General features: G+C 39.9%; 1 long non-coding RNA gene across 1 annotated transcript; it reads right to left on the bottom strand.

The window, feature by feature from the left end:
• Window positions 1-41,715: 41,715 nt before the first annotated feature.
• LOC111270988 (uncharacterized) lies at window positions 41,716-70,608 on the bottom strand. Its single transcript, XR_002686584.2, has 4 exons — window positions 69,984-70,608; window positions 43,142-43,314; window positions 42,087-42,355; window positions 41,716-41,804 (listed from the first exon to the last, which is right to left on the bottom strand). It is a non-coding gene; the product is annotated as an uncharacterized LOC111270988 (long non-coding RNA).
• Window positions 70,609-72,089: the final 1,481 nt, after the last annotated feature.

Here is a 72,089-nt window from a genome sequence, read left to right as displayed (position 1 = left end):
GCCAAACACGTGTCCTGCTGTAAACTGGTCGTCCCAACGCCGCAGCGTTTACCTCTCGTCATTGCACAACGAAGCTAGAACCCTTCGCTCTTCTGTACTTTTAGATCGTCATTTATCTAAAACTAGTAGAATAAATTTTCTTAGCCATTTTTACGCGGTCTAAGAGATACTCTATAGATAAAGTTGAACACGCGAATACGTCACGCTCCACTCACGTGAAAAATAAATGTATGTGCACAAACATTTTTAGAAAGTCAGAGGATTACAATGGCCCATATTGGACTTTTAGTTGACGCATGTTTCATGCAGTGTCTGTGATGTTTCCTAAAATTCGATAGAAGTTATTCGATCTAACATGTAAACAATGATATGAACGGTAGAATCGCTACGCTCTAAAATCTTAAGTTACCAAAACGCTTGTCGCCAGTAGAATGAAACTATTTGCAATGACTGGAGGTAAGCTGCACTTGCACTAGGAAAAATGCCATTTTGCCAGGTGCGACCCTTCTACGACTAAACGTCTCAATAATGCATACTTGATATCATTCATACCTTGATACCGTTCATATCGTGTCCTTATTACAACGATGACTCGATAAAAAAAAGAAACAAATAAACAATGACTAATAACGGACATTCGAGACTGTGTGTGCTTCTAGTTAGACATTAGGTTGCGTATCGAAGAAAACACTCTATGAAAGGATAGGTTTCATCGACAAGTGGTGAGTCGCATGAGATACTAAGATTAGGCTATACGGCCTTTCAAGGCTCCATCATAATGGAAGATCGTGAGCATCGAGACAAAAAAGAAGGGTGGTCAGCTGAAGAGTTCTGGCACTCTACATACCATATCACAATTCGATACGATCATCACGGTTCAGCATTTTCGCTAATTTATTCATATTTCTATAAAATTTGGGCATGGGTAGATTGTCAAAACAGATTTTAATTACATTGTTCAAATCGTCATAAAATTTTTTGGACAGTGAAAACTGCAAAAAATTTTTCAATAAAAATGGTTCGTTCATAAAAGTGCGAACCGGATGAAGTTCAATCAAAGTTGTCTAAAGTTAACCAAGTAAATACGAGATGACATAGCGTTCCCATGGTGATAAGATGTGATTTATATAAAAAGACAGATAAAGAATGATCGTTTCGAGGACGTAGACGCAGACACATTGCTTGCATAGCGGAAGCAGGACCTTGTTGTTTTATAGATTTTTGGCATGGCAATTAGGAAATAGCGTATAATCTATTATCATTATTATATGGTGTGGTGACACCCGCTGTTCTCTTACCGCGTGTGGGAGTAGATTTAATGGCCAAACTGGCTTAGCTTAAGCTATTAAGGTACTTTTCAGATAGTCATGCATGGTAACGTATGACAATGTATGTAGTATTTTTGCATCGGCAAGCCGTTTCATTAATCTGAAATCCATCTTTCGAGGTAAATTTAGCCTTTTTCAAGGCCATAGAGGATAGATCTGATAAATAAACATTGTATACTTGCAAACAACGGTTGGATAGCGTTTACTACTGGCAATCTTCCTTAGCTGAACTATGGACACGTCGCGACAAATGTGCAGACCCATCCTGTGTCTGAACCTGTAATTGAAGCTGTCACCGGCCGGTAAATAGCGGGTGACGATAGTTGGCTTGGGATGATTGAATGCAGTCGGCAAACGTTAAGTTTATTTGCTTGACAAGGACATATGTATATATATTAGCTAATATCACTGTTGTAATAATTAGCTGTAAATTTTCAGAACCGTCCTATTCATGGTTCTCTATGTCCCAGTCAGTTAGTCCCAGAAAAAATGAGGTGTTCCTATACTTCGCGTTTTATGTCTGCTATCGTCGTTGAGCATTCTATCTGATGGCTGACGAAGGCCCTAAACCGGTGATAGCTTAGAAGGTAACACATTTGTATGCTAATCACAAACACGATACGTTGTGGTCTAGGTTCGAACCTAGGCATAAACGCCCTAAATTTTCTGCTAGGGACCAGCCGAGTGATCCAATGCTTAGTGGCTATACCGGACGTAAAATTCGAAACAAAAAGAGAGTAACACGATTTTATGTGATCACTGGACGAAGTAAAGTCATTGCCCGCGGAAACTCATGTCCGTTTGAAAAACATCAAAAAGTGGCCCATATTATACGCCACACATCCTTTAAAGAGTTGTGGTGTACAGCTTTCGCGGTGCAATATTATTCACTGCTCGACATTCTGGTGCAAAATAGAAAAGATCTACTTGATATTGCCATTTAATTACGACCGTAGTGGTTCTTGGCATCGAGTCCGGAGGCCGTCACGGAAAAGTGTTTTTTCATTGTGCCAGCCGTCTGATGCTCATAATGTGCATTGTGTATATTTTACCTCACAATAAATTGCTTCGATGAAGTCGATAATTGTTAGACCTGTGTAGTGAACTAGACCGGAGTACGCTCCGCAGCATGTTCGTCGGACATCGTATAAATGGCCGCCACAAACTCTCTGCCGTTCCATCTTAAGCTATCGCCTATGTGACTCAAACGCGTCTCACAAGTTTCTCTAAGAAAGCTTCGGTAACTTAATACTGAAAAGTGACTTTATGTACTTGATTTACCATAACTTCATTTCAAGCTATTACTTTTGCTAAATCGGTTCGCCCTTTACGATTCTTCACGTACTGCTGTAGTAGGACCATCTGTAGGCACTGCCTGCGCATTTTGTTACAACTTCTTCTCGATCTCGATGAATACATACGCTTTAGAGTGATTTGCTTGTTTTTGTCGTGATCATGGTAGCCTATACTATACCGCATCGTTGCCATCCGCTAACCTTGGGCCGTTCTGATTTACGCCTCCCCCGAGGGTTCTGTGTGCCGCAAAAGAGCGAACGGTGGTACCCAAAGCAGAGGTCATCACTCTGACAGAAACAGGTACAGAAGACACTGAAGTCTTTTTATCCCGCTCCGCTTGGTTGGTTGGCTGGCTCCACCGTTCCGAAAAAGTCATTTATATATATATATATATATATATATAATGTAGCACGAACAAAGAGGAAAAGAGAAGCTAGAAAGCGAGGAAGACACGGACCCCAAAAAAAATGTTAGTATTTTATGGTGCGGCGCGACACGACGGCGCTGGTTCGCTAACTGCTGTAACTAAATAATCGGATTTGACGAATTTAACTTTGTTTTATAAGGCGCTTTTTCGTTTTTACAACAATTATTTGCAGTCCAATTTAGGATTTGATCGGTACGTTGAGGATAGTGGCTTTTGGAAGCCACTGAATTGTCACCGTGAAACTGTGTACGCAGTTACTTTTGATTTGAGTGTAAATATTGTTAGAGCGCACCCGTGCACCAATGAGGATAGTTGATTTTTCCGTGGGGGGGCTTTCTGACTCAACCGTTTGCGATTTGGATATTGATTAAAAACAAATCTCTTCTTTATTTTGCATACAACAACTTTCCTAATTAACAGTTGCCTAGCCAAAATTTACTAACAGTTAATTTTCCCTTTGAAAATGTAGGCACTATGTGATAACAAATCGACACACGGTATAGTTGCGCACCGAGCAACGATGATTGTTATTAAAATGGATAAGTACTTTTTCATAGATGATAGCACAATTGAATACGTAGAACGTTTATGCTGTTCGTTCATAAGCTGCCAAGAATCGTTCGCATGTGCCGCCAGTCTTCCCGTACCTGCCATTTACTTCGGTCACAGCTTCGATTTGGACCCTGGAACTATTCTAAAAATCGCTCTTGGTCTTTTCTCAGAAGTTCCTAATAGTTGTTTACGCTAACCGTCAATGAAGCTTCACTAAAGCATTTTAATTATCGAATTATAGCGTCAACATCTAGAAAATCAGGTGTATGATAACTCGTAACGATCTACGCCATTAATTTATCGAAGATATATTTTTTCCGGTTCGAAGATTTTGTTGGCTCGAAATACAGGCTTTCTTCTGTTACCGAATATCGAAGTGGATGAACGTACGTCCGCTAAGGCAAATCGCCCGTTTTGCACTGCCGCCCTATAACCTGCAACAGTTATCGATATCTACTTACTTATTGTCCGATATACCACTTCGCTGTTGTCTCTGCCGTACATTTTTACCATATCATCAAATTCGGAAGAGGCCTAATAGACAATCGCTCAGGACATTCATAATCATTTCAATGCTCATCAGTTAGTCGTATCTAATAGGAAAAGGGGTAATTATATTATTGCAGGTCTATGCGGATTTGTCATAGACACATTTTGCTACTTCTCTATTAAGCTTCGGCAATGTCCTTCACTCAGAACAGTGCCTGACAAGGTGTCACTATACCAGCAATGCAAGAAACACAGAGACAATAAATAGTATACAGTCGCTAATGAAAGAAAAACGTAACGTGTCAACATCGACAAAATGGGCCAGCATCTATGCTGAACTCACAATGTATACGTTACATTAAGAATTCAATTGTGACCAACCTCAGTGTCCTCACAGTACTTTAGCCCATGCCTTCTTCACGACACTGTGATTAGTGCTTTTTTTTTAAACTTTTAAAACACTTTTAATAAAGGAAAGTTAACAGGAACTAGGCGCAGGTTTATGGTGCGAGTTTGCGTCCACTGAAACCGGCAAACCTAATAGCGTTGATACGTGTCCGATGCAGAAGTGATCTCCATAGATCCATCGATGTAAATTTCACTTTGCTCTGTAAGCAATACATAAACATGGAGCTTCAGTTTCTATCTGGCTTTGCATTACAGTTTGACGGTTAGGCGCATAGTCGGTATGTAGAAGTATTCTAAAGTATATAAAGTATAACTGTGCTTTATACCAATCTATGGATTACACTAGATAATAATAGACAAGTATATATTTGAAATAATAATATAGACAAGAAGGTACTACAGTTGTTTCGAACGTATTGGCGTCCCTTCATGATATTATCTCTTCGATTTACTATGCTTGCCCCTCTCTGTTGCGTTACGCGTAAATTTTCCGAACCATTCTAGACGCTTACCCGCTTTCTATCGCATATCGTAGTACAAAATAACCAAACTGTTTCTGTATAATGTCTTTAGCGCACTATACAACACTGTTTGCTTACTCTAGATTGTTCTAAAAACGCAGAAATTTTAGCCTATCTCAGTTGTTTAACCCAATTCGTACGCTAGCCATTCATGCAACTCGCCTTACAAATCTATTTTTGATTTTTTTTTCTACAAAGAAAAAAAAGAAACAGTTATCTACATATTCTTCTTGTTTTTTTTTCTTCGATATTTACTCATATTTTTTAGGTTCAACGGCGGCAATGAACTGGAGCAGCTGTGGCTTAATTTGCGCAGAGAGTGTAAAAATATATAACCTTGTTCGCAGAACAAATAAACCCACATATTTATAAGACTGGATTATTAGTGCCAGCTGGTAATACGACGTGTGTTGTTGCCACAGGTTACGACAAGTCGCCATCAAGTTAAAACTAGTTTTCAGCGCCAAATTCTGCAGCCCGACGAAGTAAAATTGTCAGGCATAAATATATAAACACACCTGTTTCTTCTTAGGCTAGTTTAGCTTTTCGTTTGACTGTGGAGGACAGTCAAATTAAGACAGTTAAAAAAATTAACAAAAAAAGCTTATTGATAAACAATTTTTACTGGACATTATGGTATTATTCAACATGGACCGTTAATATAATAATTACTGATATACCTATTGTTAAAAGCCCTTTTTTACAAAGAAAATCAAAGAAATTGGTATTTCTCAAGGCTCACATATAATCCTGTACCCATAGGCTTAGAACCACCCTCTGAGATAGGACATAGAACAAAAGCAAATCGGAAACAAAAGCCAAAAGAAAGTAGTGTACGACGGATAAGGCAACGAAACGCTCTGTGAGCAATCTTTATCGAGAAATCAGGGCAAACTTTCAACCTAGGAAGCTAATAAGGCAGAAACTAGCTAATTTCTTTGTAACTATCGCGTGACAGATGTTGTCTCTCTGGTGTATGCGACTATACTTTCCCAATGTTCAACGAGAAATTGCCTAGAGTCTATTAGGTATGTCTAATCCTAGGGTAACTCTATCTAAAAATAGAACCGTATAGCCTAATAAAGTTTTCACGTGTCATGCAAACAATCGATACGACTGCATAATCAAAAGGGGCTTCGCGTATTTAATTTACCAAATATCTCTCTCAGGTAGTAAAATGCATACTTTGAATTTGTTTATGCTAATTCTACTCGAGGAGTTGTTTTTTCAAAGTTAAGAAAAACAGGCTTCGACCGGAAACACATGTTTACCCCATCGACATTATGTTGCTTCCAAATACGACCGGCGCTTGATTTTGGCCTAAGGCTCCAACCGTCCTGATCCAGTTTCACGTTCCCCTCGAAATAGGTACTGCAAAAAAAGTTGAATACCCTCTACACCTAGCACAGTTTGGCCAATTTCTTGGGCTCAACGTTAGACAGTCGAAAAGACTAGCCGACAAAGAAGGTTTTTAGGGTCACAAGCTGCTATGGTGATAAGAAGGCTAGGACGGGGCTCTACTATCTGCGCTCTTTAACGTAAAATCTAAAGAAGAAGAACAGCTAAAGCATAAGAAAAGAGCAAAAGACTGGTGGTGATTGCTATTTCTGTTGGAGCTGCTCCGTCCTATTTACGTGACGTAGTCGCAATCAACCGCGACTCCTTTATATTACTACTTGTTCTGAGCCGGGTACGGGCCAACGAACAAGTATCCTCCGAGGAGTAGAGAGGACGACGCAGATCGTAGCGATGAAGTGAAATTGGGGATATGTTCACCCCATTTTGTATCATACAAGGGGACATATGCGAATAATTCGTGCATACGTGAACGACGTCGTGTACCTTTGTAAAACTCAGGCTATAGTCATTCCACTATAAAGAAAATAGAGATAAGGTGTCAATCGAACTTGTTACAGAAAATGAATGAAATATGCCTAAATCAGGCATGCTAGACACAAGTCAAAACGACGGAAGAATTGACAATCGGTACGTTTGCTGATCTCTTGAAAAACAGTAAGTATATTAAGCAGCGTGCCTCTATTTAGACATTTAATCTTAGATAAGTTAGATTTAATAATCACAAGGTGTTTAGCTATTGATGATTGGTTATTTACTATCGTTTAACCTGATTATCTAGCTGCGCCAAGTTGTTCAGTCGACTAGGGTAGATATGAAAGGGTTTTTTAATGTTTTTTTTTTCATATTGGTATTTTCCTCTATCAAAATACACGAAAGAGTTCATTAAATAACTGAATATATTTAACAATTAGAAGGCTGAACCATTCAAATATACTATGGTTACCTCTCGCGGGTCTTTCATGGCGAAACATCAAGTACTTCGATGTTTCGTATACACACTTTTCTGCCTAGTATAGATATTAAACTACAGTGTTTATTTTGTTACAGCTCAATAGTTCCACCGAAGTTACCAACGTATCGAATATTTTCCTTTTTCTATGCTATTTTTTACGTTGTTCATCTCCGTATCGTCTTCTCTAATTCGTGTCTCGTACCATAAGGTCACCGCAACTTCTCAGCAGCCCTCCTCCCCCCGGCGGCAACTTACGATCTTCCTTCTCTCAGTGACATTCCGTGTGGCCTCTGTGGCGTAGTAATCCGAGATAGTCCAGTGGGGAACAGATCGGCCCATTGTCCTTCTACTCCAATTTTATATCCTGCACAGCGAGAGGATCATCGCTGCCACCCAGCGGGCCAACTTAGGTTGCCCTTCATAGCTCGTGCGGCAGAGATTGGAGATTTCAGCGGGACGACACGATGTGGACGAGCGGGCCAGTTAGTCGTTTTTATCTCGGAACGTGGTTGCCTTTCTGACAGAAGAAAAGCCATTCGACGTTAATGTCCACACACGAATACTCCCTCCCCAACCTTTAACGTCCACTATAGACCCGCCAGAACCCTTAGGTCAATACGGAAGACGCAATGTTAAGACCGTGGAGACAATGCCCTGCCGGGGCATTCTCGCTCAGCCTTCAATAGTCTATAGTGGCGCGACGCTATGCCATCAGCAATATACCTTTTTCTTTCGAGTTTCAACAACAACAGCAGCAGCTGGATTCTCAGATGCCACAAAAGATGCGTTATCTTTTCCACAGGCCTTGATCGTTCTGGCCACTCTAACTTCTTTTGGCTGCGGCTGGCTATTTGCTGAAGGCGTGCTTGTCCGTGACGCGGACCAGTAGAATCGTGTACACCGGTCATGCAACGAACTAGTTCCCTGCACCAAAATCCGGTACAGATACGGTGCTCTAGTAACAGGGGGACGTTATGAGGGTGCCCGATATTTGAAGTATATACATATATACCTACAATATATTCGAATGTAAAGTGTAGAGTAAGGCACGATACGTGATGCCTATGGTATAGAAAGAAAATGAATGTCTCGAGTAACTAAAGTCATTCGCAGTCCAAAGCATGAACAATGAAGAAAGAAGAGTTCATGATAGAATTGTAGGGAAAAACAATGCTGGATACGACTGGGTACTGTCATAAGCCACTTAAAAACCATTAAAGACCAATGCCACTCCTCCAATGTTACCTTACTTCTGTTATTGTACAGATAGTTTTGTGTTCCTCTAAATATCAATCCTCATGCTATTAGATATTCTAGATTGGAGAGCAAACGAAAGCCTGGCTTTGGGACTGCGCAGATCAAGCTTTACGTTTATTAAAAGTACTCTCTGATATCAGATAGATATTTTTGCATAAACAATCTCATGTTTTTTATTAACTAATCATAGAAACGCTGCTTTTTATTGACGAATTACTTTATAACGATATTCCATATTTTGAAGAGATCCTTGCGGCGATGCGAAACGCGTTGAGACTGAATCGCAATATTTAAATTGTTTTCTGCTTTGAGATCACTAAATCACGTAATTAAATCAGTGATTGGCTAATTCTAATATCGATCATCTATCATTGTAGAGGGTTGCAATGTAACGGGCATCTTATTATCTCTACACAATCTATTCTACCGCAAACTATAGTAATTTCGATAAAATCAAGGCCAAGCTTGTGACTATATCTTCAGCGATGAATTAGCTCAAGGTCAACTTTGCACGTGAGAGCTAACTGTATACGGGCAATATGACTAACTTAAAATCCAGTAATTTAATACGCTTGTCACTGTTGTCATTGCACGCTAGTACGTATGGACACAGGCTGCTACACTAGCCGCATTCAAGTTACACGCTTCATAATACTGAGGACTTTACTTACACGTATGCAATTCAGTGAAAACACAAAAAAAGACAAATGACGATCCATGAAGTAGGATATGATTGTCTTCCTTGTCAGCCCCATCGATCTCTTTTATTTTAGTTCGCGCTGTGGCGCTTTGCATGGTTGTTATTGTTTCCGAATTCGGGACGTTGCCAAATGCCCTTCTGGCCCTCTGTAACGTTGCCAGCATCCATAAAGTTCTAATGAACCCGTGTCATCTTATGACATCATCCAGCCCTTGACCATATGCCGGTCTTGCTCCAGCTTTATCTGCCCCACGTTTGCTCACCCTCGACCTGTACATTACCACGCCTCTAAAGATTGTTGTCGAAACTATAGCATACAGCTGAATCGCCTTCGCATGGGTATCCACCATCCTATCCTACCACGACTAGCATTTTGAGCTTTACTTTGCCAGCTTGTTCTACGACTCAATCATCTTCCCGCGGCGTCTGAACCTGCTCTTTTCTAGTTTACTCGCCTTAGACGTTCAATGGTTGGTTCGATGGAGAAGTTCTCTGATACCTGAATTTTCCAGGTGGCCACATACAAATACTCGTAGGTTTTCTGCGGTGCGTACGTATGACTTTTCTTATTTATTTCTAGATTTTCACCCTGTGGCTATATCTTGTCCAATTTGCTTCAATCACTCTTGATCGCAGTTTTCTTGTCGCGTATCATTAGAAGCTTTATTTCGTTTTTTTTTGTTCGAGAATCTATCATGGATCAATGGGATGATAACGAGTGAGACGAAAATACTCAGGTTTGTGTGCGACCGAACCATGCTGTGGTCAACTAGAAAAAATTAGGTTCGGTACGGCAAGGGAGCTTGCGTTTTTTGCTGCGTTTTTTCCTTAGCTAGGACAGCCGTAACGGCCATCGGGTGTGAGTCTGGGGACCTCGCTTAATGAACGGTGGGTCGTGGAAAACGAAGGTGTCTTCCGAGTTTGGGCTGTTCTTCCGAAACATGGAGACACATTGCGTGTTCGGCCGGCTTTCGATCGATTCCGAGTGAGTCCTGCACAAAGTTTTCGCTGAGTGCAATGACAGTTAGGAAGAACATTAGGGGATCGCCGTTTCTTGAAGAGTGCAAGAGTGATACGAACTCAGGAAGACTCATTATCGCGAATGACAGACACGCCGGTCTGTCGATGCTGCGTGTGCAACTCTTTGCCCAAATGCTGCAACGCGAGGCGATTCGTCCTTGCTCCGGTGCTCCGATTGGTTCCTTTATTGTCGCACCGGATTAGGAACGCTGCGTCTTTACGAAACGGGTTAGGACAATACGTATTGTCCTGTCGAAAACTGATCGAGAAACACTGGCATAAAAGAAAGGAGGAGAAGGATAAAGGTGGAAAGACTGTCAAAATTGAATAATATTAAAAAAGGTATCCGCTGTAGAGTCCATAAATGTAATAGTAGTGCGCATCGGGCCTGGCTAAAAATGATGCGAAAATAAAAATGGACTTAGTAAACTAGAAGAGCTGCTAAGGGTCTTACTTTCCGGCAGAGGATCATCAGAAGAAAACAACCACTAAAAACCTAATTGGCCTAAGTCTTCGAATACGAAAATTGATAAGGGGCATTAGATGAAAATAGTGGAATGAATTAGATATTCGTCAATTTTTACGATTACAAGCAATAGGTACTACTTCAACATGAGGGTGACATTGCTTTGATATGTGTTCACTAGAGCTATTGCGTAGTTGAAATGGGTTAGAGGTCGGGTTATTTCATCTGTTATTTATTTATAATCTAATTCATTATTCTGCTTCATCCCACGTACATTATATCCGCCATATGCGATTATTTAAACCAGGGTTCAATGTCTTTTATGAATACGTTATATAGATAATGCCGCCATCTCTAGGCGTCACGGTACCCTTTTATCCTAAACAAGCTTCAGGCTTTGTGTGGGATGTTATATGTGTCATTAGTTATAGTAGCGAGTGCATGAGTGCGATCTTGTGACGGATCCTTCGGTTTTTAGATCGATCTTATTTTCACTATGGCCTTCATAGCGATCGTTCAGCTCTCACAAATATAAGGGGCATTTGCCGAATATAAATACCGGTAGCAATCAATCAATCAATCAATCTGACGCAATACACAACTTCTTACTATTTTTCACCTTGCCGAACATTTTTGGCTCACTGATGTATATAAACTCTAATTTGTCTAAAGTTAAAGAAGTGCATCCGAAACTTAAAAAGTAACGTGTGTTGAATGATGGTACTTCGTTATATCTCTTCGAAACTCGCTCTACTACTATCTGTTTATTATATACGTGTATATATATATATATATATATATATATATACTACATATATATACTACATATATGTGTGTATATACGGTTAATTCAGTGAACTTCTTTTTAACAAACTCTCATAGTATGTTAAAGCAATCTTTTTCGCTTAAGATCGCCAGGCGTTCTTAACATTCAACAGTTTCTATGATGATTACGGTTCTAACCTTTTTATATATTTTTGTTGGTATAACTTTGGCTAAGCCTAACGGACCTACTTAATTTTGATTTTGCTGAGATTGAATTTTCCACGTTGCGGAGTGAATCGAGGTAGCGCCGGCTGTGCTTTTATAGGTAAATCGATATATCATAGCTATTGATCCTTAACTTTATAACGTCCGTCAATTATCCCCATTGGCAAACATTATAGCGTTGCACGATTTTCGTACATAATGGTGCTCATTATTTATGAAAATCGTGTAAGTATGTGCCGATGGCAAGGGTTGAGTTAGCGACCTGATATAACAATGTAACATGCAGTCATAACACTGTGCACGTAATGATAACGACTAAGACCCTGTTCGGACCTTGTAGCATCGAATCGAATAGTTCCTGCTGTACAATATATACTATACCATTGCGATGAAATTACACGGTGACGCAATCGAGTAGACTAGATAATATAGATAATGAAATAGGGTAAGTATTTTTTTAGATGTTCACATCATTTTTACTAAATCTACTGTGGCAGTTGTACCGGTAAATTTTTATGCCGGTTATTTATACGGAGGTCCGATTCTAACATAGCCTTTTGCTGTCTTATTGTGTATGCAGTCCAACTATTAACTTTTTTGACATAAAAGCTAAAGCGTTTTGTACGCATCCTTATGGCATGTCTACAATACAGTTCCTTAACTAAATCTTTCATTGAATACTGTGGGCTGAAGGCTTACCGCAATCAGTATCATAATTGTTAATTTATGTCATCGAAAATTAATTTTTTTTTATCTTTAGCTTTTTAAATCTGAAATCCAATGAAGTACACTTAAGATAACAGCCTTTTTTCCCCTTCTTTTAGCTTCAATGTACCAATCGTTTTGCTGCGAGGGGTGCAAATCTAACACTTTTATTCGGGTCACGAGTTGTCTATTCTATAAAGTAGGAAATGTGTACAGCTACCAATTTTGGGCGTCTAGTTCTTTCGCTAGGTACGATCACGTATGTATGCGACAACGTTTTCAAAGTTCGATAGAAGTGCTGAAATATGAAATTTTAAATAAAGAATTTGAGTAAAATTAACAAGATCAAAAACACGTTTTTCTTCAGAGCTGATACTTTTTACAGCAAGACTAGTACCACTGTTATTGAATCATGCTTTAAGGACCTCAATGCAAAGAAGGACGTTCAATAGGAATTATCTACAAGAACCGAGCAGGACTATATGTTACTCTATACGTTGTTTTTCTTATTGCTCGTATTTTTACTGGGGAGTCAAAATGTATTTCTACATAGATTCGAATCTGATTCATCTCTGGGTTCCTTTAATTAGTCTACAAATACACATTATTACTGATTATTATTAGCGGAATGATGTTTTTGCTCGATAATACCCAAACACTGGGTATTCATGGATAACGTGTCAACGGGTTAACGCCTCGACGGTTCTATCTTTAGGCAAGTTTTTACATAACGTAAATCATCAGAACATTTCAGCGGGGTCACCTCATTCCGTCACTCAACGTGTACCGTTTTCCACCTTTACGACGTTCGCTGCCAGATTAGCTTAGCAGCCTATAAGGTGAGCACATCCGGTAGGACAAATGACTTCCCGCCTGGCCTAAAACAGCCATTTGGGGCTTGGTGATGGGCGACATGTGTGTAGCCCTCGAGGATACCTCGAACTCGGCACGCGGAACGACTCGGCAACAAATTCTTGTAATTCTTCTAGTCTCTACTCGAATCGGTAAGCCGATTCGCAACGAGGCAGATTCCTTCAAAATATGTCTCATTGGACAACAAGGCTGCAATTAATTGAAGCAAGTAGAGCATTAGAGCCAGATGGGACAATGAGGTAACGGGGATTGTTGCCATGCCAAAGTAGACAGATGCCGTTTCACTTCTGTAACTGATGTCGTATTGACCTCGCCGCAAGAAACGGGGAGTGGAATGTAGAACAGGCTATTACGTAAAGACGGCGGTACTTGTCATAGGGTATTGTAAAGTCCTATTGTAGTCTTTAGTTTTTCGCAAACACAGAAACGCACTCCAGTAATATAGGAACGTATCAGGGACGCTCTATCCAATAGTGAAATATGCATCCAAGATGTACGTACAGCTGAAGTGATTCTAAAGCCAATGAAGGAACACGATAAGGGCGTGGTATACACGTCGATTTCCCCAGTTGTTTTTTCCTCGCCTACAGTGAAAAGTTTGCTGTGTTTTTTTTGTATTGTTTTGTCTGTAATTTGACAATTGACTGTAAACGTACGTTGGTCAACAAATTACAATAGCCATAAATACGAAAAAACCATGGGGTAAGATGGAGTTATGCTCTTTTTGACCGTTTAGTCGAGCTGTTATTTTTTATTATCAAAGTCTGTTAACGTGCACAGTTTCATAGGCGATTGTAAAAAAACAATAACATAGCGTGGTAGCTTCATTCCGATCTTGGATTTAGTCGGAATTTTTTTTCCGAACGTGAGATTGAAGTTGGTGCACAATCATAAAGGAAAATAACACAGTTCCGTCCGATAACCAGTGTCTCTATATACAGTACATATATTCGTAGCCTTAATAAAAATATCAACATTTCGACAGCTTCGTGCGATTTTCTGCGTTTGGTATTTAGTCAGACAAACGCGAACCTCAATAGACTTTTACAGAAATCGCAGACGCATCGTACAAAGAGAGAGGTACTGACTCTAGCAGGTCAATGAGCAGAAGTACAGTCACTTTTAAACGCAGCCACCAGCGTTCTTCGGTTACTCTCTTTTGGTCTCGTGATTCCATAATAGGTAACGCTAATAGACGAGGTAAGGACAACTCGAAGATCTAATCGAACTACCTGCCCCCTATCTGAGCATCACTGTTTAATTGTGAGTGCCAGTTTTAGCTGTGTTTGTTAACGAAGCTATTTACCTGTCACATGTCAATAGAGATTTTTCGCAAAATGCAATAGAGGAAACATTATGGGCAGGTTGGTTAGAAGGCCATCCAATAAGCGAGTCGCAGGGTGGTGAAACAGAATCAACGCCTAAGATACTTTGACGTCTTGGCTGTCGTAAAAAACGTTTTTCATTACGGTATGTGTGACAGAGTGACTCTATGATAAATTGACAAACATGCCTGCCTAAGTGCTTGTTGCCAACAGTTGATGCTGATTCAACCTAACTTCGAAATATTCCGAGATGGTGCTCTTATATTAAAGCTACATGCATGTATCGGGTAAATCTTGTATAATATAATTAAGTTATTTATTTACGTAGAATGTTTTAATGTCGTTTGTATAAAAGTGACAAAAGATAATTGGATGTGTTTTTTTGTTCCTACAAGGACATCCCTCAAGGACGTGTCTTTCAAGTATAACTGTCACACGCTTTAAGCCGCTCACGATTCAATTATAAGATTTTCTTTGCTAGCTAAGCGGATGACTGACTAAGCGGTGAGTAACGCGAAATGTATTGACTGGTTTAGGTCTTACTCGACCGTACCAGAAACAAACAAGCGAATCTTAAGCTTTCAAATTTTCCCCAAACGCTCCAATAAGACCCAAAAATTCCGGTTCGAATTGATCTTGGAAGCCTGCTAAATATACTCTATTTAAAAAGAGTTGCCCCTTGTGTCAGAGTTCCAGGGGCATTAAAAATAGCCTTATACTCAATTTTCCCTTTTTAATGCCATTCGTACTTTTTTCGCACGACTCTATGAAAATCTTGCTTTAATTCATCGAGGGGCGTATGGAGATTGCCAACAATATTAACTGTTAATTTCGAAAAATGTAGGAAACGTATGATTTTGTCCGGAGTCCGTATGACGCGAAATATTTCACAGTAGTTAATCCTTCATTATATTTTCTCCTTCAGACTTAAGTTCTCTCCCTATTCTTCCACGCGTCCAAACTAAATTTTCTATAATTTACGACTGAAATAAATGCATCTATGGGCAGGACAGGAAATCTCTCTCTACTTATATATGTATGTATAGCGGGACAAAAGTTGTACTACAGTTTGATTCACCTTATTTTGTTATTTGTATCTATATTACAGCTTACTTTTTGCAACTAGTACCGATGTAAAGCAACCGTCCTAAAAAGCCCATTCTATATATATATATATACATATACATATATATATACATATATATATATATATACACAGCTTGGAGTTTTTTTTATACAAGTTGTTTAATTTTAATTCTACATATTTACATATACCAGTATAGTGATGATGACACATGGGGTAATTTTGGGTAGACGATTCTTTGTGGAGGGTAAACGTTAGTTTCCTATGCTTGATTTTAAAGCAAAAAGTCAGTTCTTTTATTCTAGGAGAAAACGATAAACTTATCATAGTAAAAGCAGGAAATTCATCTGCCCAATACTAGCCAAGGTTAGCTTTTGTGTTTTGTCTTCACGGCAGATGGACGCGAACAAAGCTATAAACTTCTTCGAAATCAAAGATCTACCGAGTCTAAACTATGTATGCGACTAATTAAAATAGTGGACAAATGCACTTTAGATATTTCCAGTTTCCTCACTAACGGCTAAATTTAACATGTTTAGCTTTACTGGCTCTCTGGAAACGATACGACCGATCGGTTTAACTTTTTTTGAGGTTTTTCAAAAACGCAGCAGCAGGCCGTTTTCGAGTTACTGGCCATGAGAAAGCGTTCACAGCTTATGCGTAAATCAATAGCAGGAACAACCGCTGACTTGCCCTCGGCTGAGGGGACGTCCCCGTTATGAGTACAATCAGGCTGCCGGCCAGGGTCCATGTTCTGAAGAAAAGGTCGTGCCGCTACATTTCTTGACAAAAGGGTAGCCCTTACGACAAGCTTATTGGGATCCTCTAAAGACTTCGTGAACATTTGAATGGCTACTATATAGTATAGTCAGCCATACGTCCTACAGCAACATGAAGCATAATACTCATAAGAGCGAATGAGCCCAGGGTTATTTGGTTGGACATGTGGGCATCTTTTGTAACGAGGACTTACAAAGGCAATAACTTGGATTTTAATCTGCTAAAATACCTTGCATGCTATTGTCTACAGTATAGACAGCCTATAAGCGTAGGTGTCGTTTTCAGGCGTGATGAACCTGAACGATGATAAAAAGAAATTTCTAATAAAACGTCTGCTTCGCTCGACCAAGTTTGAAAAGTTTCGGGCTAAAAAAATGAGTGTCTGAAAAGCGCTAAAAGATACTAAGTAAAAGACTACGCTTCAGGTGTTGGCCGGGCTCAGCATTGCAAGACTTTAACAAATTTCAATATGAGTCGACGTAACAAAAATTCATTCACTGTGGCTGTCGAAAGGGAGTTGAAAATAAAGATAAAATTTTAATACTAGCTCGCAAGTGATTTAGTTTAAGCCGTAATGATGGTGGTTATATTAAACAATAATAAAAAGGTCAAGGTTATTGCTATAAACGCATATAATATTTCCATCCGAGTTTATATAATTTACAAATTTTGCCGGCTGATAATACGCGAATCAGGTAGAGGGCGCTGTAGTAGCTCTTTCGTAATAGACTGCGTTCGACAGGATATCACCCGCGTAGACCAGCGCGACTGCGTACGTAACGAGAAGCTCTGCATTTCAAACTAAAGAAGAACGAAGAAGAGAAGAGGAACTAGAGCAGCGTTCGTACGGTTATGGTATAGTATGCCACTGTTTCACTCTGTCAAGAGAAAGACAGGTCGTCATTGTGCGACATTGCTAGAAAAAATTAATCCAAGTACTCCTTTCCAAGAGAAGGTTATTGACACTGTAATTCATGGCCGATTTGGGCTTTTCGTCAATTACCAAATAAGGATATTCTATAGAACGGGAAACACAATTATCACAATTCAGTGCTCTGTAGAGCTTAAATGCTTTGTCAGACCACGCAGTCCGTTCAAGATTACTCTGTCTCAACTGTGACCCAATCACTTTTAGACTCGGGTTGTACGTTTCGTTCCAAGCAGTAGCGTCATCGAACCATATTAAGGTTTGCAGCCTACTGGTCAGCATACCATCATAATGAATACAGACTACCTGTCAGCAACGAGTAGAAATTAATAGATAATGTTTTCTATCCTCGGATAGTTTCGTGTGACTGTCTACATTTAGTGAGCTATAAAGGCTGCAAGGGGTTTCTCAGAACGCAACTTGATCTGGTCTAACAAAAACGCCAGAATGTGCTGTTCAGATCTAGTAAAATTTACCAGTTGACGGACTATGATTATTTACCACGGCAAACACAATATTTACAATAGTACCGGGCACAATTGGTATACAAATAGTATATTTTAATGTCGGGCGAAGTCCGCGGACAATTCCCATATGAAAACATGTTGTATAGCCTCTCAGCTTTACCGTTGCTATCGTTTCTTTACCACAAGCTATGTCACTTCGGATGTTAAGGAACTATATATTATTACTATTATTGCTGGATTGCTGTGACTTATTAGAAAGCTGAACGTCAAGTTCAGAATGTAGCTTGGATACAGGCTGAAGACAGACCAGATCTAGCTACGTAGCACCTGAAAGCAGCTCTAGGAGCAAGTCGACACCGAACTTCAATAGCATGTTTCCCTGCGTGTTTTATCATAAGGTCACGAAGTTTTGCAACCATATAGAACTTTCGTGTCTCATAGAGGATACAATAAGGTATGGATTCCAAAGCACCTAAAAACGAGACAAATGACAATGGACGATAATTAAAGTATTTAATCAATGTGGTTTACCAACCAAAAAATTTAACCAAAAAGCAAAATCAATATCCGGCGTGATCGTAACTACCAGACCTTTTACTGACAAATTGTTATTATTTCGAATTTATGTGCTAGTTTGTTTGCGAGAGCATATAGCCATACGCGTCTGTACAGAGATAATCATATATGTCAGCGTTGTGTATAGGTGAATTATGCGAGAAACCATTAACAGTCTGAGGTCCTGCACGATCCAAAATCCGCGCAATGTCCAGTATTGCATGAATGTTCTCGAATGTATCGACCGCTGACGTAGTGTTCTTAATACAAGAACCATATATATACATCATAGCAACGCCTGCCCTGTTGTTCATGTACCTCAACAATCATTGTAACAGCATGACAATCGTTGTCACGGCTTTCATTATTCAGTGGTCACCAAAGTGTCTGGCTGAAAACACCTCAATATCCCAGCAACAGTCCATGTCGGCTAGGCATACGAATCAAGGTAAGCTTGCTTGCTCCATAAGAATGTTAATATTAGCGTGAGAACGCCCAGGCTTGTGGCCTTATGTTTTACGCTCCCAACTGATTCACAACAAAGCTATCTTACAGTTCTGTTCGTAGATGTTATTATGAGTGTGAAGGCTCCCGTTTCGATAGCTATCAACGTACTTATGTACAGCAGGTGGCCGGCGCAGGCATGATTCCTCTTCGTCTATTTCATATAAGACCTCGAGCGAAGGGTGATATATTGGACGCAGCGTAGATACGTCAACAATTTAGCCTACGTTTAAACTTAAAATTAGGGAATGTCGCCTATTCACGGACAACGCATAGAAATGATCTAGACGCGGTCTGTCCGACAACGCTGTACGTCCATACAAGTGGATCTCTACAAATAGTTGCCTTCCTAGAGCTGACTGTTACGTTTGGTACGACTTCATAGTACTCCACCGATTGCAGGGTTATTCCACAATGGAAGTTTAAATGAAATGCTCGATACGAGCACTGACTTCGATGTACAGACAAATTAATGGACCAAAGTCTTCGTCGTATCTACTAGACAATTCTATGCACTCAACATGGGATACAGTAATGCCATCCCCACAACACCACGGTCCTCGGATTTGGGGTTCATAACCGAAATCGATAACAAACTATCAGCAAGAACTCGAGCAAAATCTTTGGTATCTTGTGTTCGAGACTGTAAAACATATAGTAAGCCTTCGGCGACTATATACCAAGAAGCAATTACAACAGCTTATAACCAAAAACAATAGTCTTCCAGCAGAGCTGCTGCAGTAAGTCCTAGCTCAATGTTACCGATAACTATTTATTCAGAATGTTTAGAAGTAGAGAATTGAGAAAGAAACGACATAATTATACGTTTGCAGGCAAAAAAATTCCTGGCGTTTCAGTGAGTTTTTAAGTAAGTCAGATCGTTATGAGCTGGGTCGATTATCCTAAAGGGCACACTACGGGAGGAGCGTTTCCTTAGGAGCACAGCTGGCCACGAAACGTTAAGAGAAGATACGGAAGCGCACCGATATACGAACTACGGTACAACAAATGGAACAAGTACTTTTCATAATTGTCAAGTCAGATCTGCTGCATTACCAAACATGATACTGACAACTTCCTTAAAGAAGCTAAGTAAGCTGGGGTATGTATGTAAAATGAATCTAATTAATACAGCTCTAGCAATCTTGTGCGATTGAAATTACGAAAAGACAATTTTACTGGAAGAAACTTTGTTCTCGATGGGGAAATTCAACTTATCAAACTATTCGCCAGTTAGTTTCCATATACCGTAGTAGGTAATAATGTATTTATCTGCTACTTTTAAACAAACGCTGTGATCTAGGGTCGAACCTGGGGATAGATAGACTTCATTCCGTGCTAAGAGCGAATTGTCTGAATGCCTTACAGCGATAGCGGACGTAAAATTCGAACTTGACTTATACAAATTTAATCGACGTAGTAAAAAAATCAATGCCAAAGCATAACTTGGGCGCTTTACGTGTTGTAGTTTCATTTAAACATAGTTGTGCACGAATATACAATAAACTATTATTATTACTATTATTATATTTACTAAAGAAATACTAATAAACTATTATTATTACTATTATTATATTTACTAAAGAAATACTAATAAACTTCCGTTATTTTGGTGTATCCGGTTATTGCTACTAGGAATATTGTTAACTTGCATACCCGATATAAACTTGTGACCTGCGTAAATGGCCCGCCATTCACAAAAAATCTGGAAGGTGTCCTTTTTGCCAATTTCACGGTTCTAACTGCTTTTTATCTCAAGGCATCAAATGTGCAAAGAAATGTTTAAAAAAAAAAGCAGAACTATTGAAAAGTAATAATAGGAGATATAAAAATAAAGAAAAACAAAAGCTATAGGGTGGTGTTTAAGGATTCCAGTAAGTTGGAGAGGAAATGGACCCAGGTAGCCATTTATGAAATACACGGACATACTTGGATTGTACAATATTTTCAGAACATTCTATTATATACAGTATACGAAGTTGAAGTACAGTTATTCTGATTATTCTTAGTATTGCTAGGATCTGAGCCGGAAGGGCTAGCTCTTTGTCCGTGACAAAGTATAAGTTTCATTATCTCTCTGGATATTCAGTTCCATTAAACTGGTAAGTATTTTTATTGTCGTTCTGTTCTTCGTGAGTATCTGTTACCGATCCGCAATGATATTTCTCAGCCTGTCATTTTAATTTAAGATAATGCGCGTTTAACATACAAAAACCTCAAAGTAGAAAAGTATCTCTTTCAGCCGAAACAGTTCTTCATTGTTGCGCTTCCCCTTGAGCATTTTTGTTGCATGATACATTTAACACTTCTTATCATCCTGACGCCCTTACTCAAGCTAGTATTTTCCTTTGTGCTTCCTGCTCTTCGTGTATTGGCTCTAGTGTTCGTAATAGTCAACTATATTGCCGATACATGCCTGTAAAGACGTAGTTGTTAACGATATTCAGTATTTGTTAGCATATATGGCTTAAGCTGACAGGGCGCTGCACAATTGTGTTCGTACAGGAGACCTATTCTCAGGTCTTTATGTTCTCATTTAGTCTTTCTCCCATCGTTGCCCAATCGGTTTCACCTGTTAGCTCATATTTCTAAGCGAACAAAAAGTACCAACGCGTTAACACCAACAAGGTTATATCGGTTTGTCCATGCGGTTGCATGGGCTCCTGCAGGAGCTTTCTGTGTGCATATGCCTCAAGCAGCTCCTGCTTCGTAGCGATCTCCACGAGGCGTTAACTGCAGAGTATTCAGAAAAAGGGGCCGCCCCTTTTATAGCCAAGATGAGCGGCTCGATCCGTTTATACCTCTGCCCTTAAGCTTCTGCGTCAGCCGGATATGTTCCGCAGCTATCGCCGTGTGCAATCCTTATGTCTTTATGTGTTTTGTTCAGTGTAAATCCCATTATATGAGAAGAATCGGCTAATTGTGTGTCCGCTTTTCTGTGTGTTTGAGCTTCTAGATAATTAGGAGTATGCGGTAAATGCTCGACAGAACTGTTTCACCGGCGGTGTTGCCTGACTTCTAACGTTTTTCCACTTTCATCTCCGATAAACCAAAGCGACTGTCGGAGACTCCCTAAAGCATTGTTACAACCAACTGCCGCCATTCTTGGTGGACACATATTGTTGACCCACATTGTTGCTTTAGCTGCGTGAACACACACTTGGGTTAACCCAATCTTCTTTTCAGCCGAATTGATTGACCACCATTGCGCCCACTGCTGCCACTCAACTATATGCATAGCTATACCAGTCATGTATAACTATCTTGGGCTTGACAAACTGCAGCGGCATAGTCCCGGGCATCTGTGGATCACCTTTACCACGCACTTCGCCGCAAGAAAAATCTAATTACAGTCAACTTCTTGGCTTCATACAGGTCGAAAAAAGACTATATATAGGATTGTGGAAATAGTATCGACCATTTTGCAGCCGAAATTAAAGCAGATAAATATCTATAATATTAGACATCGTAATACAGGTAAAATAATATCGTTACTCTAAATATACGTTATTTTTCTGCTAATATGTCACTATAGATCTTCTCTAGTTTTACGGCAAAGTATTATAACAACACCATTTAGGAAGTGCTGCAAGGACTGAAACAGATGATAATCTGATTTGATTTATATGGCTAATGTATTCAAATTTTCTCAATTTTAGCCGAGTGACTAACTACTTTTGTGCCCCGATATTGTCATGGCGCAAGATAAGGCCCTCTTCGTTCATAAATTTCGATCGATTTATGGCTTTATGGCTTGTTGTAATCTTAATGAATGTTGATAGCCGAGGTTAAAATCAGTTGTTTTGCTAGACGGCAGCATTCATGATGTAGAATTCCTTTCCAATCCCACCAAACACGTAACGGGTGTTTAGTGAAAATCAGCCTGGACTTTGCCACAGATTGTGGAGCATCTTTTTTATTCTTACATTACCATCGTATGTGGTCTACATTTTATCACCGGTGATCAACAGCTTTGTAGACACGTTTTTGTAAAGTTCCGCGGATATAAATAAGATCGAGTAAATTTCTTTTGCGTCAACAAACATTCAATTTCTTTAAAGCTCTTAGTAGCAGATGTTTAGTTGGCGACATCATAGCTCACGACTTGCCCAACCTTCGCAGTAATTTCATAAGCTTTTTTTTTATACTTAGTGGACTACTCCGAAGGACAGCATCCTTAACACAAAATTTTTTAAAATTAAAACTATGGTTTTTAGGTATTCGTGTTTTTATCGTAATCAAATGGTAAAATGTGGCAATTTTTTAGCGACAATTAAATCTGTGTACGAGACGTTCTACGTTTAATTTGAATAAAAGCATTCCAGCAATGTTAGCACATCTGCTACTGGCAAGTCCTAGATGACGCGAACGACGACCCGAAGCGATTAGGATTACGTGACATATGTATATACTATAAAGTCTATACTAAGCGGAACATCGCTCAATATTTTACTCTGTCGACAATGTATCGTAGACTGTTCGGAAAACAAAAAAAAAAAACGTATGCAGAATAACTAGGATTGTTTTTAAAACTGCTGGAAGCATTGTTCCAGCTGCTATCACTTCCAGTATTACCGTAACTATATTCCAGATGGCCAGTTCCATTTGGTCCAGCCTGGCGTGCCTCCTCGAGACTAGATCGTGCAACAAAGCATGACGACACCAGCTGTTGTTGCCTCTATGGTGGATGTTATAGTTGTTCCTATTGTCTAAAAACCCCGTTGGCGTTAGAGAAAATTTCCACTGCGAAGAGCGCTGCTGCAAGTTTGCATTGGAAGCATTTCATCTTTCGAACAGTGTGAGATAATAGTAAAATTTCATAGTTTATAAATTAATAATAAAGCAATCGGCGTTTTGTAGGAGAAGAAGCGAATATTGACCGATTTTGACTCTGGGTCGTACGAAGTAGATTTTGGGGGTTAGCAAGAGGAATAGGGATAAATTGGTATAAGAATTATTGAGGCATTGTACGGATAGTCTTTGACTGAGTGTCGCGTGATGTAAATTTTCAATTGCTTTGAAATCGTTTCATTAACATGTGCTTTGCTAACTTCATTAGCGGCTGTACTTGGCAGTACGAATCCGAAACTTTGAGGAGAGATGCCAATTGATGTCGGATCAAGTCGGAGAACGAAGTTTATTTTGCTGAGGAAAAGTTTATACAATTGTGTGACGTGTTTGTTGGCACAGAAATTTTATAGCATTGCGACCTGACTGTGAGTATCATGACAGAGTAGAGTTTAATATTAATAAGCGCACAGATACAAACTAAGAAAGGTAAAAAATATAAACAAACATTTTATTTTTTATATAAGGAAAAAATCAACAAAAAGATTTCAATATGTGCCAGTAAAATCGGACAATATAAACAACCAACCAGCCTTAACTGCCGTACGAAGCCACTATTGATTTGGGCCTATTTTAATCGTCTGTAGTTACGTTTCTTGCAAAGGTTACCCATTGAAAAATTATTCTATGACGCTGTGTTTTACAATATAATGCCGCGCTGCGTTACAAGATGCTTCTTTTAAGTATAGTCAGCAAACTTGAAATTTAGATCAAGCTATGGTGGCAGAGGCAAAATTGTCAGTGATTTATGATGAAACAATTAGGGAAGGATATAAGAAAATTAATGAGGCATAATAAAATAAGCTTCTTTATTGGTGCAAACTAAGTAGTATTTGTTTGTATTGCATAATGATCCTTATTTTTTTATTTTATTTACATTTAACGTGAATTTTAAAATCCGGGTTAAAGCGAACTTATATGGGCTGGAGTAACCATCACCTACAGATATGTCTCGTTCCCTATAACTTTGTCGATCGTATTCTATTTTTTGGCTATATTTTCAAGACTGTGAAGTTTGAGAGCTTCCAAAATGCGCTAGCTGTAAAAACGTTCATAATTGATTACTAATCATTGTCACTTACAAAGTCTTATTAATTTCATACGTTTTATAAATATTGAGTACATTTTTCTAGTATGACTATACTAGTACTATACTGTAAGAAAATGTTTTTGATATAAAAAAACTTTAAAAAAAAAAAAATAATTTCAACATCGGTAATTTTGGAGTGCGCTGTACAACTCTTCATTGTGTTATACGATAAAAATGGATTAAGACGTAGATTCTTAATGTTAAAACTCGAGCGATTATCTTATCGTTTCTTTTGGAAACAAAGGTCTTTCCGTTGACTATTGATTGGTATAATCTACATAGGACGAAAAAAAGGGTGCGCGAGACAACGATGCCAAAAATAAAAACAAGCATAGCTGTCGCTATGTTTTTACACTTCGACTTTAGCTTCCATAGTGCACATTGTACTAGTTTCTATTATTACACAACGTTGTTACCCTTTCGTTGCTCTGTTCCATAGTTTGTATCCTCTGGCCGTAGGCGATTATAGAAGAAGCTACGTTACATAAGAAGATGGGTCAGATCGATAACGCCAAGTCCACCAAAGTTCATGATGATTTTCTCGCATTTTTCGTCTGCTCCTTCCTTTAATTGAATCTGTGAAATTGTTTCTAGAAACAAAGATTCTACCATAAGAAAAACTCTGCCATCCGGCAATGATACAGACCCGCTTCTCCGAAAAAGCTAGGGTGGATGGGCCTTTATAAAGCCTGTTCACTTTCTCGGTACAACAGCAGGTATACAAGCATAGATAACGTAGAATAACTATATTCTGGGCAATGCTTGACGAAGTCGACAAAGCCGTCGAAGGCCGACGCATGCCAGAGGTATAATGCTTTGTTTATTAATCCAGCTTCAACTAACGCACAGTGAATGTGGGCTTACGCGTATTAAAATTTACTATTAGAGGCCTGCACGATTTGTTTCTGGTAAATTAGCATGACATCTATCCAATCAACTAGGATTATAGTGGAGTCTTTAAGAATTAATCATTCCGAAATGAACGAGGGTACGTTATTATGGAATAGGGTCATTTTGACACCACGTGCAGAAGATACTTCTAGATTTTTAGAAATCATGTACTTCAACTTGATCGTCGACAGTGAACGTCTACACCTTTTGAATAAAGACGCCGGCGTTGCAGGGCTCAGATTCGCGTTGATTTTAAAATAGGCAAAGTCAGCCCAACCTTGAATTAAATGCAAAAAAGTTTCTTGGTGTATATAAGGTTCTGCATCAAAATTTCCTAGAAAAAACGAACCATTGATTTACGACTTATTTCGAAAATTGATTTCAATTTTCCTAGGAACTCGAAATTCATCTATGTGATCGGATTCCAATGTGTTAGAACAGGCCTCTTGTTCGTGCTACAATAAGCATGAAAAAAAGAAAATACTTTTTTTTGTTTCGCCAATGGCCAAAACAGAGAATAAACCAATCTGGGTTGATTTGCTTCTATGTATTTATTATCTCGAACAAAAATAATGATATTTAAGCTATATAATTGGCGCATGCTAGCCTAAAAAACAACAAGCAAGTCAACAAATCAACGGTGTCGTTCGCTGTCTATTTTTTTGGTCAACGTCGTCAATGCATGATTTTACTAAACCGTTTTCGTTATGTACAATCGTTAACTTTTAGCCTCAACGTAGGATAGATTCAACTGTTAAGGCTTACTAACGACATGAGCAAAATACATCGAAAGCAAAATAGAAAGTGTTGTACTTTCCAACTGCCTCTTTGACCTTTGCTACAGTTTATTGCCAAGCCAATTCATGATGGGAGAAGTAAACTTGAGAGGATCGAAGAAGAACTTTTACAAAATGAAAGCGGTCGTCTAGAGACTAGGTATGTTCGGCAGGTCTAAGAACGCAATACAACTTAGTCCTCCGGCCATTTCGCACCCGCTTCCGTATCGCTTAGCCTTCTACTTTGTGTAGAAATCGATTACGTGTGCTACGCAGGGTAAACCGATGTCGCGAGAACGAACGACCTTTTTGGGAACGAGCGATCAAGAAACGAAGATCGCGTTCAACAATACCAACAAGGAATTACCGCTATGCCTATCAACGTAGGCATAGTTCGATGTTAGCCACAGATACGTAAGCCATAAAAGCGGTTTATATAGACGTTTCTGAAAGTTACAACTATGCTAAATGGATGCTATATATAAATGGAAACTATATAATTAACATATGCAGAAACAACAAGTGCACTTAGAACGGCACTGTGGTCGGTGAGCTTATCGAACTTCGACTGGTCATTATGGCTGGTTTTTGTCAATGGCGAACAGAGGGAACGTCAGAACATCGTCACTGATGTCCTTACAGTGGTAAAATATTCATCTATTAGTTTTAGAGAGATGCGAAGTGCTCTAAGCCCGAAGCCCGGCATAGACCTGTTCCGCCCCTTGCCGCACGTTAACCGTTTCGAAGCAGTAGTTAATTGCAGTACCGTACGAAGAACTCGATACATTTCATTCAACTTGCCAATTCGTGGTTTGCTTGTAAACGATAAAACCCGAAAAAGGACACAAAAATCGAAATCATATCCCAAATGATGTTATAAGACCAACTATACATAGCTCGTCGTCTTCAGGCCTAATCACTCGTGGTGGCGATAATCGTTTTCCATTATCCACTTAAATTGATTAGCACTTCTGTGTCGTAAGTAAAATTTGTAGTAAGGGTCCCTGATCTCATTCAAACACAGACCTGGCCGTTCAACTCACCGTTTCGACGGCCATGTAAATACTAGCTTCATTAAAAAGACCATTTTGAAAATGCCATGTTTACTTATGTAATAACAGATGTCGTTTTTCAAAGATAACGTATTGCGAATTCACATCAAAGGAGATTTTGTCTTCTTATCTTAAGTAAAATGTGGACCACCTTCTAATTTGAGAACCATTGATTCTTCCTAGTATGATCTATGGTATATACAAATCAGTTACTTAATTTTACATATGCTGATTACGTTTCTGTTCATACGGCAATGGCAGGCAACCGTTAATGGGGAACGCAAGCCTACTGACGTAATTTTCCTCCGCCTAACCATTTGGTACAAGATATATTTGTGCTCACAATATCATGAGTGGTGAAATAAAATAGTGCTACTCTTACGCGTCAATAGAAATAACTAAATTTTCTTCGCAATAGATTTAATTGTGATTCTATACGAGTTATAGTAAATCACTCCTTAGGAACTGGAGCTCCCGCAAATATGTATGCGCACTAAAAGTGGAGCAAAATGAAAAAGAAGACCTGTACATTATGACCTTTATCAGTCTTTTATGAATGCCCCACAAAGAAAAAAGCTACATGTAACGTAATAATAACGATTGAAAGGGATCGGCCAGTGTGAATTTGAACAGTAAAAATAAACTAAGAATCCATATAAAAATCAACATCCCAAACTCGACGCGAACTTCCTTTATATATACCATTCCGTTTAAACAGAAGTGAATATTTGCGATGTTTTCCCAGTCTTGCAAAAAAGATGAGCTGAATATCTGCTATATTGCATTGTGTACGCTTGGGATGAAATGGGTTTTCAACACCCGTTTCCGGGGCAGGACAAGTCTCTCACAACTGTCCTAATAACCTCGAGCAGAATATCACCGCGATTGTCAAATTTACTTTGTGACTGATTGTGAAATCTCTAACGTCTGTCGGAGGGCCTTACTTTGAAGCGTCCTCCGGGTGGATAATAACACGATACTGACAACGGTATTGCTGCGTAACAGGCGAACATGACATTTCCCTTCGAAAAATGCCCAAGACTGAGGAGACGTATGCACATATTTTAAAATGAGCAAATAATAGGATCATTTCAGAAATATGGGCCGATCCATCTAAGCATAACGCACTTCTTGGCCTGAGCAGCAGGTTCAAATTGGAGCCTTGCTGAAATATTGTCAGTCTTCGACTTCGTAGAATTTCATAGTTAATGATACTGGACATGTTAGGTTTCAAGGTCGCCTCATTACCTAACTTTATAATTGGTGCTCAGAACATGATACGATTTGATAAGCACGAAAGGCGTCAGCTGTACTTTATAAAAAAAATTTTCTTTTATCTCTAGACTAGAAAGATAGTATAGGGACTCTCTTAAACGCCAGTCAAAAACAGTACGCAGGAACACTTTAAGCTGCTGATAGCGTACCTCATGCTTGAATGCGTGAATTTTCTAAAAAATTTAGGACCATTTGGTCCCAGTGGCCATTGGATTACAATGTTCCAGCAACATAACACTATAATAATAAAGACAAGGATAGCAAATTGATACATTTGTTCCACACATATAGGTATAGTTTCTTTTCACAGTTAGCTTCTATTCGAATTTTTGTGATGCATTGAAAAGCACTGACGCTCATTCATTGTCTAGCGAGCCTTCTAAGCCTGCAGTAGAACACACGATAGGCTATGCAAAGTTCCACTTGCGTTCGAAAGACCATCAGTTTTGCTGTTTGTTGTTTAATGATTGTGATCAATTTTCGTTAGATGTACGGAACGAAGCAAACTATGGTTAGGATTTTAATTTCAAGAACGGGCTCAGTGCTTTCTGTCTTAGCCCTTGCAATCTATAGTCGACTGCAAACTATTCACTCCTACGTTTAAGGCCAACTCCATCAAGACCTGATATTCAAAGCTTGCCCGTTATGTACTGCTTATTTGAAATGCAACCTCTTAAAGTACGGCGCCTGTGCAACAGATCAGTAACCCTGTTCCCTGTTCATTAGAAGCATTTTGACATCATCTGTTGTGTTTTTCAAAAAATGGCCTGCACTGATTTAAGTGTTAGAGGGTCAATTAACTGATTACAGACGTACGCGAGCCACTCCGTTACCTATTAGCCCGACCGTAGAACTCTTTGAAAAAGGTTTCGTCGCATTTTAAAAACTGAGGGTGAGCACAAACCGTTCATCGAACATATATAGTTGAGACCGCAACATAAGAAAACAATATCGACCTTTTCTTACATTTATGCACGCTCACACATTTCTTATTACGAGCTGAGCAGGCTTTTGGAACGGACTCAAAACAGCGTACAAAAGTTTTTCTTACAGGTGCGAGAATCGCATACCATTCTAGACAGCAGAAAAGACAGCTAGATTAAGTTTACAAGTTACCGACATGGCTGACCGTTGTATCGCCGTTTGCCCCCGGAAACAACCGTCATGAGCTTAGCGAGGTCAGGAGCTGAATGATTGTTCCAGTCAAAGGGGCAAAGGTAAATAGGCCGGAAACTCATTTGCAGGCAAAGACCTCTTGGCGACAGCGAACAGTGTTCACTTGTATGATGCATTCGTGCTCCGAAGGATGTGAACCCACTTTTGAGATTCGCGCCCATGCCTACGGGAGAAAATGTCGAACAGTAAATTAACACGATTTATACAACAGCGTCTACAATCTTGTAGCTATTTTCTGCGCATCTGCAAAATGTCGACACTGAAAGGTTCGATGTATCTTGCCGTCTCGAAGAATTAAGACAGATTTGCATATGGCCAGCTGGAATTCGTCAATGGCCGTATAATATGTGCCGTGTAACATAGCCTTTACCTCGGGTACCAAGCTGTTCTCGTATAGTCTGTGCTGTCATGTGTACAAAGGAAGTCCTTAGTTTTTTTTTTAACTTAGTTCTTACTGTAACAGGTTGTTAAGGAAAGTGCCTCCTTTCATATTTGTAAAAGAGATCCACTGAATCTGGAGCTGGAGGACCTCATTCGACGCTGTTAGCTCATGTCGAGTTGTTTGCTTTGCCTATTCTTTCTATGGCAATTATTAAGGTCATACGAATAGATAATCGCTTGCACTTGCCTGGCTGAATATTTCAGTGCGAAGTTGATCACCGTCTATGTCTTTCTAGGAAGTATATATATATATACATTATAAATGTAGTACGGTCCTCCCGTAGAATGCGGTTCCGATCGCTCAATGCCATACTGTTCATTTGTGATACTGGAAAACAAAGCAAATATTTAGGCTGTGAAAATTGGAAACAATGGATTTGACGTCTCCGTTTCTCTTTGTTCCGCTATATCTATTTTTCGTTTTTCCACTTGTCCATATTCGATTTCGCGCTTGTATTCGATCGTGTTATAGCCGTCGTCCTTTACTATTCTATCAGACAACGACGAACGTCAGAAGCATGCAAGCAAGCAACCGATAGCAACACCGCCCGTTGGCAACAACGCAAGGCGGATCATGGCGCAGATGAAATGCGCGTTAAAACCTCAGGTATTACGGTGTCCTTGGAGTCAGCTTTGCCCCAGCGAACGCAAGGCTTAACCCGTAACGTCCGTTCATGGGCGAACATTATGCAACAGGACCGGGTCAAATCATATTGACACCATCCGTATGACCGGCCCGCCGGTCTAGCTCGATTGTCTTCTTGTTTCAAGTGTTCGACGGACGTTTTGATGACGGAGTAATTTGCCAGGCTCAAGAAACAACAGTAGAAACAACAATAACAATATAAACTATGAGAAGATTAGCGGATGACAAGACAACCCCCCAGGCTCAAAATAGGTGCAGTAGACGTGGGTGAGAAGAATAAACAATGCAAATAAGATGATAGGAGGTAACAACAAAAACGCAAAAAAACTAGAAAGTGATATCGAAGAAAAATATACTATGAAAAGGTCCTTGAAAGAATACGTTTATTACGTGAATCAGTGCTGACACCGGCTGGGCCGTTGGTTTTTATGAATGGTTGAACATGATCAATACTTTAATGGCTACTGGTATGTACATGTACCGTAAACATAATTATAACGTTGGATCGAGTAAGTAACACACGGATACCTCGTACGTAACATATATATGGTCAAGACCATTTTTTTTCTGTAGATTAGTTAAACCTTTTGTGGAGGTGCCAAATTGACCTCGAGGACGCGGTACTCCTGCTTGTACTTATTCTTGGGTTTGTATTTCTCTATAATCATTAAATAAATTAGCTCCCTATTTGTCTAGAACTATTGTTTGTAAGATGGTGCCCTTTTTTCAAACATTTTCGGGTCAATCCTATAGAGATTTTCCTACGAAGACCACATGCAAGTGAACACTGTTCTATTGGAATACGATACAACGATAGCCGTAGCGTTACAGTATACAGAAATGAATAGATGAAAGACCATTATTCTTTACGGAATATGCTGAATTAGAGCAACAACACTGGGTCGGATAAGATGATTTTTCGTCACCCCAAAATATTTCTAAACGAAAGTAACTCTCTTGTCGGAAATGCTAAGCCCCCAATCGCAGTGTTGCTCTCACCCTGTTCTGGTCTTATAATCCAATGTGGACTTCTTAGATCCGTAAAATCTGCATAATTTTATTCAGCTGCTATTGGCACAGCTGCTGCTGCTGCTGCTGCTGGGAGCTATCCACTCACCTTGCTGGCTGTAAATACAATTCTACGAAAGCATTCTACTAGAAAAACCTTCCGAGGACTTCTCGAATAAACCAACTAATTTCTTACCGAATCGATAAATATTTTTCATACAAGGTACTAGATTGGTTTCGTTCGTCTACATTCAGGTCGAATGTTAACAACGTTCGCACGAGGTCGGTCTAGCCTAGGTCTGATAGACCCGTGTAGATCAAAAACAGACCTCATGCTTTGATCAAACGACTGACATCAACTTTCGGCGCGTATATATATATATATACCCTGTCTATAAAATAATAGGCACTTTTTGAGAAACTACGACCTTCCGAATCAGGCCGCTCTGATTTACGTACTCGGAAGTGTTTGCGTTGCTATGCCCAAAGCGCCCCAAAAAAATTACTGGAATTTTCTTTGCATTTGTATAACGACACGTAGAACGTTGTATTCATCTTCAACCCGCTGTCATCACCGTTAAAGCCTGTGAAAACGTTGGTTCGTTATAGCTATTGACCGTTTATTCTGATCTGCAAGCACATCTTACCTTAATGCAACATTTTCATTCGAACTTTCAACGTCGGGATTAGTGCTTTATTACTAAAAATGCGCATTAGGTAAGGTAGCATAATTAGTTCAACAAATCGGTTTCTGTTACTTATCGCCAATGCCCGCCATAGTGACGGACCTACTGAATTGCATACAGGACCGGCATCATGGCGCATGATGAGCCGCTAGAAGAGCTGACCACGTTTCCAGATGGTCGACGCGTGTAGTCAACGTTTCAAGCCTGCTTTCAGTATTTGTAGCTCTCGCCTGACTTAAGTTCGGCTGGGCGATTCAAATATGTCTCGTAGCAGTTGTTACCCACAAACACTGGAACGGGGTCGGATAGGTAAAGCACAAGTCGGAAGTGAGCAATTGTTGCTGCGAGGTCTCATATGACTTATGACCTCGTGTGTTCTGTAAAAGTACTCATCTTCGTGGGGGCATCCGGTGTATCAGTGTCACCCCGTCGATATGTGTATGCCCATCCAAGACTGCATGTGTTCTTACCGATACTGACGATTTTCTAGGGAGAGCTCTTCGAGTCCATCGTCGGCGCTATCTGTCTAGACCGTGGTACGGCCGAAGACAAACTGAGAAAACAGGCCTTCGAAGGAGACAACGAGGCCTAATTATACATGGTTAAGGCAATGCAGTGCATTTGTTTGTGAAAAACCACTCCAGGGACAGTAGTGAGTAACTATTGATTTGTAAAAGGATTATTAAGTATGGGCGTCATGCAAACGAAGTCTTTAGCCTAGATTTAATGAGTAGCGGTATTTGGAACAACGATCTTTATGTTATTGCGATCTAATAACAATTGATGACACTAACTCACTAAAAATGTGTGCTATAGTACGCCATTTTGAAATTAGTAGTCGATAGAGGGGTAGTGGTTTATTACCAGTGTCTTCAACTCACTTAAGCGGAATAAAGAAATGGAAACTCGACAACGGTCATGATTCGTGACTCGTTCGATGTACGGCTATAGGTAGCAAAATATATCGAACACATAAGAGACGATAGGCAAAAGCTCACCTCAGAATAAAGTCATTTTAATTTTTTGTTCGGTTTCTGGGTTTCATCGCATGTCATCCACAAATGCGAAATCAAAGATTCTATAACATAAATTCCGATCCGTACGCACAACATGTCTAAATAATACATAATCTATAAATAGAAATCGACCGTGGCGCGGTATTCAATTGTACTTAGGCAGCCAACTTAACAGGGGTTGCGTTGACCAGAAACGCCAGAGGGAGTATTTTATTAAATCTAAGTTTGACTTAGCGCTTCGAGCGGGTACGGGTTACTATCCTCCTCCCAACCAGAACGACGCCTTACAATGTCCCATTATGCAGCGATTGACCCACTCTTTTCCGAACGACGAAAAATGAACCGGGGTTAATAGTTTTGCTTCACGGCAACGCCCGCACCCTTTCACGTACACACTTTCAACGGTATCCTAATCATGCCGCTGAAAGCGTGCTTGTTTACGTACAAGTACGGCAAGTGTTTAGGTATACAATTCAGTAGTCATTGTTATAGTAGAGATAGTTATTTTAAACGACAAATCCTACCAATACATCTTCTTTTAGACAAAGCGCCTTAAGCTCCTATTTCAGCCACCATAGACTTGAAATTTTTATTCATTTTAGTCGCGTAACTCACTATTGTGCGCTGTCTCATCGCATCTTTCTCTACTCCGCTGCCTGGCTGATCTTCTCGATTTAGTTTGTTTACGTTGCTTCCCTAAAGGCATATAGCAAAACTACCAGGATCGATCTGTATTGCAAAGGAAATCAATACGAAAGGTCGCACCAAGGCCCAACTCGCCTGCCAAAAGGAAATGCGTGCTTGTGAATAGTCCTTGCGTCTGACTAATGGAAGAGGTGGCCATTGCTTAATTGACCACCGATTTCAGACGTCAGCAATCTCATTGTCCCGACGCAAATGCAGACGATTGCGTTCGTACATTTCTCTTCTTTGCTCAGGTTAGAGGTTTTTTTCACTGTTTTTTTTTGGACGGTGGAAGACAATTAGATACAAAGCTGGTCCTTACCTTAAATGTAGAAACATTTAACAGGGATAAATAAGCTCGTACGGACATTCGAACTTGCAGAGAGTTGAGAAAGTTGCCTGATCGAGCGGGCCTGGGTCGTTCGCGAGAACAGAATCTTGCACATGATTGCCAGGATTAAATGATTAGCTAAACTAAAAAGTGGGCAAGTTAGAAAGGTTACCCTTGATAATCATATGCATTCAATCACATAGTACAGACCCAGTAAAACAAGTGATTTTTAAGGGGAAAAGGTTTTGACAGCGCCTGGAAGGACACTGGAGTCTTCTGCAAGCGGAAAATAGGAATATATAGGAACGCCTCATGGAAATTAAAGACTCGCGAGTTGGAAGGAGCAGACTAAAGAATGTTAAGAAAGATTTGCCATTCCTTTGTTGCCTACAATGACGCTCCCGGAGCAATATCTAACCCTCTCGGGAGCTATCCAGATTAATCGACTAGTCACAGATATATAACGGTAGAGCATAAAGTTGTAGAATGGTAGAGAGAAGGGCAGGATCGGCTAACCCCAAGAAGCATAGGTCAGAACAGAAAATAACAGCTTTACAACCTTAGAATACCTATCTTCATAATTTTAAACCTAAAGGATCAATTTCCCTCGCTTCAATCGAAACTTCAATCAAAATTTATTTATAACGTACCTATCTTATTTTAACCTTATAGTTTATTTGTTTAATAGTATCTTTGAAAAAAAAACAAAAAAGTTGCTTAAAAATCTTCAACTATGTATAGCAAATAATAATCAAATTTGATCATATAAGATATGCTAGGCTTAATATGCAAAAACGGTTTTCAAAGTGACCTACAGCCCTTATATATATATAAACAACGAAGCTCAATATATGCTATTTTTTAAATACAATCGGACACAGTCTGACCGGATCGTACACAATATAATCCACTAACTTTTTCAATAATATTATCGAATTTGACAGGGATACTAAGTGAGTTTTGCGGAATGAAAAATCAAGTTGATTCTCAAAAAGCCTTATTATTGTCCTATCTCAGTCAATCCTGTCTGCATTCTAGTCAGGTAAAAAAACAGCTTAATTAATAATTGTTATTGATAGGTATTTGGGACTGTCAAAGCTCTAAAGACTCAGTCCAATACAACACTGTACGTCAACGCGAAATTCAGTTTTTTATTCGTTCGAATCTACTAAAACACATATATACACAATATGCATGAACATTTAAAAAAACAATTAAGTAACAAGTACAATTTTGCAAGAGGCTCATATATAATGAGTCGAAAAATACGGACGTTTCGCTGGAAGGTCGTGACCGTTCTACGACTCCTGTTAGCAATTATTTTTCTGTTATGCTTTGCTGATATTCGTTTAAGTGCTTCCATCGGCCAGGAACGTTTTCGTTCAGCTTACTCCGCCAGCCTGCGGCTTCTTGTGTTTTTTTTTTGCTGCACAACAATAATAAGTTTAGTAGTCATGCAGTAATTACACGCACATACTAATGTAGTAAGTTCCCTGCTAAATTCATTCGTTCCGCGTTTGTAAATCAAGGCGGGATCATTCAAACAGTGTAACAAAGGACCGTTTTTTTTGAGTATCGTCTACACAGCATCACCAAACATTTCAAAAACATCGGTTATCAAAACTCCAGATGCCTGTTTTGCGCCAATCGAATAGTGGATGAAGGTGATTGTATGGAGGAATATTTACAACTAGAATTAAGCTTTTGTCCGCTCGTAACAAGGTACCATCGGTGTACAGAGGAGGTGGAGTACAAGACCGGCTAGGTAGGATGTTCATGGCTGCTTAATTCGAGACTCGGTCGGACTTTGTGTTACTCGAGACTCGAGCCCATCTTCCTGACTATGATTCCCTTGAGACAGATTAGGGAATGGTGACAGGTCTGCTGGTCAGCTGCAAAGTTGGCTTGGAAGTCTGGGAACAGAAACCCCGTTGTTAGAATGTTTAATAAATAAGCTCTTCGTGTTCACCTCGTTCTTACTCCATCCCCTTTCTGACACAGCACCACAGAGCCAACTGTTGACATATTAAATTTTTTATATTCCGGTAGGGGAAAAGGGGGCAGTGGTGTCACTTGGAGAGATCAGTATTAGAAAAGATAGCAGAGACAGACAGGTATAGGCAGGACAATATTAGTTACGTCACCTGGAAATCAGGGCATTGCAAGCGATGCGCCGAAAACGCGTCTCGGTTTGCAGTGTTTGCGCCGGAAATACATCCATAATATTATACTTATGCAGAGGTTGTACCTTAGGCTGCACTTCACACGTCAGACTTCTGAGAGGAACTGCAAGGCACGATCCACAGAGAGAACAGAAATTCAGATAAAGCATGGCTTCTATACTGCTTGTTTTCACATGACAATTTTCTATGATTAAGGCATATCCTTTAACATCTGAACGACATTTTCAAAGAGTTGGAGAAAATTAAAAAATCGTTTAGTCTGAGGGGTTTGGGAAACAGAAAACAGATCTACATATCAAGGGCGTCCTTCTGCGGAGCGTCTCAGAGGACTGACTTGCAGCTTATCCCACAATAGGGAGAGTGATCCGTCAGACGATAAAAGGCGACAATAGAATAACCCAGCAATCTAAGCAAGTAAAAATCGCGAGCTCCTATCGACCGATAATCCCAAGCTCGTAACGTTGTTGGCATCTTTGTAAAGACTGCAGTGGCATAAAATGAAAATTCTCCATATCAGCTTATCCGTCTACGTCCGAAAAAGTGGCTCCAAAAACTAAGTATGTAGCATTCAATGCTCGTGTGCGAAAAAATAGGCGCAATGGTCAATAGAAATATCTGTTAATGTATCCATTAAATGCCTTTGTTGGATCAAACAATACGAGCCAACTGAGGCTGCTGGTTCTTGGATTTCTACTAGACTGTACTTGTGCTATTAGTGAGTGATAATTGTGTATAGTAAAATCTCGATTACGTGTGTAGTCGAATATGAATATGTCTGTAGTTACGGAAAGCTAGCTGATTCCACTTCCGGTAGATATGGGCTGTTTAATAGTGTTTCCTAGAAGTAGTTAATTGTTGGTCTAACTCGATAATGTACTTTTATTAAGACACAACTATTCTGGCTACCCTAGGGGTTAACTACGCAGTTGCCCACTTGACTACAGGAAGTCGACCTTCGATGATTCTTTACTACCCACTAATCCGAACTCGAGCTGTTGTGGTGGCGGGCAAAAGTACTCGATCCTTCAAATTTTCACACCTATATTGACAATTACCGCAAAATAAAATGCCTAAGAAAGATATTAGAAAATCCTTACCGCTTAGGACACTCTAACAATGTACAGCTACAAACTACATAGGGCGTTTCAAAACCTACATAGATTAGAGCAGATTATAGGCACGTGAGTTCAGACAGTATCTTATGGCTGTCTGCCATTTCTCGTCCAGACTTAACAACCTTCAAGATCATATCTCTCCTGGATCCGTCTGCTATTAGCGCCAATCCAATGATAGTCTTACATAGCTTATTACCACGCATGTAGTAGCAACCTTCTATACAAGCAAAAAGACCACGTAGGAAAAAATAAACTCTCGACCGATATAGTTTGGGCATTCAGGATCATTCCCGCTGATTCTTCACTGCACTCTCCCCTTGGCCCATTTTGCCCTAGCAAGAACAGATATACTTTAGGCAATGGGAACATCTGAAAAGTACTGCTACCGCTTCACTCAGTCTGGTTCGACTCGTGCCGTTCGCAGCAGGCATATCTCGCCATGTGCAGATTCTCTTTGAAAAGCAGGACACTCTTTTTCGGATTGGAAGACGAGGCAGGGAGGGTTGTCGGTGCTCCTGCAGTTTCCGCTGATGGCCGCACAACCAGATGCAGTGCATTGTAGTAGTTTTAGGACTGGCGGTAGTATTTGAAGGGAGCACAACGTAGCGCTAACAGGAGACGATGATAGAACAAAAGAGACGGCGCAGGAGCAAACGCCTTTGCCATGAGGAGTCTATCAGGCGGTAAGGTGGGAGAAAAGGCGGTTTGGCATCCTGCTTCCTCAACATATCTTCGAGGTGTGTGTCGTGACAGGATTTTTTTTCTGCGAGCAACGAAGCGACCCAAGAAAACCGAAAGACCGACTGAGCCGGCAGACAGGACGATAGGAAGCTAAACGGTCCAAAGTCGAGTACGTGAAAGGTCAGCGAGAGCAGCGGCAATGGCAGCAGTGAACCGTTGGGTCTACGTTTGTATGAGCTTGTGTGACTGGGTAAATGTCTTTGTATGGGAAATATGTGTGCAAATGAGCTGCTAAGATTCTTTCGGAGACGGGCAATAGCAAAAGGGTAGTAAAGAAGAGAGCTCACAATAAGACGACAATTTAAAGGATCGAGGAAGAATCGCGTGGTTTGGAAGGAGACGTAATAGTTAATGTGTGGCGTACGTATGTGTGTGTTTGTCTGTCTGTCGAGGCTTTGCGTGAAAACAATTCTGCCGCCAGCTTTCGTAATAATGAAAGAAGCAAGAAAGCAAGAAATGAACTAGACACGAAGGAAACCAACCAGCGATAAAAATCGTCCTGTCCCCGTCGACACCCGGACATAAAGAGGGGCTAGACTCCAAGCCCAGTTCTTTTTACATGGAAAGGCATTCGAATGGTTCACTTAAGGAAAACGAAAAGAACGCTTCCAGCTCACACTGCTGAAGAACAAATTAGACTTTGTCTCAAACTTGGTATTTTACGAACTGCCACAAGGGTCGTTCAATAGGTTGAAGCAAATCTAGCAATATGTATTTCATTAGTGTTAACATATCGCAAGAACGTATATTTAAGCTCCCCAGGCAAACCCCTGGAGGTGATTGCAAGGCTTACAACTAGCATTTTTATAAGTAAGAAAGGGTCGACTTCTATTTTTCTCTTTAAAAACTGACTGTGTAAGATGGAGTCCAGAGCATAGAGTACAGTTGCTTTGGAGAAGCATATTATTTTTAAGTACGTTCCTAATGGGCGACCAGTTTGACATTTAAGTCAATCTTTCCCGAGACAAGCAAAAATCTATGATTAGCAAAAGGTTTTGTTTCTTTTTTATCATGATAATTTCTTGATTTTTTACCTTTTATGTTTAACAGCTAGTAGACTAAGTCATGATATTACCGAAGTTCAATAGTGACCTATTTCAACTAGGAATCATTTCTGTTAATAATGAGAGTCATTAAATTTTCGGCGCTTATCTTCTGCCAATGTATTGCAAACCTCGCCTGACGCTTGAATGAAAAATGCACCTGAAGAAGCATTTATCACTTTAATTTCAAAAGGCACATTTTTTTAGGAAAAAAATTGTGAAAAATTTGCTGTTTTCTACAATAATTTATGACATACAGTTGCGTCATTCGAATAGGCTCCGTGCTTGAAAAATTAGACAGCGTCTCTGACAGTGAGAGCAATAGAACTGGATTTTGTTTATTCACTGGCCGTTTTCCTAAATAATAATAAAAACAACAATGGAGCCATAATAATCCGAGAAAATGAAAGTAGTTTTCAGTGATCCTGTGCTTCAAAACGTTTGTCCTTTTTAAACAGTACCACAATGTTGTGGCTGCATGACCAAGACGTACGCTTCGTATATTAGACAGTCTTGACTGCCACCATGACTTCGTAGTCGACCTCCTGCCACAAGCTGCAGATAACAGAGCTATGCTTGCGAAAGAAAAGTGTCACACGTCATTCATAGATACATTGCTAGATTAATGAGTATAAAGCGAGCGTAAGCAGTCCAGCATACGACAACACATCGAAACAAAAACCGATCACAGTACCGCCGAACACTTCACACATCAAGGTCCATAAAATGGTCAGGCGTACGTATCGTGCCCTCTAGAAAGGAGTGCTCTCCTGCTAGACAGTACCTACTGAATATTATCAAAGAAAAAGAGGATTTTAGACACCTTCGGACCTTCTTTGCAGCAATGAGCTGTGAGATAGGCTGAGGTGAAGGATCTGTGCCTCTTTCACGTTGCCGTTGAGGCAGTCTTTACCACGTATTCGGCTGTGGAGGATAACCCATCATGAACGACAACACGACCTTAACGCGGACTGTCGAAGATTAACAAAAAGGGCAGCATGACGCGGAAAGAGGTCAAGGTTGTGATAAAACTTGGGTTGGGTTGGAATCGCCGGGCGAGATAGCCACCTCAATAGATCCTACTCTGTCCGGTTTGGCCTCATTTCGCCCAATGCCCCTTTGGCAGTGGTGTGGCGCGATAGGGTATGGAAAGCTTGAGACGACTGGGGAACGTCATCGGAATGAACTTAGACATCATAAGAAGAGAATAAAATTAAGAAAGATAACCTTTTTTCATAACTCTACATAGTAATACAGTAACGGTAGACAACGATTTGTTCCGCGAAGATTCCGAATACGAAAATTCGATATTTTGGTGATTGTGCGCGCCGTGTCGTGAGGTTGACGATTAAGTAGTATCATCGACTGACAAAGAAATGGCTAACTGAAATAGTTTAAACGCCCAACTAGACTAAAACGGGAGCAATAAATGTGACGTATTTACATTACTATAGTATATTCTTGATGGAATCACTATGGTATTGGCGAAGAACAGTTTTTTAAGGAACAGTTATTACATACTGTAAGCTTGATTTGAGCTATTCAGTTGACACCAGGATCGATTAAATATGTAGCGATCAATTGTGTAGGGGCATAAGGGCTCTGCCAATTGGAAAGTTCCATTTTCAGAGTGTCATTCATTTGAGAATCAATGTTACTCTTGCAAATATTCGCCACTAAAATTCTTGTAGTTTATTAATAAGCTCAGAGATATAATTACCCTATTTACTAAATCACTTTTATTGATCTATCGTAGCTTTAAAGACCTTTCTGCCGCTGCTTTTGTGGATAATTTAAAATTTACTGCCGGCGCGACCTGCAACAGCATGAAAAAGAGTAAGGAACACATGCATAGATTACTATCAACAAATAAATTAGATAGATGATGTTTAAACGATAATGAAAAAAGATGGACTAACACAGTTTTATATAGAGAACTTCGAAGAAAAACGATTACGCGTTTATATTCTGCTTCCTATCCTTAAAACGTGATTGTTTATACAGATTAAACTGTTACCTATCATAGTTAATGGAACGTACGGTTCTGGAGTAGATTTCTACATGAGGGTTGGTCAGGCCAGATATGATTCACCCTTACCTAGTTGCAGTTGAATGAATATTGACATAATGACTTTTGCGACGACTCGCTAGTTGAACGCCTTGAATCTTGAATTAAATCTACGTGTGAAAGGAAGATGTCGTATTGTTTGTTAGGCCTAGTCAGAGACTGAGAGAGAACGACCATCGCTCGGACCAGCAGGGAATCGAGCAGCCAGGCAAGTAATTCCAGAAATTGGGATCTTGCATGGGTTGCATGTACGCCAAGTGGTTCTTTTCTGTTTTGTCCACCCGAACCTTACATAATATCTGGAATGAGGTTTAAATTAGCCCCCGAAAACTTTGAGAACATTAGACCTTGCGCCGATCTGAGACGCAACTGGGCCTATGGTTAGGACGAGTGACATACAAACTAAAACGAAGTTCGAGATTTCGGGAGGGAGTTTCTTACGTAAGGGCGGATTGCGCTGTCGATATTAGGGTATGCAGCAAGCGATAAAGCTTGCGGCAGCTACTTCTTATTAAAAGAACCATAGCGAAGAATACTCAAGAAAACAGTACGTTGTTTCATTCAGACTTTTATAACCACAAGGTAAGGTGAAAGTCTCCTGTAAGTCTGAAAAGAGTCTCTAACCGTTTGAAAACCTTTTCCTACTCTTTCATTTTCTTTCTATTTTAGCAGATGTAAGATGAAAACTTACTAAAGTGATTTTACTATCAAGCCTATATACCTAATATGTATATGCCTAATAGCCAGCCGATTTACTACGTACTACGAGCATGTCTAAATGGAGCACTTCGTCATACCAAGTTGTCGCTGGCTAGCGACATTTTGTTGATATAAGTTAGACAATAGGCGACAAAAAAGCTGAATGAGTATTTTTTGTTTTCAATTTCACATATATTTCTATAACAATGTTTTGGTACAACGAGACTGTTAGACATGCAACACCAATTCTTACAAAGTAGCACAGATAGAGAAGTTAAAAGCAATATGAAACCTCGAATTCGTTCAGTGTTTCTGCATTGCGTCCAGCAAAGTCTATTAGACACTAGTTGCTTACAAATTCACTCGATTTAGGTGGCAAAACATACCCTTTTGGTGAAATTGTCTACACCCCGTCTGCGACAAAACACCAACGACTTCCACTTCGAACTTCCGGTTAGTTTTGAAGTTACCCAGCTTATCTGATGTGAATGTTTGAATCGAGGAAGTAGAATCGATTGGTGATCACCCGGTAACTTTTACCATAGATACTGTAATTGGACTGAGAAATAGAACTGTAATGTTATCTATCAAAGACAAACTATAATCGTTAACTTTAAATTTCAAATCTATCTTAGTTGGTAATGATTGGCTTCAGATTTCCAAAAAAAAATAGAAAAAAATCAAGTCCAATTTATTCGATGAAATAAGTTTTATTAATCCTCAAAACTCGGTTGGGTGGACTCCTAGTGAGACTATGTGTCATCAATAGCGACGTCTCAGCGCCGACCATTTTAATACTTCTGCTGTTCAACCGAAGGCTTGCCTTGGACGAAGAAAATGCAATTGAATTGAACCCACAGTACAAAGCTTTCTATGTCCTGAAGTTTTCTGTTCATTTTTTTTGCGGCATTTTTTTCTTTTCCCACAGCGGTAGTTGTTCAATGGTAAATTGTGCCATGCTATTAGTCCCCAGTTCGCCCGAGCGGTTCAGGAAATTATCAAAGACCTGGCGCTCACACAGAAGGAAGCTAAACTGACCATTCTATGTGTTCAGAGAGCTACCAAGCTGGATATCTCTGTGTCTAGAAACGTACGCCGTCGTCTATCCGTAATGTCAAGATTATTCAGTGCTTCAGGACAGAAGTACCAGTACAGGGATATTCCAAGGATGCACAGAAAGATGCAGTACTATACAACTTTAGCTACTATAACAGATTTTAACCGTCTTTTGACTCTTGAATTGTTCATTCCGTTAATAGGCTTAATTTTTTTAGTTAAAAGATATTTTACAGTGGAACTTGCTTGTTCTTACTGGCTTCAACGCGGGGCGCTTTTGCTGGACCACGGCAGGCTACTTAGGGATAACTTATAATTTCCAACCTACAAAATAAGACCCATAAACGTTCAGTAACTCGCTTGAGAAAGTTTTGTTGTTTATAATATTTCATTGAGTTACTGAATCTACCTGTTTAAATTTGGAACTGTTTCAAAATTTCCGCGCAATTCAAGCGCTATAGAACGTATTACACTTTGCCTTAGACATAATAACACTACTAATACCATATTTAAAGCTAACTTTGTAAATGTTTTAAATTAACTCTATTATCGTTTATTTATATATATAGAGTTCTAGTAGCTATACGCTTTAGCGTGTAGCTTTTCGTAAGGGGCATGCTTTCATCTGCAACTCCAGGCTGCATACAACGAAAGCCTGTTTCTTCGAAGACAAAACAGTCGTTTCAAAATTTTGGCGATGATAAGCTCTTATCCAATGTTTTAGCACTGGACAAACTCCTATAAAGATTTTTTTGCGCGAAGCTTACGCTTGCCCTTATTTCCAGTTTGCATGCAGTTACTGAAAAATTCGAGAAGTACTTTCATGAAGCAAGTCAATGAAGTTTAGGTTTAAGAACATTAAAATGGCTCAAAAATCTAAAGATTTTTAATACGCTTAGGTTTTTGTTTTAAAAATCAAAAACCGTTTTTGAAAGGCAGGTATTGAGTGGCCAGTTAAGCGCCTTTTCAATTTCTGAGCCGTACTTAGCACTTGGATTCTTGCATCTGCTATCTCTCCAAAATTTTTTTCTTTGTTCTCCTTTTTGGTACGTAGCGAGTTGGGGACAAATTGTTGTTTGCAAATAAACAAGGACCGTTTAGAAATTGACTAGGGGACCGTTTAGGCCTTGAATCGAAGGTATAATCGCTGCGAGTAGCGGTTACTTTGAGGAATGATACCTCTAGCGCATACAAAGCATTTCGTTATAATATCGGCGCTTATTTGGATACTGTATTCAAAACAACGTAATTAGAAACAATTTCAGTTTAGATGTGTCACCCTGTATATGTGTACAGGGTGCGGCAAAAATCACTTGAGGAGACTTTATTTTACGCCTGTTGAAGCACCGGCAGGTGTGGAAATTATTGCGACAAGGACCCCGCTCCTTATTTAAAACGAACGAAGTTAATTTGTACAGACTCTTCAACTGACGGGTAACTTTTACCCCATCGTGTATATATATATATGTTATAACATAGGGCTTTCCTGGTGGTTAGTACAGGATTCAAGTCGTTAAAAAGTGATTTCCATGAAGATCAAGGTCAAGCTTCGGCAGAATCGTAATTTTAAGAGCTGTGACTGAACTGCTACAAGTTTGATCTCACCATTTTAAGCATGTATTAAACTGTCTATTAGAACATAAAGCAGTACGCTGTTGTGTAGAATTTATTACATCGTTCGTGGTACGAACCACTACGGACTTTGGTACCTTAACCTTGGCTTAAACAACAAACAATGCTTCGTCGCTAGCAGAAGGATCATCTAGCTCCAGATCGTCAGTGTACGGCCTATCATCAATTTCGATGTGAAAATTACCGATTCATCAAATAGTCTTCGATGCAGTGAATACTATTACAAAATGCAGCGGTATACGTGCTCGCGTTTTAATTCCTGTGGATGGCTAAATCCCAAACTGAGATCAACGTCTTCTTCCCGTAAGCTCTCTTAGCACGCTCCAGTTCAATTATACACAATCTGGCAGCCGAACGTGAAGATGTGCCAATAGCTTTGAATTATGCACGCAGAGTGGTTAAAGCATATTGCGTTAATATTTCGACTTGTGGATACTCCAAAGCTCGCCCAAAGGCGAAAAAGGCCACTGCGGGACCGTTGACTCCGGCTAAGGCCGTGTTCTCTTATGCGGCTAGCGTGTGCAGCGGTGACTGACTTCGTTGCCGATACATAAAATAGTTCGTAGAATCTGGTGCCTGTTCCGTTCAACAAGCCGGGTGATAGCGAATATGGCTCGTAACATTGTTTCTTGACCCACTTCGGCTATTCGGAATCCCACGGTGATTGCTTCCTTGATCAGTCAGTCAAAAACAATAATGATAACCACTTGCGGTGTGGCTCACGTTCACACGTGTGGTAGGTATGCATATTGGCATATATGGAATACCCAAATATAATCCCACTTGGCTGGTCGCTCCCTGTGCTGGAGATTTCGGGAAGTTCTTGGCCTATTTGTGGCGAAATCAGGCTCAACAGATACTCCACTGAGAATGTTAAACTATCCATCGCGCTCAAACAGACCAACTAGTCTACAAGCAGGCATTTTAGAGAGCAGTGTCCTGTGAACAAGGATGCAGACCAAGCGGTGAAGGTTTCCAGACGGACAAATCTATCATAACAGCCGAGCAATCTTCATCGAGTGCAAAACAAAAGCTAGGCGTGAATGGAAGCGCAAATTAGACACGCCTGACACGGTGCCTGGCGATTGCACGCAGAGAACGAAGGATAAAGGACATTATAAAAGGATAGAAAATAATAGAGAAAAAGAAAGAGTTGTAGCTCTATGGAGGCACCGTAGACAAAACGGCGGAAACAGCGGTGTTCATTAACTACTATTACCATTGACAAAACGGAAGTGGAGATTAATTAATTAATGAAAGTTTAGTATTAACCCAGAAGTAAAAGATCTCGATTTCTCGTAGGCGTCTAAAGATTTTAATGAGGTTGCATTTTCTGTTAAACCATTTTCTGGTTCTTAGTTCTTAAGTGAACACTATAGTTAATTGGTTTAAATCAATGCAACCGCATTGCCAGGAGTCAGTACACGTAGATGTTAGCTTGCGGAAGTCTCTTGTTAGATAGTCAGATAGGGATAATGTCATATGGTGCTCTATAAATTAATAAATTTAAGATGACATGAACTATGAATAAATTATAGGTAGTAGGTAAGCCAAATAGGTAAAAGGGGTAAACGCTTGACCTTTTGTCTAAATTGCTTTCGTCTGAAATTTCAATGATACCTTAAAATATGTCCTCAATATTCGAATGCAGCCGTGTAGGACAACAGGCGAAACGTTACTGAAATCGGTTTTCATTACTTGAAAGGCCATACAATACGGCAATTATCATTACGGGAGACATCGATTATTTCTCGACCTTCGTCTTTCCTACAGGTTCGACAAGCGTGTCGAAAACGGAACGAGACATAGAACCTAGGGCGAGCCTATTTTCTGACTGGACTGAATACAGGAGCGTGTTCCCAATTTTGAGTATATTATCCGAATTTTCTTTACTGAGTAGATATATAACAGAGATCTGACAGACTGAACCGAACCAATGATGGGGGGAAGAGTAGTAGATGAAGTACTTATAGATATCAAGCGTAATCTGTCTACATCCTTATAAAAATTCCTACTCTTATTGATATTTCGACGAATAAACATGTTTCCTTTTTATTTGTTTTTTTTTTTTTATCTAACGCAGCCTTATTTTTTAACTAGCAAATACCAACGAAGAGAGGTGAAGAAGAGACAAGAATTAACCATGAAATTCTATGTTATCAAGCTACATTTGTCAAACAAGGGATTTCTTCTGAGTCGACATTAACACAGACATAGTACGACATGAGTATCAGTTTTTAATAATCTTTGTGATTGTCTTTTTCGAAGCATTATGAAATGTTCTTCACATTAATTACTAGGTACATACATTTGTGTACCCAATGCCAATCTAAATGTTTAGTCAAAACTCAGTAAATATCAGGGATTATCGCAAGCAATTTAAAAATCAGAACTATAAGCACGTATTAATAAAAGACATAGTAGCATAGTGAACGCTTGTTTTGTTGAAGTACTCCCAGCTGTGGGATTTTCTGTTAAAACTTCCTTTTTATAGCATCGAGTTTGCGAGGCTCAAACCTGTCAAACGTATTTCCAAGCGGTTACGCTGTCCTAAGTACCGCGTCACTTGAATTGTGTGTGAACTAATTGTTTAGTAAATAATATCACCAAATTCGTATCGTTGTATATAACCAGAAATTGTGCTACTCATAAACAGCGTATGTTAACCCAATCGTGGTATTGTTGAAAATAATTTTTAACGAAATTACGAAACAAATTCAATTTTTCTAAAAATTAAATTTGTTTCGTAATTTCGTTAAAAATGATTACTCTATTAGAATAGAGTAAGTTTGCTTATGACTCATAGTAATGGACAGACATTGCATCACAAAGGTGATCATTGTTGTAGAGTGAACTTTTTAAACTTTGCCACAAGGGAATGTCGATCTCAGCTGGCCTAAAGCATCATTTCATGAATACGTTAAGCCCATTATATCTTGTGCACATATCTCTCTATACCCAGATGTATACGTTTGACCCACTAGCGCTTTGCACTAATAGTTTTTGTAAATAGAAACCTGATTAATACACACCAAACTTCAAGTACGTACAGCGTGGGGTTTACAATTCGAGCAGTTAATCTGGCGGAGTTACATATATCAACGACAAAGTTGAACATGGATTCAGTAGCACAGGTTGCCATTTTGATATTCTTTTAATGAATGAGATATACTTTGATTATACACGGTACCTGATGTAAATTATTGCAATGGACACTGTATAAACACTTAACGCTCATAGTGTTAATAAAATGAACTTCTAAGTGAGTACAAGTAGCGGTTAGGTTCTGACTGCCTGTTCACATCAAGGACCTAGCATGCCTCGGTTTTTTACTTTGGTTACACACACAGCTAAGCATGGTCAAACGTTAAACGAATTTGGCCTTTTTCTTTGGTGTCAGTTGTGTACGTTATGGAACAAGATGCCCCGCGCCCATTACGCATGTACAGGAACAAATTTTTTTTTAATCCGCCACGTCAAAGCCAATAATATCAGAGAGTAACCACCCTTCAGTCGAGTGTAGTATCAATGAACAATATTTAATTACTTTTACTAGTCTTATCGACACTACAGATAGCCGCCCTCTGTGTGTCCATAGCAAGTCTATTTCGAAGGAATCGGCGGCAGTATCATTATCATCGCAACAACATGTCTGTATATCAGAAAAGACGAAACCCTCGTAAGATGCTAGCTTGGATAGCTGAAACGATACGCCACGATACCTAATTTCAGTAACGAGACCTTCGTATCAATAACGACGTCCACGTAAATAAGGAATTTGCGCACACACAATGCGCAAACCTAGGAGACCACAGACATTTCCCTCAGTATCGGTATGCTCTTCTAGCTGACTCTTTCGCTAGGACCAGAGTCAGACCGCAATTCGAGGTCGCTATGAGCAAACGATGGAGGATAAAATTGAACTAGACTTCATATCTGAAGAGGAGGTAGCCCGTTAGTGAAGAAGTCATTTTCTCTGTCGCACAGCTGTATTATTCCCTCACGACAAAACCTTATGATTATGCAGATTGCCACCGATTCAGTGAACGCTCAAGGATGTACATATGCGTTTTTATTATATGTACGCGTCGATTATTCCGGAGAGGCTTCTTCAGACGGCTCAGATACCTTGCCTACGATGTTTATATGTACTTCTAAATAAGGAAAAATTTATGTATCGAGGTAAAATCTTACCTGTACCCTCGTCTTTTCAAAGGTACGTGAATATAGGGCGAACGCAACGGGCAAGACCTGGATTATGTCATTTTTAAGAATTACTCTCTTCTGATGAATAACTGTTCCTGCTATTCTAAGTGTGCGAAAAAAAAAGCCTAATTCTGCACAATAGTAAAAGTTCTCTAGCAAAGCTGGGGCGCTTGCTTAGCTTGTTGGGATTCGGCAAGAGTGGCAATTAGCGTTCAATATGTTAGTAGCATGTTCCGGCCCAGGTCGGAATTCGTGTCGTTACTCCAACAGCAACGAGGAAAAACTATTTGGCCATTTTTATGCCCTATTATCGAGATGCGACAGTCATCGATGTTCCATCCCATATATGCCATGTCGTAGGCAAACAGACTGGGCATCAGCTTGATTACCTATTGAACTGCTAACGAAGCAAACGTTGTAGCGGCTATCTCTGCAATACCAACGTAACGCATACATAGACTTATCTCGTTATAGAAAGGTAAGCAAAGAAATAACACCAAGCAAAAATTATATTTTTTCGCCATTTTTCCAAATATTCATCATTTCTTCGGGCGGCCCTGTTATGGTAATGTAAATTGCCGAATAGTTCGGATTAGCAGCGTTGTCTTTTTGCGTCTAATTAGAAACACGGTAATGAGTGGTAAGATTAGTTCTTGTTTTTCTTCTTATACATATGACTTAGTTTATATGAAGAGAACAAAAGCACGCAGAAGCTTTTGTAAATATTTATACCGTCACTATTTCTAATATATAGATACTTTTGCTCTACTGCTTATATTGCTTTACTGAAATAACATGTTAACATAAAACAACATTTAAATATGCAGATTCAAGTTGTAACTTCAATCTAACATTTAACTATCACGGAACTCTGCACTCTCTTTTGCCAAGCACAGACAACGGCCTATTGGCTCAGTCGGTGGACGAGTACATTCCCACAATCCAGTTAGGGGAACCCATCAAATGGAAGGAAATGTCAAAAGCGAACATCGTTTATTTGAACGACAAAAAATAATCACAAATTCATCATGATATGAAGGGTAAAAAAATAGAAGGCTTACTCTGCTGTTAGCCCTATTTGACTTTTTCAAATGCCCAAACAGCGGCAAAATGCAGCGACCACAAAAGAGGATAATGGTGGCTTTTACTCCTGCCTCTTTTAGAAAATTCCCACAACTGTCTCGACGGTGTCTAAATATTTACGGGACACGTTACGTTCTAACTGTGAGTTTCAAGTTCACTGATCATTTGTACTTCCTACAACTGCAATATTACCTTTTTTACGGTATAGGAACAAGCAGTGGGCGGAAGACTGCAATATAATCATAATTAGGTCATTTAGTTAGCTAGATTAATCCGTGACCATGGTAGCGTAGTGGGTATCGTGTCTGCGTAATTAACTTAGGTAACGGTGTTGGTTTACGTTCGAATCGCGGCGTAAACAGAACTGGTTTTGTGTTCCAGGCCGGAACCAGCTGTCTAAAGTAATGACTATTGGCTTAAATATTGGACGTAAAACATAACTACCACAATTAAATCCATCCAGATGTATGGTACGAGCTAAAGCGTTTTTGACGACCATTTTCAGGCCAGCTTGGCGTAATACGAGCTCTTTCCACGGAAATAGGTGCGTTTTCCTCGATGTATTCGTTAATTACTAGTACCTGTGTTTATGAACAGATGCTTCGTTGGAGTTTCGAGTCGTCTAAAAACGCTTACCTAAGAAATTATCTGGAAATGCCTAAAGTAGGCACTGCATAATGTAGCTAACCTAATTGTACCTAAAGCGGACATACAAAGGTGCTTTGTTAGTGGCTTGTTTATAAGATAACTCTATTTACATGCTAAGACACATCTACTTAGAGTTCCATCAAAAGAATTCTTTTACTATTAAAGTCCATAGAGCTTGTACGAGATTCAATTACCCTAATAGCAGGGAAGGTAGTGGGTCAATCTTATAACGGTTAAGCTTTAGGTTTTATCTCCAACTGGGGCTCAGTGATTTTTTCAAATTATTTTAATTCTTACTTCTAGCGAACCGCGCAGTCAGCTTTAGCATGCGTGAATATCACTACATTGCCTATTTATAATATTCGAAATTGGTCTCCACCGTGTTGGAGTCATTATCGCTCGTTACAAAGGTATCCAGGTTGACAGTTTTTAACACCTGCAGAGAATTAGCTCTAATTATATTACCGTAAGCATTAGGTTTACATCACTTTTGTCTATCTCATCAAATTATTGGCTCGACTTTGAACGCGATGTTAAATTTACTAGGTTTATATTTCTATTAGTCAGAACTGCCTGTTTTTTTGTGAAGTGGTGAAGTGACGATGACAGTTGAAATGATTATAGGTATTCACTTGCTTTTAGTATTTATCGTTAGATTTCGGCCTCACATGACACGAAATTCATCTCAAATCAAATTGACGCATGTCTCTCGACGGACTATTGGCACTACTTCATCTGACTAGGGATTGATTGTCCTATTTGCGCTCTGGCCAACATGGCTCTCCCTAACAAACGTTCGTTTACTATGAATTGAAGATTAGCTTGCTCTGGTCATAGAGTATAGAGGAGTTCCGTTCAATCGAGAACTTTCACCGTCAAATTTGAATTTTCCACTTCGGTACGTCAATGTGATTTTATGAACACTGTCCTTTGAACTTTGTGATAATTAGTACTAATTGCTATTCAGCAACAATATTTTATTGAATATTTTGTATTCAAGGGCAATGGGTTTGAATGTGAAGACCTATATCCAGTATCCTCAGTCTTCTTCGTTATCCTGTGATTTCAACGAGGCTTGTATGGACGGACAGAAAGTCATAATAGTACACAACAGAGATGATATTTTTCTGATGGATTACTTGTTCATTTTGTAGAATCTTGTAACGCAGAATAACATCGAAATAATTCGGCATGAATGCGTGCTTGTGCAACTGTAATTAAAATATTGCTGTGCAGTGATGAGTTAACCGTTTGCGGTGATAATTTGCTCAGTTAACAACATTACATACGCACAGAATCCAGAAAATCGTTCCTTTAAATACGCAGATACATGCACAGGATGAAACCTCTAAACTGAGTCTTTTTTTTTGTTTTTTTTTTAAATTTATAATACTTTAGCTAAAAATAAAAAATGTTTCAGTAATTTTTTTATGTGTGATCATCATGTTCATTCAATACAATCTTCGTTTATCTCGATTAAGCGATAACTCGGGTCTTGAACTGTCTACCAGCCAGTTCGATAGTGTAAATCTAGACTCGGATAGATACGAGCGATACAGACAATCAAGCGGAAACAACTTTTGGACAAATAGGGGATTGAAAGTCCTAAAAGTACAAAGCTCAGAACGAGCAAAATGTCAAAAGGCGCAAAAGAAGTACCCTTTAATTAGATAGCCCAATCAGAGCTAAACATTCTTCTTTCCAACACAGCCGTTAATTTCCTCATCAAAAATTTGAAATTACCATAACTAGCTTTTCGCGACACGTTAATAAATTTTCAATCCTTTGAATCAGGATCGTTCGCTTTGCCTCTCGGAAATCGTCTTAGGATTTTTTTGAAGTCGTCTGGATCCCGACAAGAACGTAGGCCATCACGCTTGGCCAAAAGAGGAAATTTACAATTTCGAGAAAAAGATTAATCTTTGTGCAAATCCTAATGACGAAATAGTGCTTTTAACGTTTGCAAGTTCGTTTGCATCTTCATTACAACAAACTTTCCTTTTTTAGCACCTATTTCGGATAAACTCCGCAAGTTACCTGTTTAAAACTGTGTCAGTTTAATCACTGTAGGATGTATGTGTACATACACGCCATTTGTCAATACAAGAGAAATTTGCCAGCCACTTTTACGATGTTACGATGCCCTAATTTAACGATCGCTCGACTTTTCATATAACTTTCACATAATAAAAACTGTCAATTCAACTTAATATTCGAGGAAGTAGATTAACACTGACGGTCATATACTCAACCTGTCACTAACTAGTAGATTCTAGCCTCGTAGCTAGACATGTCACATCTGCTTCAAACCGTTGATTTTATCTCAGGTTAACGATCATCAGCACTGTCACACTGCGAGATAACCCTACTATAGTTTTTCGAAACATCAGCACAGCTTTGAGGTTCAAAAGCCAATTTTAACAATGTTCAAGGCCTCATTGACCTCAAGTAATCGTGAGTGGCAGATTGGAACCGAGAAAAACTCACTCTGTCCGGAACTAAATGGCACATTCCAAAAAAGCACAGATATGTCTCATGGCTAAACACGTCTGGCAGCCATATACGTGGGGGGAAACTTTTACTAGGACAAAACACTATTCGAACGGGCGATCACGCATTGCGGTGTACTAATGATTATAAGATCATCCATCTTCGATTGAATACCCACAGTATCAGGATCATACAACAATCGCCAATGCTGGCCATTACGTTTCAGATAATCTGTGACTAAGATAACCGCCGCGGAGTTTCTTTTCAGTCTCATAATGAAATACGGTTTTCGATAACTTTCTCATATGAATCGGGCGTGCCAAAAAAAAAGTGCCGAGATTTCATGCTGAATACATTGTTTAGCTGTGACAAAAGCCTTCAGGAATCTAGTAGATAAAACAGTCTAATGAGGCCTCTAGGCCAGGGTTCGCATCATAAGGCTACTCTCAATTTCATAAAGTAGTGGCTTACGAACGATTTATGGCTTCCGGTTACTTGCTTACTTTGGATACAATTGGATAGAAATAAAGATCAACAATGAAGATGTCTTTCTTCACAAAATAAGATGCTTTTCGAACCATGCACCTAACGCTCCGCATAATCTATAGGTTTGAGCTTTTGACCTAACAGAATTTCATAGGACAGAATACGATGTCTGTATAGAACGCATCGTGTTGTACCACAAGACACATAGCTATTGCAATCAGCGAGAAAGTGATATTCGGACTTTATTATAATATAGCTCTCAGCTACTGTATCACCGATCTCTTCGGCCTTTACCGGACAACTTTGGATAAACGCGACAGGTCAACTTGACCATTCTTCCAGACGAATTTTGTTAAGAGTACAAATAGGTTTCCCAAACGTTGTCTAAGTTCCGATTCCTAATGCTAGTAAAGGTGTTTGCCCAAGCTCCCTTGACTTGCCCCTATGCTTATGTCGAACCGTGTCACAGAAAGCAGAAAATCGAAATTGGAAAAAAGTAAGAGTAAGGTCTGTATGACAACACAAAACACGTGGGGAAACCAAATAAACTCCATACAACGACGTCAAGATGCGCACAAAAATTATCGAGTCTTTACCATTACGGATATATGATGGTGTTCTAACCCAGACGTGAGCGAAACGGCACTAAACCGTGTTCTGTGAACCCTATCTGATACTAGAGACACCACATGTTGAAAGTCTCTTCGAGTTAGCAACCTAACCGCTATCTTCTCCCAACTTCTGATGGTTCTCAAGTCTTCTCTTGTTCTCGCTCTACTATGGCGGAATCTAGTTGCCCAGCAACGCTACATGTAGTTATCGCGCAAATTGTATTTGAAATTGGCGCCGCACTTACTGGACAGCCTTGCAGACGAACAAGAGAACAGACATGAACAAACCATATAAACCCATATAGAGAATATATCAGTTTGAGTCAGACGGTACTCCCTTTGCAATTCCACTTGCATCGACGGTACATCGAACGAGTTCATGTTGCGCCACGAAAGAGTCGACGTTACCACGGGGGTTTTTGCCCTTAAGACGAAAAAAAGCAGAAACTGCACAAAAATGCTTGGAAAGGCGAGTACAATACATTCATCAATGCAAAGTTCATCGAAGAGCATCAATACATTAAGTACGTACACAGGAATGCCAGCTTGTGCTTAAAAATTAATCCTTCCGCAGTAATCAGTCTTCCGCAATGAATCCTTCCTTTCCTATCAGTTGCCTATCAGTTGGCTGTCCTAATAGGCTTCAGTTCAAAATCAGATCTAAATGCTGACATATACCTTTTCCGAGCCATAAAGCTTGTTATTAGTAAATTAAGTGCATTTTTTCATCTGCGATCGGTTCTTTGATTAATATTGCTTTTAATAATAGTAAGAATAATGATAATATGAAGCATAGACTAATTGCCGTACTTTAGTAATAATTGAGCTGTTCGACAATATTTTCGAAAAAAGCTTTATACGATATGTTTGTGTTTATATTCATACTACTTGCATGGCTTCCTGAGCATTAATGGCGGATGTTAACTTATTTTAAAAAGAACCTACCCCCTACCGTAGTGGAAAACGGGGTCGAGACAGTTATTTCCTACAGAATTATCCAGATTCATTATTGCATCTGAATTTGCATCCAGTTGGCATTGGCTGGCAACTTCCTACTATAAAAACATAGCTTAGCTAACTATTTTATATGAATGACATAAGAGCGGCATAGAAACCACTTCTACTTCAAGTGGTTTCTATGCCGGACAGGTGATAAACTATCGCCAAAGGACAGTGATGACAAACCTCAAAGCGAGGTACCTGACGATGGTAGACGTACTTCAACGTTACGGTCCTAGGTAGCCAACGATCAAGCCACTCTTCAACCGATCATAACTCCTGAGGCATTTGTCACATATAGTCGACCAGTGAACAAAGCGATCCTTTCTTTGACAGCAGAGCAGACAGCAAAGACAACTTCTTCGCAAAGCCTTCAACTTGCGGGCTTTTCACACGTACACAACTTGTTTGTCTGGACGGGTGGCAGACGTTAAACGTCATAGAAGACAGAAGACGTTTTTTGCGTTAGAGTCCCTGCGATGTTGGCACTCCGGCTAAACGTTGTTGTTGAATAAAAACAGACGATGATCTTTCAAAGTATCGGCGTCATTGTCGTACAGATAATGAGTAAGCGCTGCCAGAAACTTGCATCAAAATGGATACGCTTTTGTCGACGAATTTTTGGCAAAACTGCTATCCTGAAGTAGAAAAACACGGCTTCTAACATGTTGAGGGTCACATCCAATGCTAAAGGCATTAGATTTCTTTGCATGAGGTTTCATGTTTTGGTATAAAGACTATACAGCCATTTACGATGTGAGGTTTGCGATAGCGGACGCTAAAAGTTGATTGGGTTAATGCACGATCTGTCGCAGGTTTTTAATACGACAGTTATAGGGGATGGCTCGATCTTGCCGGCCAGTACACAGCTCTTTGAGTGCGTCGTCATGATATCTAGCAGGCAGCCACACTGATTTAAATTGCAGTGTAGGCAAAAAAATATTACTAGAAATTAAAACGGTAGAAAAAATCAATGTACCAGAAATTACAAATAAAAAAGTATGTCGTTTTATAGGTCTATTGAAGAAAACCAAGAGAAGACCAGCAAAATCCGCTCCGAAGACTATATCTAGTTAGGGCAGCGCTTTGAGGCGAAACCGAAAAGATGATACTCAAGGCCTGATTTTACAACTAGACTAACTAACTGGAGAGTATTAAAACAGGATTCTTATGGTTACCATTTTTACGTCGGCATAGCAGAAATAAAAAACGTAGTTGAGTAACGCTATGGCAGATTGGCCTGTCTTATTTCTATGACATGAATTCTAACAAGAACCGAACACTAGTAGTACCCGTTAACGTGGAACTTATAAACTTGAATACACAAAATTAGAGCACTAACCCTTTCTGGAAGCAATTGAATTCTAACAGTACAAAAAAATAGGCAAGAATTCTTAACATAAACTATTCACATTTTCATTTATTACCCTTTTAGTACCTCTGACACCATACAGCGTTCCTAAGCCCTATCAGTAGCAATCCATTATTTTGTTTTATTAGCTCTTTAATAAAAACACATAAAGCAAGCAGACATGTTAATTAGCAGCGGCCTAAACAATAGGACACTCGAGGAATTGACTGCCTAATCGCTGTAAGATGGTTATTCAATTAACAATGCGGTGTTTCCGTGCGTGTTATTTTTTGCTCGCAGATGTTTGCTCGACCCACGATTTGTGACTGGTCAACAACCATTGATTATTTTCTATTCGATTTACGCCTATATAACGGTTACCGTGTGCCCCTGCTGGGATTTCGTTGCATTGGAGAAGTTGTAATTCGGCCCGACCTTGTTTGACTACAGAGCAATACTGCGCAGTCGCGATTTCCGTACGCATATCGAAAGAAAAACAATATGATTTCGTCCAAAAAAAAATTATTCTCCTGCCTTTTACGTCCGATATTCGATTCCGGGTCTCGAACAGCTCTATTAACCTTAACTTGACAACAGACTTCATTCGCAGCCACCGTCTTTGCCGTTGCTTTTCTATCGCTACCGCTGTTACCGCAGCAACGATTAGCGCCGCCCCCAATTCGAGGGGCCAGGGCTAGCAATGATCCGGACAGGACACCAGCGAAAGGCCACAGAGAAGTTAGTTGCTTGCTTGCCAGCGTCAATTAGTTTGTCGCCATGGATCTGCTTCACGTATGACTTATTGCTTTGTATTTGACAAGTGTCCCGAACTTACTTTGCGCAGCTGAGAGCGATAGTGTTTTTTGCCTTCATTTTGCCTTGTAAGTTGAATAAACAGACGGTTAGAGTCCATATGGAGCATATTCAAAAAGTAACACAGAATCGCGTTTATCGGTGAATATCGATCAGACCAACCGTAATGAATAGTCACTTTGGCAGGTAACGTGTGTGATTAGGACATTGAAACGGAAAAACAGATGAGATGTTTTCCGTAGAAGAAGCAAAGGTGAAAAGACATTAGTGCATTTTGCGCGTACCACCTACCCTCTTGTAGACTTAACACTGAATAGCTCAGAGATCTGCCAGAACTATCGGCTCTGAACACTACTCTCGGATAAAACGTTGTAACTTCATTTGCTTTAATAGTATAGAGCAGAGCTGAAGGTCGCAGGTTTTTTACTATGTGACATAGACAGGTTACTAGCAAATTGAAAATTCGTTTCTAATATATAAAGGTTCGGTAAGGAGGGCATATCTGTAGAAAGAGCTAGTAAAATATCCCCTTTGCCTGCAAATCTTTGGTAAAATTCAAACTTTATGTGGATTATGCGGTATCGTAATTTGCCACACATACATATGACGTCGAGTTTTTTGTATCCAAGTGCCCCTTTATCTTTACATATAATAGTATAAAGTGGTAGAAATGCCAGTCCCAATATAATCACAACCGTTCAAGACGCGTGCAAAGTTAGGAAGACGTAATTACAGTGATTATGGTGCATGTTATCTTTTTCTTTTTGTTTGGCCTTCGCCCGCATCTGCAAGCCGGCCCGAATGAAGGGATATAGTGGAGCATGTGGTGGAATAAGTCCTACATGGGCTGGGTGCTAGAGCCCGCATTGGTGGCCGCCGGCTGTTACTGCCATAAGTAGGCCAACTGCGCAGTGCTGAATTTCTCTGCGGTCTTGTGAATCCTGCACATTGTGTAGTGCTTCACAGACGTACTAACATCATAAACAGGTTTATGGGCCTATATACTGGTCTGTTATTTACATCTTGATTTCGTTTCGTTCAAAGATTGAATGCACGTATATATATATATATATATATATATATATATATATATATATACAATGAACAGAAAAATGTACTATTATACAATAAAAACAAGTTAAAGCCTATATGGGGCGAGTGGCTGTAAAAGTCGCACGGTAAACAAGTTCCAAGTAATCCAAGTTAGTCTGTAGCATCAATGAAACAGCGGGTGCTGACGACGTGGAGGAACTTCTAAGGACGCTAACGATCCTCCAGGATGTCAGGACAAGAGAGAGGAGTTGTATTAACGCCAACCCGATGCAGGAACGAGATAATGCCGATTACGCATAGTCGTCACCGAAGCTCCAGTCTCGTGAGCTAGTTCGCGGGCCGACACTGTTCCCTGCTAATAGTCGGGCTGAACAGAACGGCAGAACGAACGAGCGGATCTCTTTTTCAGATTAATTGCTTTATTTTTTTTAACTTAAGGGACTATGCGAATTGCTTTTCGACCGCCCGAAGCCCTAATATTATCTGCGTCTCAGAGCTATCAGGGCGTCTCCCAGGCAAATCACATATGTACAGGCCAATACTTAATTGAGAGGAAAATGTGGGTTTAAGCAGCGAAGTGATTCACAGCGGTTAAGTCCGTCCATGAACAGATCGCATTAATAAAGGTAAACAGCTGACCATAGGCCCATCATGCTACTACTATTACTACGACAATGTAAGGCTCAAGGAACCTTCTAACTTGGCGTTTGAGTCGCATAGATTGTTCATCGCATCACTTCATCGAACGAATGAAACTGTTTTGAAACTGTCTGGATAACATTGCGGTACGCTGTCCGAGGCAGTCCGTTTTTGGAAAAAAAGAGGCGGGTTACTTCATGTGAAGAACTAGGAGAAGTGTTGGTTGCAAGGCCTGGATGTCCCGCCAGAGAGCTCAGCCAAAATGATTCGTAGTAAAGCAACATAATAGGATATAATGTCTCAGTAGCAGACATATGTAGATTGTTTTGTTTGTCACCTCATAACTCAGTCGGTCAGTCAACAGCAAAGTGAAGGTTCGTACACACTATATTTCAGTATCCTGTGCTTATAGCTTAAATAAATGCTATTTAGAATAAAATTCGTGCCTCTCTACTGCAACTGCCTCGCTATAGAGAAGGTGATGCTTGAGTCACAAATTGGTCTAACTGCTGTCGAGGCAGATTGCCGCCAAAAAAATAGGCTATATATTTCTTATTCTATTGTTTCTTCGTAAACTTCTCACTGTTATAGTGTCAGTGGTACGGCTTTACTTGCTTTTTGTTGACCCTTAAAGTTTTCATTTTGTTGTTGAATCAGTGTGTTCCGCCGTACTGCCGATGCGACATTTTATGATATCTCGTACTATTTCAATTCACAGGAACTATGGCGAAAAATAGAACCTATAGCATATATAATGACACTAAATATACTGTATTTGCCAAGTCCAACAATAACGAGTCTGCATTCAGGAAGACAAACAGGGAAAGTATGTGCTTTCGGTTAGATTCGACCCTAATACGTGTTGCGTGCTATCCAGGCCTTACATACACAAGGGATTTTTCCAGTTTGGCTGATTACTCATCAATGATTGGCTTTCGGCAACTATCATGCTTGCTTACGTATGGAGCGGATTAGGTGAAACCACGAAGAAAGATGATTGTGTCTATGGTAGCATATGAGAATTATAAGACTACGTTTGGTGCACGTTTGACATGTATGATGCTTGTATTCTGGGAAGCAAGATCTCACATTGAATTTTCAAGCGACAGCATAGGGTTAGTATTTACCAGGTAGTAAAAATATACCAGCTAAAGGATATGTTGGTGACAAAAAATTCCAAGGAAATGTTCGAACGGGCTTATTAGTAGCATCAAGTGGAACTTTCGACCAGATTGATTGGGTAGTCGACCCAAATGCGTGAATGTTAGCAACAAAAATATGCTTATCCTGTATTTTTTTTCAATAGAAAACGATAGCTTGTCTTTTTTTTTGTATCGTTGCATGGATGAGACTTCATTTGTTCGCCGCCGACGCAAGCCCAAATATCATGCCTGCCTAATTTTCCACCTCAGACACTTTATCTGAAACTACTGAAATCACCGTTTTCCCACTAAGGTGGTGCTTATGGTTATTGCACTGTTACTATGGTCAAACAGAAGTTCTTAATCTAAACTACTCAGCCGCACGTAAGCGCGTCCTCAATAGATTGTTAGCGATTTTCCCCATTAAAAATCTATTCAACTTTTACAGATATCGAAATAATAACAGCAGTAATAATAACAAGCAATTATACACGCAATTACGGAAACGAAGATGATCGCGACCAAAACAGAATTCTTCATTTCTGTGTGCTGCATCGATGCATACATTTGTACTTATGCGCGCGTGCATCCTATTGCTTTCCCATTGATGCTTCACTCCTTTTCGCTCTCGCCCACTTTCTTAGAGAAATTCGCATTTGCCGGTATCGCCTTCGACGATGAAAAACTCGATTCAGCCTCGACTGCTACCTCTACACTTGAACGGGTCGCTCTGCTCAATATTGGCCCACGATCATGCCGCAGCTCGAAAGTAAACCCAGCTAGCTTTCTGCACATAACAAGATGACTGAATCGGGCCCTGACTGTTCGGTGTCCGCAAACCAAATGACTGGCGACGCTGATTTCGTGTGGGGTCGTAGCTATGGAAAACGTTTGTACAATAAGAAGTGCTGAACGCTTGCTTGAAACGGCCAGTGGAACAATTATAGAATTCAAGAGGTTAGGCGAGTTTGAATGGCGTAAGATGGCCGAACGAAAGTGACTTAATAAGAAGCTGCTGACATTGGGTCCGTTGGAATATGGAATATTGCCGCGCCATGAAAAAAAAACGCATACATAGAACGCGGTAGGCTGAGCGGAAAAAGCGTTGCCGGGTAGCGAAAGCGACAGCGAATAGCAACTGACGACGGGTGGCATCAGTGGTAAAATGGCTATTGTCACATGTATTGTAAGGGTTGCGAACTAAAAAAGATTAGCTTCACTATTGATAGAGATTTCGCAAATATGTTATAATTTCGTGAAAGCTGACAGCCCAAACGGAAAAGTATGCCATTGAATAAACTGCTACCTCACGAGCCAACAGCTACGATGACAACCAGATGCGTGTCGGCTTTACATGGCCGACATTATCTGCGATGAATAAACGCTGGATAAAAGTTATTCAGAGACAGATTACCACGCAACAACTGTGTCTGTGTCGAAGTTCGAGCCTATGCTCTCTACGGGTTCCCAATTTTTGTAGGCACCATTCCATAGCGGGGAACGGATGCTAAGATAGAATTTAGCAGAACTGTATGTACCTTTATATGTCTATAACTAGCCTTATCAATGCTAATCTATTGTTTTTTTTTTGTAGTCTCAATGAGTTAAAAGAAAAAAACACGATTTGTCAGTAGCGATTTACATCTAATTTATATATTTCCCGATCTCAAATAGGCCACTACGAGGCGTTACTTGAAAACAATTTTTACAATGAAATAGGACGTCTGAATAGCAAATAAAAACACCAGCATATATGCTGGATTGGCATTTATGCACCCATTTAGAGCGCCGTTGAATTAGCGAGATAGGTCAACTATCGAACAATTGTGATTGATCGAACAGTATCGTTAGCTTATTTTCGAATGTTACTCCACCTGCATGTGATACGGTCTTTTTTTCTGAATGCAACAGTTGAAACCACCCATTACCAGAATCGCACGCTAAAATGGTAATACATACTCAAATAAGGATTCCCATTCAAGATGTGCTTCTCTTCCAAATGCTTCGATCAATTAGATTTGTAAATAAGTATAGATAAGGGCAAAGTTAACAAACACGGGCAAGAACTACATGTAAAGTACTAAACGTCTCGATTTCTCCACTCCGTGTCGCCGTTAGTGCCTTGCGAGCCAAAATGTGTCCACGCTTGGATTCGAATCTTGGCGGGTAAACAGGTCATCAGCGCCATTACAACCTGCAACACTAATTCGCTTGATGTAGATATTATCTGCATTACAATCGGTTTAAAACTGACCGTTTACAAAGTATGAGAACAAAATTAAACAAAAAAAAATATAAATAAACTTAAAGCATTGTAGCCACAGGGGGGCAAACGCATTGCCGTGAGTTTTAGACTGTCACATACACAAAAATACAAGAAATCGGCTACAGATAGATCTAAGGAGATCGGTGAATAAGATGCCTTTCAGGCCGGACCTTGATAGCAAAATATCTGTCGATACAGCCAGCCCCACCCAATGAAGGCCTGGCCGAGAATTCGGTGTGGCCATTCGGTGTGAGTATTTGGGTTCAGCAAGCACATGACTCTACTTATACAAATACTTTATGTAGTTTTATACAGTATTCTATATTATATAGTATTGCCACTTTATGTGGTACTGACGTGTGATGCGGGAACGATTCTCACGTATAATGGAGACGCTGCCACTCTGAGATCACGAAATGGTACTACCCCACCACTAAGAATTTACTAGGAGCGAATGTAGCAAGGCCTTTACCCTGCGCTTTAAGCGCATAACTAAGCTTTAGCTTGCTTGTAGTGTTCCGCTGTATTTGAAGACGACGGTTTCAGCGAGGCAACATCTGATGATTAAATTGGGATACGATGCTCGAAAAAGGAAATTCTAATTTAATCAATGGTCTTTGTTTGTTGTTTTGCCTATTAAACATTTACCCAATTGTGATATATATGTAATGGGAATTAATTTCAAAATATGTATAGTCTGTTAAAATTGTCGAAAATAAATTATACTACTAGGTAAGCTTTAAACAGCAGCGCAACCAATACGTTTAAGTTGTACTTTCACTGACGATTTTTAAATAAGTTAAAAGAGATGCACATTTTTCGCTGGACAATTTGTAAAACTGCTAAAGTTAACCGCTTACAAAGAAGGCAACCTTCCAGCATGTTTAAGTTCGCACCAACCTATCAAATCACCGATGGATTTCCCTAGACAAGTTTCTTATTACTTACTCCTAATCATGTGCACTATGTGAATCGTTTAAAATAGATGTCGCAGTAATATTTACTTATGGGTCGAAATATACATTTTATGTCAACTATAAATAATCTTAATTTAAATGTGTTCTAAAAGCAGCCAGTCACCACTTTCAAGAACTATCTGTTAATCAACACATGTAAATAGCGCTAGCTCGGATATAGATGTTATTAATGCCTAACTCGAATAGGTCCTGTAGGCCGTAGTGCAGGGTTCGTGTTTATATAGGGTCATCTGTCAATCGGCCGTATTGGATCGTTTTCTAACAAATCTTTTAGTTATTTATGAGAGTGGCTTTTGTAAAGAACATTTCGAATGCCTTTGGGCACCACCTTTGCCCCACTGGCTTTCGTCCGCTCAATATCAACCGCAGTGGCTAGTACTGATAGTGCCGATTGAATCAAGTCACGACATTTTCTCGACCTCAGATGATCCGATGCGGTTCAATGCGCATACGAATTACACTGTGACAAAAGGCAATTTCATTAATAGCCATAGTCAGAATTGTTTAGGTTAAATGACGCGAGCCCCGCCTTTTGCAAACATAATACTTATTGATAGCAAACTGCGTTCGCGTGCAGCTGTTACTCATATTATTGGTGGAGCTTACCAACAGCAGTATCTTATCTTGCCCAGCCGCCTTTGAATTAGCGGTCCTCGGAACGTGATTTCCATCGAAATTTATGAACCTGCCATCGGAGGTTTTACTCCGAAACGATCGTTGCAACCGCTTCACTTCCGTCCAGGTAGCTAGGTAGCGGATAGCTGATATTCTTGAATTTAACAATCTTTCTTTGGTCGTATACATGTCGCCCACGCATGGCAAACGACTTACGCCCAAACTAGAGCGCTATGCTCACTAGTCCAGAGGGGAAAGCACATAACAACGAACTGGGTTAGAGCGGTGCCACACAGAAGGTTACGTTCTTGAAAACCTGTTTCCCCTTACGCCTTTTGAACCCCTTCACATCTAATGTTCCTTACGAATTGAGTTAGTTCTCTTATTTTTCTCCCCACACGCCCATTGTATTATTACACCGTACTGCAGCGGCAATATAGACAAATTCGGTCAAGACGTTCTGCCGCAAGCATAGAATCGCTCAGAGCTTTAGGACTTCAACGAAAACTACAGCAAAGTCTATCCTGGGGCGACTCCGACTTTCTTCGCCGCTGAGAAATCGAGCCCCAGCTCTCTACTAATTTCTCCATATCAACCTCTTTCTCGTTGAACCTTGCTCTCCTTTTGCACTATATATTTTGAGCAGGGACAGCTGGACTTTAAAGCAAATCGCAATTGTCGTCGATGTCTGAAACTTAGCCTATATGGCACAAGACACGTACCACCTGCGCCTACCCTGCTGCACAGAACTGGGTATGCACTCGCTCCTCAGGCGATTAGGCTGGGGATCTTAATTGTGCAGGACGGCCCTTCTGGCCCGGCCGCCAAAGTTACCGGTCCTATGAAAAGCCTTAGGTAAAAAAAAACGTCTAGTTCGTTGTGCCTTACCGTTGTGCTTTATTTTTCATTCTCGCAAAGTTGCTACGATAATAGTTATACAGCAATAACAGTTCCACCTCAGTCGTGGCTTGCCAGTGCGAGCAACAGAGGTTTCCAAGGAGGGATCGGGAGAAAAAAGCTCCATCATCATCGACTTTCTTCGTTCGGTAATACTTCTACTAGTAATAATAGCACTAAGGTCGTGGTGTAGCAATTCCGGAATGATCGGAAGGAGGGCAAGCGGCCGCTATTGCATAATCTGCGTGATCTATTAAGGTGGGGGCATAACGGAGGCGGTGTTAAGGTTTCAGGGAATGCGGACGAGACAAAAGCGAATCGGGGTTCAAGGCGGACGCAGATAACATGAATGCATACGGACTGATCGGGCGGTATCAATAACATCCTACGATCTGTTATTTGATAAGAAATGAGAATAAAGAGATAATCTATCACAACAATGAAAAAAGACTACCTGAGGAGGTGGATGGAATGGAACAAGTTTAATCGAAATGCAATAGAAAACTCCTGAATGGACATCATCACAAGCTTACGGTAAATTTTATAAGATCTATGATAGCTGCTAGCTGTGCCTACATATGGTATGACAAGGATCACACAAGTTACTTTTTCTGTCAAGATGGCTCATTATCTAGCTGAGAGATTTTATTGCTCTGTCCTTGGCCATGTACTCGTAGTCAGGTCGTTGGCCCAAGTTGTACTCCAAAATGTAGTTGTCCCTTAATGTTTTGATACTTTCGACAAATCGCTTATCCATTAATCAGCCGCTCTTCCACAAAACCTTTTCTACAGTCCTGTGAAACCGAAACAGAAAAATGTTGCCGTTTATAAGACGGCCTTAACTAACGGCAATATTTTTGGTATCCGTTTATGTTGTTGTTGTTGTTGTTGTTGTTGTTGGGGGGGGGGGGATGTTCTTTGAATCTATCCTTAATATACTGTGACTTCTCAGAATTTTCGTACTCGTTCGTATGAACTTGTGATTACGTTATCGACGATTACTAATTCACAAAAAAACAGCACCTGTACCTGCAGATAGATTGCCCATATTATACAACCGTTCATTAATTATTGAGTGAAAACGGAAGGCTTGTCTATTCATAAGCCCGCCTTTTGAATATAATAGAGACATGATACGACATGAAAATGCGAAGATCAGTTCCTCTCATCTTCATATCAGTTCCTTTATTAGTGGAAAACATATGCTTCTACCTACGCTGTATTATTTAAATCAATCGTCAATCGTTCCATAATAATATGGATCTTATATTTTCTATTGTATTGGGTTCTATTTTCCTGCTAACAACATGAGGCCCATCATTTTCTGGGTCAAAGGTTGTGTGACCTTTGATGTTTGCATTTCTCCATTGAAGCTAAATTAAGACCCTTAGGGGAGTTCTGCAAAAATTGACATATGCTACAGTCTTACGGTACAACATCCAAACTACACGACGGATGCATGAAAGTTTCCCATCAAAGTTCTCTCAGTTTTTACCGGGTAAGTAAAGATGTATGTGATCCGGTATTGTCGTTGTGAAAAAAACTGCGTTTTTTTCTCATTCATTGGTTCTGCTTGATTTTTTTCCATGCAATAACTTTCGAATTTCACTAAGGACATAGTGTCATTGTCTTTGGCGTCAGGCTAGGCTTTAGCATAGATTGTAAGGTATATTGTTGCATATTTTTGTCGTAGGTGATCCGCTTTTCATTAGCGTGACTAATCGCTGCAGAAATAGTTCGATTCCGCCGCGTGTGTGTGTTGCGTTTCACGGATGGTACTACGATCGTGCCTTCAAATGATCGAAAGTTATTTGGTGGTCTATATTTAATTTCTGGGCAATATCACGGTTACCGAGCTGCTGCTGCAGCAACAATATCATCAATATTCACAACGAGAAACATTTTTTCATATCGAAATTTCCGGGAAGAAGACGACAAAAACATTATCGTTGGATCATTCTTCCGAATAGTGTATTTTGACCATAAACAACACAGTCTCTCTAGGGACATCATAGTGTGCCTTATTGCAATAGAATCGTGGAATGAAGCAAATCTTTGCAGAGCCTTTACTCGTCCTGCAAGCACTCTATCTATAGAGTGCTTTCAGAAAATCTGAATGAGGGCATTCTAATATTTTACAACTGCCAAATTTCAACTTTCAAACGACATGAAACACTGACCCGGTGCAACTCGTATTCCTTGAAATATGCTACTTAAGACCCGTCCAACTGGAACAGCAGCTCAAGGCTACAAATGACCTATACGGGAGATTCAATGTAAGTAGAAATTATCTTTAGTAGTAAAGGAGAAAATGATCTTCTCCGCTAGCTAAAGACTCCCTAGAATCATTGTTCCTTCTCTACATTGTTTGCCTGCTTCTCTACTAACGAACGAATATATTAACGCGAACCATGTACCTGGACATCTTCTACTCGCGCGCTTACGTCGCAGCAGTAAAAGATGTCCTTTATAGTGGCTAAATGTGTGTTTCACTAGAAACACGCATGCAGCTATAGAAAGTCTTAATTATTTACGGGAACAGAAAGCGTAACACTCATTTAATCAGCTGAGTAGTTTACACACACGATGTATGCCACCAACGGCCGCGAATTGACGTCTAGACGCTATGAACTGCCGTATCAGTCGACAGACCAGCTAAAATATGAACAAAAGATAACTAACTCGTCTAGCGGTGATGAATCCAGTAAGGAACTATGAGCCTAACACAAGAACTTCGACGGTGATGGTGTGAGCAACAGTTCGAAAAAAAAGGCCACCAAGAATATCGAGAACCACGCTTTAGGCCCGGCTAGAAGTGTTTCATAGAAAGTTTTATATTAGAAACCTAGTACCACAAGATTTTTTTCTTTCGTACTAAACACAATTTACGGAATTTGCTCACTACTCTCTAATTTCACATTTGTTTGAATCGTCGTTTGATCTGACCTTGACTACATCGGAGAATTTTCAATTCCGTCGTCTAAATAATATGCTTTTTCTAATCGACTAACGTTATAATGAAGTATGACATAAGCTTTCTTCTATAAAATGCCGCGCGAGGGTTTCGCAGGAAATGGGGCCCATTTTACAGCTGGGTGTTGGAAAACCTGGACCTGGTGGACCTGCGAGCAGTGCTTTGATTAAGCCAACGATTGAAGTGATCAGTCATTATAACGTACATACCTTGTGCGTGTGTGCTGAGAATAATTTCTAAAAAAGGAAACCTTACACAAACTATTTATGGTAACAGCCAATACAATGAATCATTGAGTTAAAGACTGCAATAGCACGGTCATACAAATACGCTAGTGCTATGGAAACTTTCGGTGCGCGTACAAAGCGAAAAAAACATTATTTCTTGGCAACAGTGAAAATATCTCTCGGAAAACTAGATTCTAACGTAAAAAGACGATAGTTCTTTGGGTAATTTTGTTAACAACGTTTGCGAAACATCGACGTTGCTTAGTTGCTCGAGCTTTTCATCGTTATCGTGAAAAATTCATTGTCAGAAGCAAACGGATTCTCTCGTGCTTTTTCTGCCATGAAGCCAGATACAACGTCTAGCTTCATAAATGCCACTCGAAAGTTTCAAGGATCATTTACATTTTTACCTTGTTTGCTTTTATCGTATTTTGCCAGCTTAGTATTTAAGTGGGACTTAAAAAAAAAGATCAGTTTTATCTAAAACTACAGAAATAACCGCAAGGGCGTTACGATAGCACAGTAACGTCTCAACTGTAGTGGATAATGGACATGGAAAAGTAGGAAATGCGCTATAGCGTCACGGGTTAGCTGGACCAAGGTGGCTAAATATTTGAATCAGGGTAAGTGAGTTACCGTAGCAAAGTAACGGAATTATTAAAGCAAAGTGACTGAATTGCTAAAACTAAGTAATGGCAGAAAGGTAAACGAACTATCTAGCGGCTCTATCTGACATAAACAATAAATGTAAATGTAGCAAGACACAGGAGATCGAGCGTCTCGACAGCAGTTGTCGTAAAAGAAGTTTTAGCAAAGCACGGGTTTGGACCAATAAGCTCATTTTTAGGTTATGTTTAAATTATTAGAACTAGGTAACGTTTGTTGTGTGGGCGAAAATGCGACAAAGCGAATGAATGGGCCATGATAATGATAGTAAAAAGCAAGCGTATTTTGTATCTAAGCGATTTCGTGTTGAACAGTAAGAACCACTTCTATCTTATTCTAATAGATCTAATTTTTTCCATGTAATCTAGGTGCATACCACGCTAACTCGTGCGCCCACCTTTTGTTTGCAAGTAAACTTCCTCTCACAATTGCTGAACTTCCATGTGAGCCGTTTCCGGAACCACGTGTTCAGTTTCAAAAGAACTTCCACTTCTAAATATGGTCTCAATCTTCCTGCCTCGTATTTGGGATGACATCTATTGGTCCACTGACATATCTCCACATGTGCATGAAAGGCAGTCAAACAGACTATATTCTTTGATTTTTTCACTCCTCTTCTTCTATCCCTCCACGGCATGCTGGGGTTGCTCGCGCCTCAAATAAGTACAGCGAGCCCTTCTTGGCGTCCTCTCCATTCTTTTTTCAGTCCTGTAAGTGTGCGTGTCCTTTGTACGTGAAACCGATCGCACGAAATGTAGGCAGGGGTGGTCTCGTGTATTCCCGGCAGAACGATTTCGCTGCCATAAAACAGTGTATCATGGCTCCTTAAATCTTGGCCAAACTTTGCAGATAGGCACGTTAACTTTGGCCTAACTGCGACTTTCGAGGGATATTATGCAGATGGTCTTATGCTGGTTTATATGTACACAGCCAACCTTTCTAGGCAATGGCCGTCTTCATTGCTGTCATGACTAACGATGGTGACACAGATCCTGCAGCGACTGCTGACTTTTAACACAGCACTGAACGCCGAGACATCTAACGTAAAGTGGATACAATGGAGGCGTCCTCTGGAAAAAAAAAATAAGGAAAAAGCAAAAAAAAAATACCTTCAGTATAATGTCTGCGCGCTTGGTGTCTCATGTACTACACTTTTGTACTATAATATGCGGTGCTTTCAAGGAAGATGTTCGCCTTTTGCCGCAAAAACTGATTTGATGAAAATGACAAGTACAGCTAGGTAGCAGTAGATGTAGGCCATAAAATGGAGTTACCGTAAATGTTGCTATTAAAAAAACTTACTAAAAGTTGACACTTATAGGATTTCTTTCTCTCTATGTGGGAATCCCTTGTTCTAAATAGCCGCCTTAATTTCAGTTTCGGCCGCATTCTATCTTCGTATTTCGTATCACTTTAGCGCCACTGTGCAATGAAAGACGCAGCGTCTCGCGTCTATTGATGAGTGAGGATCGTCAATAATTAATTTACTGAATAGTATTTTTTTGAATCTTGAATTCAATGAAGCGTTATACTGTACGGTGTTTTCAACGGTTCTTGAAAAGGAAACACAGAGCACTCGCCGTCTGAGTAGACTTAGCTTTGTTGTGGATTTTCATATTCCGATTTCGACAACTCTTACATCGCTAAATTTATTTGCCTACCTTTTATAACACATCGATTTATTTCATACGCTGTTTGCTTCAGAACAACGATCCAAAGCTCCACAGGATCCGTACTTGGAAACCAATGAACTAGCTTTCCTTAACGTTCTCAATTGGTCAGTTATGGCAGACTATTTTCTATTTTTTCGACGAAATGAAATCAAGTTTTGCATGAATACGAGTACAATTCAATCGCCAAAGTAAACACGCCGCCCCTGTCGAGGCACCCACTCGATCTGAAAGAGAAGTCCAATAGGACTGGTCACTCATTCCTTCTCTGATTTGTAATTTAATTTCTGGCAGCATCTATCGACGAAAGTGTTCAAAGGAAACACGTACGTGTACGTTTCACCATAGGTAAAATGTTTAGTTGATCATATCCGCTGATAGGGGCTCCCAGCGTCGCCAACTATGCGGTAGATAAATATTAATATTCCTATTGATATCGGCGACAAAGAGCCTGCCGGAGTCCCATTAGCCTTTTCGAAAGGCCGTTTCTATATGTAATCACACGAATGTCGTGTGAAGTCTGTGGCTCGTCAATGGGTACTACATTCGTAGTTTTTGACGAAAGACAATAACGCTCCTTAGCAATGCCTTCGCCAGTTTGCCGCTGCCGATGTTTCGAGTAAAGTTCTTACGAAAGACCTGGACTATTTCTAACCCTACGTATTAAAGGTCAGCTAAAGCATATGATAATTTTCGCTAGACCAGTGGACATGACGCGGCACGTTTCCCTAAATTAAGAACACTTAAAACTCAAAGCTTGGTATAGCATTGCAAGGTTTTGTTCTGGCGGAACTCAGCCATCTAAAACAGTAGAACTAGGCGCTAATTAACGT

This window comes from Varroa jacobsoni, unplaced genomic scaffold (genome assembly GCF_002532875.2).
Source record: "Varroa jacobsoni isolate VJ856 unplaced genomic scaffold, vjacob_1.0 contig00234, whole genome shotgun sequence".
Taxonomy (NCBI): Eukaryota; Metazoa; Arthropoda; class Arachnida; order Mesostigmata; family Varroidae; genus Varroa; species Varroa jacobsoni.
The sequence above is the reverse complement of the archived record's forward strand: the minus strand, read 5'-3'. Positions and strand labels throughout refer to the sequence as shown.